At 39.1% G+C, this 63,694-nt stretch overlaps 5 protein-coding genes across 5 annotated transcripts in view; 1 reads left to right on the forward strand and 4 right to left on the reverse strand.

Moving 5' to 3' along the window:
* Positions 1 to 7,543, reverse strand: part of LOC125244945 (oocyte zinc finger protein XlCOF6-like) — a 27,373-nt gene extending 19,830 nt beyond the window's left edge. The window contains exon 1 of the mRNA XM_048155345.1: positions 7,488 to 7,543. Coding sequence (XP_048011302.1) covers positions 7,488 to 7,542 — 55 coding nt within the window. The 5' untranslated portion in view covers position 7,543. The remainder of the gene's footprint in view (positions 1 to 7,487) is intronic.
* Positions 7,544 to 13,202: 5,659 nt separating this feature from the next.
* Positions 13,203 to 16,153, reverse strand: LOC125244942 (myosin light chain 4-like). Its single transcript, XM_048155342.1, has 5 exons — positions 15,146 to 16,153; positions 14,085 to 14,112; positions 13,855 to 14,004; positions 13,589 to 13,762; positions 13,203 to 13,417 (listed from the first exon to the last, which is right to left on the reverse strand). The coding sequence occupies exons 1-5, from the start codon at positions 15,248 to 15,250 to the stop codon at positions 13,371 to 13,373; spliced, it is 504 nt and encodes a 167-aa protein (XP_048011299.1). The 5' UTR covers positions 15,251 to 16,153; the 3' UTR covers positions 13,203 to 13,370.
* A 9,080-nt stretch (positions 16,154 to 25,233) lies between these two features.
* On the reverse strand, positions 25,234 to 30,464 carry LOC125244925 (gastrula zinc finger protein XlCGF52.1-like). The gene is made up of 2 exons (XM_048155322.1): positions 30,407 to 30,464; positions 25,234 to 27,749 (listed from the first exon to the last, which is right to left on the reverse strand). The coding sequence occupies exons 1-2, from the start codon at positions 30,462 to 30,464 to the stop codon at positions 26,794 to 26,796; spliced, it is 1,014 nt and encodes a 337-aa protein (XP_048011279.1). The 3' UTR covers positions 25,234 to 26,793.
* A 9,289-nt stretch (positions 30,465 to 39,753) lies between these two features.
* Positions 39,754 to 46,134, forward strand: LOC125244897 (gastrula zinc finger protein XlCGF57.1-like). Its single transcript, XM_048155282.1, has 2 exons — positions 39,754 to 39,847; positions 43,740 to 46,134. The coding sequence occupies exons 1-2, from the start codon at positions 39,754 to 39,756 to the stop codon at positions 45,371 to 45,373; spliced, it is 1,728 nt and encodes a 575-aa protein (XP_048011239.1). The 3' UTR covers positions 45,374 to 46,134.
* A 10,600-nt stretch (positions 46,135 to 56,734) lies between these two features.
* On the reverse strand, positions 56,735 to 57,993 carry LOC125244926 (zinc finger protein 235-like). Its single transcript, XM_048155323.1, has one exon. The coding sequence runs from the start codon at positions 57,919 to 57,921 to the stop codon at positions 56,944 to 56,946; it is 978 nt and encodes a 325-aa protein (XP_048011280.1). The 5' UTR covers positions 57,922 to 57,993; the 3' UTR covers positions 56,735 to 56,943.
* Between the last annotated feature and the right edge of the window lie 5,701 nt (positions 57,994 to 63,694).

Raw genomic sequence — 63,694 nt, forward strand, 5'->3', positions numbered from 1 at the left:
AAATACACCTGCCTGTAATTTAAGCATTCCTGAAGACTTAAGGCTGATTTATACTTCTGCGTCGTGTGTAACCCGTAGGTACGCCGTAGGCTGTGAGTACCACGAGCAGCCTAGGATGTAGCCTGACGCGCACCTCTTCTATGTTACACGTCTATTCTAAAGTATTGTTTCACGAGTTCACGCTTACAAACAAGTCAGGTAAATAAATTGGTAAACGTATTTGGCGTGCTGTCCGGGGAGAGGGCTCCAAGCTCGGTAATCGGCCCGAACACAGAGTACCCCCCAAAAATGCAAAAAGTTAGCTACGGACAGCAGCCGGGAACTGAAACTGTAACCCCCCAAAAATATAGAAATAAGGCTGATGTTCACAAGGAGAAAGCCATCTGCGTGATCGGGAGGGTTCTATCTGACGACTATAAACCACTTCGACCGGCAAATTAAGATAAGGTTTAAATGTTTTAGCTGGAGGCGCCTGCAGCATCTGACGGGAGTTCAATACTCACAGCAATCGGATGGGTAAAAATCCCACTGGCCAGAACATAGAGAAGGAATGGTATCCGACGGGAGTTCAATACTCGCTGTGATCGGACGGTTAAACCCCTGCTGACGGTGGGTGGACGTTTAGTAATTTTAGATTGGGAGCTTTTGCGGCGTCCGACGGGAGTTCAATACTCGCTGCGATCGGATGGGAAAACCCCCGCTGACGGTGGTGAGGACGTTTAGTAATTTTAGATTGGGGGCTCTTGCGGCGTCCGACGGGAGTTCAATACTCGCTGCGATCGGACGGTTAAACCCCTGCTGACGGTGGGTGGACGTTTAGCAATTTTAGATTGGGAGCTCTCGCGGCGTCCGACGGGAGTTCAATACTCACTGCGATCGGACAGGAAAACCCCCGCTGACGGTGGTGAGGACGTTTAGTAATTTAGATTGGGGGCTCTTTGCGGCGTCCGACGGGAGTTCAATACTCGCTGCGATCGGACGGTTAAACCCTCGCTGACGGTGGGAAGGACGTTTAGTAATTTTAGATTGGGGGCTCTTGCGGCGTCCGACGGGAGTTCAATACTCACTGCGATCGGACGGGAAAACCCCCGCTGACAGTGGTGAGAACGTGTAGTAATTTAGATTGGGGGCTCTTTGTGGCGTCCGACGGGAGTTCAATTCTCGCTGCGATCGGACGGTTAAACCCCCGCTGACGGTGGGGAGGACGTTTAGTAATTTTAGGTTGGTGGCTCTTGCGGCGTCCGACGGGAGTTCAATACTCACTGCGATCGGACGGGTAAGCCCCTGCTGACGGTGGGGTGGATGTTTAGTAATTGGGCCGGGGTTCTTGCGGCGTCCGATGGGAGTTCAATACTCACTGCGATCGGACGGGTAAGCCCCTGCTGACGGTGGGGTGGATGTTTAGTAATTGGGCCGGGGTTCTTGCGGCGTCCGACGGGAGTTCAATACTCACTGCGATCGAACGGGTAAGACCCTGCTGCTTAAACGCAAAATGTTTAGATATTTTTGACTGGGAGGGCTCTCGCACCGTCCGATGGGAGTTCAATACTCGCAGCGATCAGACGGGTAAGCCCAGCTATAGTTGAACAAGAATAGAAAATTAATCCTGTTTCTGAGGTTCTTATGGGGGCTCCATACTCATGGTGTCAGACTGAAGTTTGACTGATTTGACTCGTTGGTTTGAATCATCTGTTTAGAGTGTTAGTTTGAAGACCGGTAGATTTCTTGCAACGTTGGATGAGGGCGAGTTTAGGCGGAGCTGGGCTCTTGCGGGAACGGAGGTGACATCACTGCTGTGGCAGTGGAGAGAAAAGCCAGAGAAACTGAGCCCCTGTGGGAGCCGAGGCGACATCAATGCTGCGGCAGTTGAGAAATTAGCCAGAAGAACTGATCTGTGTGAGCCGAGGCGACATCACTGCTGCGGCAGTTGAGAAATTAGCCAGAAGAACTGATCTGTGGGAGCCGAGGGGACATCACTGCTGTGGCAGTTGAGAAATTAGCCAGAAGAACTGATCTGTGGGAGCCGAGGCAACATCACTGCTGTGGCAGTTGAGAAATTAGCCAGAAGAACTGATCTGTGGGAGCCGAGGGGACATCACTGCTGTGGCAGTTGAGAAATTAGCCAGAAGAACTGATCTGTGGGAGCCGAGGCAACATCACTGCTGCGGCAGTTGAGAAATTAGCCAGAAGAACTGATCTGTGGGAGCCGAGGGGACATCACTGCTGTGGCAGTGGAGAGAAGGGCCAGAAGAATTGAGCTCCTGCAGGAGCCGAGGCGAGATCATTCCCATTTATTGGAATGATGATATTAGTTGAGTTTGATATGGCTTGTGGGTATGTGTGAGAAAATGAGCTGGAGCTGAAAACCTAGCTGATAAGCGTTTGTTAGGCTTCTTTAATGTGGAAGCAGTTTGATGTAGTTCTTAAAAGCTTCTGATGACCAGTGACCAAGTGTTTGAATCTGATGCTAGAAAAGGTCTTATTGAGCAGCTGTGGTTGCTGCTCCTATGGGGACGAATGACTGGAAAAGTGGTCTGCTGGGAGCTTGGAGGTTCTTAATGCTGTTCGCATGATATAAATAAAGTAATGTTGAGAAGAGAAAAATCAGGAAAGGCAGGCTGGAGGAATGGCTGCAACCAAGGCCGCTTGTGGACGCAGCCTCATGCTCGGGCTGGCCCCTGAATCCTAGGGAGAAATGAGGAGGATAGAAAAGAGGGAAACGGGGCAGCAAAATAAGGCATCTGGGCCTGCGCCGTTAGTGGAGGCAGCCTCACACTTGGGTCAGCCCCCAGAGCCTGGGGAGGAACAAGAAGTGTAGAAAAGAGGGAAACTGGGGAGTAAAATAAGGCATCTGGGCCTGCGCCGTTAGCGGAGGCAGCCTCACACTTGGGTCAGCCCCCAGAGCCTGGGGAGGAACAAGAAGTGTAGAAAAGAGGGAAACTGGGGAGTAAAATAAGGCATCTGGGCCTGCGCCATTAGCGGAGGCAGCCTCACACTTGGGTCAGCCCCCAGAGCCTGGGGAGGAACAAGAAGTGTAGAAAAGAGGGAAGCCGGGGAGAAAAATAAGGCATCTGGGCCTGCGCTGCTAGCGGAGACAGCCTCACGCTAAGGTCCGTGGTTGAGCTGTAGATCAAAGACAAAAAGAGAGTTTGAGACTGATGACTGGGCCTGCGCTATTAGCGGAGGCATGCTCACGCTAACATCTACAGGCCTCAGACAATGGGTAGGGTAAGAGACAGTGGGATGAAATGGCTGAAACAGCAGAGCTTGCTCTGCTAACGGAGGCATCCTCACGCTAGGAGGGAAGGCATTCACCAAGAGGGGCGAGCATTGCTGTATGTGGTGTGGTACCTGGGAAACTGCGGTGTGTAGCTAAGCGGAGGGAGGAGGAGAGTGGGGAAATCTGGGGCCCAGCCCAGGCTGATGTGGCCTGACGCCTGTCTTCTAATGCATGAATCGAAGAAGCAAGAGAGGAGATGCAAGATGAAAAAGCGGCCTGTGGGATTATGCGCATCATGGAGATAGCTGAGCAAAGATAGCAGTTCCTGTTTAAAAAATGAAAACGGAAAATAAAAATATCCTATTGGTTCCTTAAGTGGTGAAACTTAGAAATTAACTATTTAAGTTAAAGCCCATAAATAAAGTTCGAGTTCAGCAAAACTGTGCAGGGCTGAGAAATCGATTATTAATTTTTATCAATAAGCCTAAAATGCTTTATAACCTGCATATATTGACCTCTGGCACGATTGTTTGATACCATACTGTCGTTTACAGTTTGTACTGTCATTGATTGATGTTGAATGATCATCAAACAGCAAGGTAGGCTACAGACTGATTTAGATGATTGTTTGTTCTTTAACTGTTGCTGGTTTGAGTCACATGCACTTCATTTAGTAAAGATCAAGAGACTAGCTTGAAAAAGAGCTTTGCATAATAAAAATATACAACTTGGATTTATCAAATTGTGTTCAACAAACGCTAAATTTACCAAGAACAGCTGCTTGTATGATTTTGTTTATTTAATTAAATTTATTTATTTATTATTTTTAGTTCTATTTTCCCATACTTACCCAGACCTGGTACTTAAATTACTGAAATCAAATTCCATGCTTTATACTGCGTAGGAACATACAACATAACAGTATATTCACTGGTTATTCATCTATGGTTCGTTACATTACTTACAGATTTCTGCTAGTTCTAAATATAGATGAACATACAGATGAATAGGAACGGTAAAATTGATCTGAATGCATCAGCAAAAGAACGATTTTAAGAATTTGTCCTACCCCAGTCTGTGCTGCGTCTCAATAGTGAAGCTGTGGGTTGAAGTTACAGAAATGCATACTATTACTTTAAGTTTCCAAGCGATTTGTTGATAAATCAGCGATGACAATATGTTCCGAGTTTCAAAGTGATTCTGCGTGCGAACTGAACGTGATATAATGAGTTAATGTTTGGAAGCTGCACAGTAATTTAGAACGGCAAGTCACAAAAACAATCCCCCCGATCAACACTGATCCAGATGAGATGACTGAAAATTCAGGAAAGAATACGAGAAGGATTTAAACTGTGCTTCTTGCGGGATTGAGCCGATGGGGTGGAGAGTGAGCTGGCTTGGAACTCGGCGCGGCTCCGGGTTTACTGAAGGCCTGCTGCGGCGGCCTAGCGCTGGAAGAAGGCCCGTTCCTTCACAGGAAGAAGCGGCGTTGCCCGAGACTCGAGTTTGGTGCTCGGCTGCGTTATTGTCCATTTCTCTATGACAGTAATGATTGAATGGACCGTAGTAGGGAAATACACAGAAGGAGATCGCGGATGATTCGGACGTGCTGATGGGCCTCGGCGTTTTGGCATACAGGGACCCATTTGTTTTGGCTGACGCTCGCCCACGATTGTAGCAAAGATTCCTTGAGGATGAAAGATTCTTCATCGGACGACTTCAGACATGTTGCGAACTTAGGGCGGGACCAAATTCTGGAAGCTGTCGAGGATCCTTGGGTGAGTTTGACTGTGATTATATACAGGCCTGAACTCATGCTGATTGGGTAGATACATTGATTACAGATTGTTGACAGCTGGTTAAGATTACGTAATCATTAAGATGATGTAATGATTGGGTAGCTTATTTGACTTGTTCCTCCTGAACTACGTTAATGAAACATAATTTAGTGTAAAACATGCTGAACTCATGCTATTTTGGCTAAAGGTTGCAGGCCTTCCAGTGGCTTTGGATCTACATTTCCAGCAGAGTTCAGCTCCAACCCTGATCAAACACACCTGAAGCAGTGAACTAAGATCTTCAGGGGCAGGTGTGTTCGATCAGTGTTGGATCTGAACTCTGCATGTATGTAGATCTCCAGGAACAGGTTTGGTCATTCCTGCTCTAGGTTCAACTCATCAGCTCTGATTCTCTGATCTGAGACTGATGGATTATTTCAAATAAATCTACAAAGTGCCCTGTTGAGGTACTCCAGGGCTGCGCTCAAGTTCAGATTTTTATGCCCTTCCCTTGTTAACTTCCCTCCATCTTAAGACTCAGATGTACATCATTGTTTAATCTGAACCAACACTGGCAGAATCTGTCTAGCTACTTTAACCCTTGTGCTGTACTTCATTTGGGAAGTACACTCAGGGTCTCTGGGGTCTCCACAGACCCCAGGCAACAAAATGTAATTTTGTAACAATTTTATATTTTTATTTTATTTATTTGATAGGGACAGTGTGTGTTAATGAACAGACATGATAGTACATGAATATAAACACACCGGATTGTAGCCGAAGGCTAATTTCCATCCGTTGTCCCCGGGACTAGGGTCACGATGGGCCAATTCATAGACAAATACATTTCATATATAACAGAAGAAATACATTACACAATCAACATTATTGCACATCCTCATATTGCACGATCCACAATTATTGCACACACCTCACATTGCACACTACTCACATAGCACGATTCACATTATTACACAATCCATTCATTACACACTCCGCTAATTGTACAGATCGTATTATTGCGTGATCACAATAGTGCACAGTCAGATCAACCACAATTCACATAATGTACAGTTTCTACACATATATGCGCACCCACACATACACACTCACACAATCACCACATGCAGTTATCTCTCAATAAAAGGTTTAAATAGAAATATAAATAGCTACTAAGAATGACTGCAGGTTTGATTTGACCAGATTCTTCAAAATAAAATAATAATAATAATAAACAAAATAATTGTTTTTAAAAAAATTTTTTTTATTCAACATTTGTGCAGTTTCTGGAGGATAGTGGAGCTCTGCAGCATCTACTGGATAAAGTGATAATTTTTTACATTTAAAACTGCACTTTCCAAAAGATGGGCAAAAATCTTACACTAAATCATGTCAAATTATCCATGTTATCCACATGAATGTTTAGAAAATTTAGAAATTTGGGTCTTTTATAAAATGAATTGTACATAAAAAGCTGTTTTTGTGTAAAAACCTACTCAAAAAAAATATTTATTCACATAAATTTAAAAGATATGATAAATCCTTTATAAAACTGCACAAATATGAAGTAAAAACATTAATAAACAGAGTAAAATTACATTTGTTTTTTAAAAAAACAATTATTTTGTTACAAAATTACATTTTGATTTTGACTTTACAGTGTGACTTTTTTTTCTACACTAACATAAAAAGAAGATATCAGATTTTTTATTTTTATTTGTAGATCTAGAAAGTGTTAACCACTGTACAAAGTTTCATGTCATTTGGACAAAGACTAAAAAGACCCTATAAGGGTTAAATGTACTTCTATAAGCTCTTGATTGCTTGGAATCTGCCATGGAGCTGATTTGTAGATGCACTTGTGTTCCAGAAAATATTGTGACTATAAAACGATTATTTTAAAGGCTTGAATATGTGCCACCAGCTGGCAGCAATAAGTGTGGCACGATAACCATGAACAACAATTGATCAGCTCCCATGACCAAACATACAACCACAACATGAAATGTGATGTATACAAATCCATTTCCAGCTACATTCATATGTGGTTTGAAATCCTATTCAGGGTTCCCACTCATTTTCAGCTATCATTTTCCAGGTCTTTTCCAGGACATTTTAAATTTTACTATGGCAGGAATAAAAGACAAGGATCACACTCTAAAGTAATATATTGCTCTCTAAGTCTTTAAAAGGCGTAAAGTTTATTGCCATGATTTATTGCCATGACTATAAAATCAGTTTTTAATATGACACTGAATTTAAAGTGATATACACATTACTACATTTACTCACTCTAGTAATGAGTTAATAATGCTTAATTACAAGTAACCAAACCCTAACTCTAGCTCTACAGTAAGTGCACTTGAAGAAGTGAATGAACCAACTGAGTGAATTCGGACATTATTATACTGTATATTCTCTATTTCTGTAGAGCTGGACATTTTAATAATGATCAAATGACTGAGTTCAGCTGTGAGAATAAAACCAACCTGTTTGTTCCTCAGTTTCTTCATGTTTCACTCTGAATGTTTCTTCAATCTTCATGTATTCAGACTCATTTTTAATAATTATCTTCATATCTTCACTTTCCTCTTTAATAAACTCAATCATGTCTTCAGTCTCCTCCTCTTTTTTAAACTCCATCTTCATGTCTTCAGTCTCATCTTTAATAAACTCCGTCTTTATATCTTCTTCACTCTTCTCTTTTTTAAACGCCATCTTTAAGAGAATAATTAACAGAGTTAATGGTCTTCAATGACCTGGTTAGACAAAAAAAAAAAAAAACACTCAAAACTAACGCTGCAAATGAATTTATGACTGATGAAAACATGATTAGTTAGTTTGTTAGTCTTTGTTGTTCTCGTTCATGTTCACTGTTAGAGCAGCACGAGTCGTGATTCACTGAATCATTTCTCAAAGTGTTTGATTCAATTGACTCGGAGTTGAAAAGTTCAGTTTCTCCATCATGACTCTCCAGAGACTGAACTCGTGTTCCTGATAAACTGATTTATGATTTAAAGAGAGAGAGAAATGAGACGCAGGTTTACTGTTTCTCATCAGTGGATATGAGATTTACTCACACAAATATCCTTCGTTACAGTTAGATAAACAATTACAATGTTACATTAAATAGTAAATAAACTCACAAAGCTTGTTTAAAACAAAACACACAACTATTAATCATTGAACTGTTTCTATCGAATAAATCAGCTTAAATTCTTAAAACAAACCTTTCTTCAGCAGAATCACAGCAGATGCAGGATCGCGGCGCAGTCTTATGACGTCATGCCACTCCAAAATAAAAGTCCTGTTCAGACACTGCATTGTCTACAATCACAGAAGTGCATATACTTTTACCAGATAATCTTTATATTAAATATGATACGATATGATAAATATGAAAGACAAACGAATCGTTTCAAATCATAAGGTTGCCCTAAAAATAAAGCTTCTCTGCCAGTTTTGACTGAATGAGCTGTTAATTTTTCTTTCATGTTTTATTTCCAGACATCATGAGGATAACGAAACACTTGGTATTTTAATGTAACAGACAACCCAACACCAATAATAGTAGTCCTGCAAAAAACAAAAAAAACAAAAAACCTTTAGCCTATCAGTCATCATTTCAACACATAAACATCACATAAAAACTTTCTGCTTGAAAATTGGCAACTAAAGATATAAAATATTCTACAACCAGCATTAACATTAGCCATATATATTTTTTTTCTATACAAATTATTGTATTTATATTAACACTCATTTTTATTACTTTCATCACTGTCTTTATTAATCTAAACTACAAACAAAACACCAATGTACCATTTCCCTGCTCACCCTTTCTTACATTTAACGCCTACTTACATATTTATCCGTACTCTTACTTAAAGAGTTATAAATCCAAACATGAAAAATCTATAATTATTTACTCACCCAAATAACATTACACACCCATAAAACATTTGTTCCCCTTTGCAATACAAACTAAAATATTTGTCATACAATCATAACTACAATCATAACTTTTCCAATGCCCAGGCAAGTCACTAAAACGTATTTAAAACAGTTAATGTACCTACATTAATTAAACTTTTCTATTCTACAAATATGACACCCTTTTTTATAGAACAACAACAATATTGCCGAATATTTAACAATATCTAGAACTTTGTGATGCTATGGGAAGCTTCGCCACTTTTACGAATTTATACACCTTTTTCACAATTCTACGTTCTTCAGTAACACAAATCATAATGGTTGGTTCTGGTTCTATAGCACTGCATGAAACAATAGATTACATGTTTTTTTCCCCTTGTTTCTTTCTATGTTAACTTCCATTTGCTCAAATGTGAAAAAAATTCAACTCTACTATTGTGATTTATCTACTTTCAAAAAATACCTAAAACTTAACACTCGCAAGACAAAAACATTTTTTCTTACCATCACTATCATAGCTGCTGTATTACAACCACCATCTCAGCAGCATTCACTACACTTTTGTACTTTGGTGCAAAGCTTACACTGCTATACAGGCTTATAGCTATATCTACAAATTTTCCACAATGCCAATATAAAACCTTTTACTGCATGTTCACTGAAAATGCCCATTTAAACTCATCATCACTCTCTGTAATACATTATTTCTAAACAGTGCTCCACATCCCCATCAGACTGCCAGGGTCACGTGATCTACAACCATTTCTAAACACTTGACCATACATAGCCCTAATTTCCTAACATCAAATACTTTCGGTTCAACTTTGCAGGTTCACACAGCAGTGTTTTCAAAATTGCCCATAACTACACAAAATTAAATAGAATCGCTTTTTTCACACACTTGTATTCTCTTCGCTTTTCAATATTCAGGTTTAGCCAAGATTATCACATGAACGGTCTTACAAGTTTTTATCAAAGCTGCTGTCCGCGATTTTTGGCCCTCTAGCGGTTAATAAACAGACCTGCACGCGTCTTGTGGCGGAATATTCTAGCCGGAGCTACTTTTCTCTGTGTATGTCTATGGCTAAAGGACATGAACATGTTGGATGACATGGGTGTGAGTAAGTTATCAGGAAATTTTTATTTGAAAGTGAACTAATCCTTTAAGTATGGTATTTTACATTGTAAAGCTAATCCTAAATGTCTATAATTCACGTAATTTTTTTTAAATCAACAAAACAGAGGACTCTACTCACTCCTGTTACTCTTAACTCACTCCTGTTATTTTTCATATGAGTAACAGGACTGAAAGTAACATGATTGAGTTTTTAAGCAAAAATGATCAAATACATGACATATGGCCACATGGAGTACATGCTAATAGCATGAGGACACTGAGCAAATACTAGTGGCTTACCTAAAGTTAATATTTTTAAAGTAAACAAGTAACATCAAATAAATAATTTATGTAACAGGACAGTATGTTGAGATTGACCTTCTCAGTCACAGTTACAATTTCATCAAATATACAGAAATTAAAATGAGAGAACTTATTTTGGTCTTCTCATGGCCTGCATAAGATCCAGATGATGCAACTTCCTGTTGAAAATGTGTCTTGTGTTCCAAGTTTTTTAGAGGGGGAAATGAGTGAGGGTAACAGGACTGAGAGAAAACCTGTGGACACAACTAAAATGTGTATTTTTTTTCCCACAATATTTTTATTTTATTTTCACTTTTTAACACTTTGAAACACAGCATTTTACATTCATGTACATTCTTTCGAATTCCATACAACCATGAGATTGCTGCATCAAAGAAACAAACAAAACAAAAAATAACAACAAACATAAAAAAAAAAAAACTACAACAACAATCAGAACAAAAATGTTTCCTCTGTTTTAGCCCATGGTAATCTATTCAAAATGGACTATTATAGTCATAACAAATGCAAAAATAAAAATATGTATGTTGAAGAATTTATCAATTCTACAAGTCGGAACCACAGTGTCCACAAAGATTAATCTTCCACTCCATCATCTGTTAAATTCAAATCCTTAATATAATTAATGAAAGGGCTCCATATGTTTTCAAATACATGCTGTTTAGCCTTTAATATGCAAGTTATTTTTTCTAATGGAAGGCTTGACAACATCTGTTTTATCCATTGAGTACTACTTGGTCTGTGAATCTTTGTCCACAACAGAGCGACACATTTTTTGGCATAAAGCAAGCTGAGGTCTATAAACGCTCTTTCACCTCTACTATAATTTTGTTTCTTTGGATATAAGCCTAAAAGTAAAAGCTTAGGGTCCAGTAAAATTTGTTTTAAAATGATCTTCTCAATTATTACTCTTACCTCGTCCCAGAATAATTGAATTTGTCTGCATTGCCAAATACAATGAAACCAAGTTCCTCTAGCCTCCATACATTTGGTACATATGTCTGGTATGTTTTTATTATATTTATTTAATTCCACTGGTGTTACATATGTCTGCATTAACCATTTATATTGTATAAGTTTAAGGTGTGTATTTATAGACATACTTTGAGCCTTAATACAAGCTGCTTTCCAATCCTCAAATTTCAAATTGCAAGTTTTCCTTCCATGCATTCAACTTATATTGTGAGTTTTCAGATGAGTGAGATATCAGCAACCCATAAAATTAAGATATGATACCCTTTCTCAAATTATCCTTTATCATAATTTTTTTCCAAAGATGAATGCAAGGGTCTAGTAAGGACATTATCTTGATTTGCTTTAACAAAACTTGAGGCTGAACTTGAGCCTCAACTCCTCAAAGGACATCATAATATCAGAATCTGTCAAATATAGATCTTAAATCATTTTAAGTTCTTTTAAATGCCACAATTTGAAGGTAGCATCTGCTCTTCCTGGTACAAAGAACCGATTACCCCATATTAGACTATATTGAGATATTGAATTGGAGTCTTTTAAATATTTTTGTACATCATACCATATCTTTAACATATGTTTTACAATTGGGTTTTTAGTTTTAGGGTTAGATTGTGAGATTCAATTCATTTCAGTCCAATGTGGAGACTCACATGTTGAAAAGTAGAACATAACAGACCTCAGCTGTGCAGCCCAGAAATACCACAATAAGTTTAGACATTTTAAGCCCCCTCTGTCAAATGGTAAATACAACAAAGACAAACGAAGTCTTGCCCTCCTATTGTTCCATATAAATCTGACCAACATAGTTTTAATCTTTAAGAACAAATCTGAAGGTGGTGGAAGTGGAATACTTTGAAATAAATAAAGTAGTTTGGGTAATATATTCATTTTTAAAATATCAATTCTCCCAATTATAGATACTGGTAGTGATATCCATCTATCAATTGACTCATTGATTTCCATCATTAAAGGTTTTATTTAAGTTTTGTGAATTAATATAATTTTTTGTATCATACAATTCTTTATAGTAGCTTCTATAGGCATCATTAATTTCTATAGGATCCACTATAACCTTCTTATTGGTTATAACAGTTAAAATGTGTATTTTATATAAAATATTATGGATTTCTTATTAAATTTATTTTTGTTTTACATAGATTGTATATGGAGTAACAACAATGCAAAAATAACACGATTTCTGAAAGATTGTAATGATTATATTTGATGATAAAGTTTAGGTTTATATAGTGGGGACATGTAATAAATGCTGTTTTTTTATTTAGATTCTGACTAGTTTTTTAATAATGTTTAAAATTATGCATTTTGCTTAATAATAAAATGTATTTTAATCTGCTCCTTTAATTTGTTTCTATTCGTTGTGTAATGCCCTGGAGAAGCTTTGCTTGTAAGTTTATCATTAATATTTGTTACTTTATATACTTTGTGTTTGGATCTTGTTAATATTTATATATATTGAAAGCATGTTAATGGTTTCATGTACATTATGCGCATACAATTTATTTTATGTTTAAAGTCTCTTATGTTCATTTTACATCAAGGCTGCTTTTATTTTTAAATCATTAAAATAGTAATGTTTAGCAATATTATTACAATTTAAAATTACTGTTTTCTATTTGAATATGTTTTAAAACGTAATTTATTCCTGTGGTGGTAAATCTGAATTTTCAGCATCATTACTCCAGTCTTCTGTGTCACATGATCCTTCAGAAATCATTCTGATATGATAAATAAAAACATGTATGTATTCACAAGAAACATTTATTATTATCAATGTTGAAAACAGCTGTGCTGCTTAATATTTTTGTGAAGACTGTGATACATTTTTTAGGATTCTAAGAAACGAAAAATTCAAAAGAAAAGCATTTATTTGAAATGGAATTTTTGTTAACAATGTAAAAGTCTTTACTGTCACTTTTGATCAATACATCCTGCCTGAATAAATGTGTTTCTTAAAAAAACTCCATAGACCTTCATAGTTGACACAGCCGTTTGCATCTTCCTATCCTGCCATCAGCTGTTCTACCTCTGATTCCGTCATCTTCTCACCTGAAGACATGTGATACTCCGTGGGCGATTGTTTCTGGTGTTGTTAATCTCAAGGTAAACTTGTAAAAACCAGTCAAACACCTAACAAGCTGCTTATGTTCCAATAAATCTCTTCCTAATTCAACAAAGCACTCATTGGGTTTATTAGTAATGGAGCTGTTTTGTATTTACCCAACATTGCAAGTACATGGCGAAGTTCAGCACCCATTACAGTGCCATTTCCTTCCTTGTCAAAGACTCGCAGACCCTGAACAAAGTCCTCAAATGTGCCCTGATCTTTGGAACTGGACACATGTTGGAACATAGGCAGGAAAGTCTCGACGTCAATCAGTTTGGTGTTCATTTCTAGAGAAAATGAGTATAGCAAACACATTAATAAAATGATTCATTTTAATTGTGCAATGTTTAGCCTGATAAGCAAAGTTTATTCCACTCACCCTCAGGTTTGGGTTTGCCAAGTACTTTGATGACCTCAGCATTTGTAGGATTCTGACCCTGTGCCCTCATGACATCCCCACACTGGGCGTAAGTGATCTTCATTTCACCAGTAGGTGTTCTGTCCAATAGCATGAAGGCCTCTTTAAATTCTGTGTGGATAGGATATTATCATATTGTATGAGGAAGAGATATGAAAAAATCAATTTAGGTTCATTTTGCATATGTTTACCTTCAATCTGGTCAGCTGTAAACTCAACCTAGGGAGAGAAAAAAAGTGATTTTAAGGGAACATTTATAAGGAAGTTGATTGATTGTTGTAATTAATGTAAGTAATGGTAAAGTGGATTGTTTTTTCAAACAGTATTATAATAACCACATAATGCAGTTAACAATGGCCAATCTCAATGGAAATACAGATGTTCGTAATTCTCCAACAAAGCTTTCTGGGGTCATTCAACAAAAGTAATCTGTTCCCCTACTCATAGACTAAGAATAACAAGCATCTGTTCTAGGACCAGAGGGAATTACAGTGATACCCCATCCGTTTTGTCTACAAGAGGACAGAGAGACCCGCTCAGACAAGAGGACAGGAATGCTTAACTGTAATATGGGATACATCCGCATGGAAGGCTGTATGACCACATGGAGGCTCTTTCATACTGACCTCAGCTAAGCTTCCACTCTCCAGACCCCAATTCTGACCATCAGATTAGTTAAAGTTGCATATGTGGTCTCAGATCAGTTTTTAACGTCTTCAAATTGGCACTCAGCTGAGAAGGGACTAAAGTTTGTGTGAAACCTTTTAACCTTATTCATTGATTTGAGCCATAATGTTGTTTTAGTCCTCATAAATGCCAAGAATATTTTTTGATAACAAACCAAGTGCAGTAATGATTAAGAATCTACACTGTAAAAAAAAAAAAAAAAAAGTTGAGAAAACTTAAAAGTTTAAGGCAACAATACTTCAGCAGATTGTTTGAGTTTTCTCAACTTGTTGTATTCTGTTTATACACCAAAAGTTGAGAAAACTCAAAAATCTACAAAAACAAGTTGAGAAAACTAAAACAAAAATCTGCTGAAGTTTAGTTGCCTTAAACAAAAGGTTTCTCAACTTTCGATTTTTTTACAGTGAATAAAACACTTTCTAAGATCAATTAAAGTTCTGCTGATGAACAACACAAAATCAAAACTGGCACCTAAATGTGATTTTCACATTTCAATTGGTAATGATTTCGATCTAACACTGAGCTCTTAGTAAAATATGGGTCAGAAAAACATGTGTGCACATACCTTGATGTTTTTTGGGTCAAACTGAGGCTCCTTGGGTTTCTCTGGTTCAGGAGGGGGTGCTGGCTTTGTTGCCTCCTCCTTCAGTTCAGCTATTTTAGGAGCCATTCTTCCACTAAGATGACGAGCAGGAGGGTGTGAGAGGGAAAACAGGGATGAGAATGAATGAGAATGAGAGGATTTATACCCTCCTCAACGCTCCCCAACTGCATCAAGAGGGTTGGTCCATCCCATCATCATCCTCCATACAAGGACAGGAAGCTGAAGTGTCCACTGAGACAGATGCATGATGGTATTAGCATGTAAATATTGATGAGAACCAATATAGTTCATAATTATGCTCTCAAACTTTTCAGCAAGATATTTAACTAGAACAGGTTTGGCACTCTTAAAAATAAAGGTTCTATGTTTCTATAAAGAACCTTTAACATCCATAGAACCTTTCTATTGCACGAAAGGTTCTTTATAGTGGAAAAAGGTTCTTCAGATTATTCTAATGTTCTTTACCCAAAAAGTTGGCATGAAACAGAAGCTGCAATAGTCTTTTCTTCCTTATTGGGACATATATCCAACTGAAACTGCTTCTTGAGCAAGAAGGATTAGATTTTTTTCACTGGGAATTGATTGGATGGTTGGATCATTGTGGTTTGCTATTGCTGTGATGTCACATGAGTGACAGGTTGCTCCGCCCTCACACCACTAAACATGTCGCAGAGAAGCGATGTTGTTGCAAGAGGGAGAGAAAGATATTTCGATTAAATATTATAAGGGCACATGAATTAAAAAAAAAAATAAAAAAATAATGATGGGCACGCCACAAATAAATGATTTATAATAAATACTACAATATTCCATAAAAAAAGAATGGTCCATTTTGATTTCAAGGTGACTTTAAGAACTGCTCACTTAAAGGTTCTTTGGAGAATCTTCTTTGGTATTGTTGCGAAAACCTCCTTTACAGAGGTTATTTACTGATCATGTACTGTATGTGAAAGGACAAAATATTGATATTAAATATCGTTAGCCTCATAGCATAATTGCCTAAGTCATTCATTTTCAAATGATACTTAGGCAATTATGCTATGAGGCTAACGATATAGTAAAGTGTGCAATTGGCAAAACAGGCTTTAAAAAAAAAAAAAAACAGGCTTCTCCAACATTCCCCATCTGCCACAGGTCAGTCAAACCGATTGTCCCATCCTAAATTCATGCCATGTTGCTGGTCTGAATGCTCAAATAAACACAGCAATGTTTTAAAAGCCACAATTTTAAACTTTTCAGAGGAATCAACTTAAAATGCCTTAGTTGTCTCTGCAAATTTAAAACATTACACACTTCACATTTAGTTAGATATTTGTTGTGTTTCATTGGAGAGCCCTCTGTCTTTATGAGTATGAGTTTCAAGAGATCAAGGGAATTATTATGGATAAACATCTTGTCTTGTTTTGCTATGAACAGCAACTGCTAGCCATTCTTGCTTTTTTTTTAAAGGTGCCCTATATTATGTTTTTAAAAGATGTAATATAAGTCTAAGGTGTCCCCTGAATGTGTCTGTGAAGTTTCAGATCAAAATACCCCATAGATTTTTTTTATTAATTTTTTTAACTGCCTATTTTGGGGCATCATTATAAACGCGCCGATTTTATGCTGCGGCCCCTTTAAATCCCGTGCTCTCCGCCCACGGAGCTCGCGCTTGCCTTGAACAGTGCCTTAAAGTTTACACAGCTAATATAACCCTCAACATGGATCTTTACAAAGTGTTCGCCATGTATGCAGCATGCATGCGTCGGATTATGTGAGTATTGTATACTGTTATATTGTTTACTTCTGATTTTGAATGAGTTTGAGGCTATGCTCCGTGGCTAACAGCTAATGCTACTCTGTTGGAGAGATTTATAAAGAATGAAGTTGTGTTTATGAATTATACAGACTGCAAGTGTTTAAAAATGAAAATAGCGACAGCTCTCTTGTCTCCGTGAATACAGTAAGAAACGATGGTAACTTTAACCACATTTAACAGTACATTAGCAACATGCTAACGAAACATTTAGAAAGACAGTTTACAAATATCACTAAAAAAATATCATGATATCATGGATCATGTCAGTTATTATTGCTCCATCTGCCATTTTTCACTATTGTCCTTGCTTGCTTACCTAGTCTGATGATTTGGTTGTGCACATCCAGACGTTTATACTGGCTGCACTTGTCTAATGCCTTTATAATGTTGGAAATGGGCTGGCGCAAATATTGGGGGCGTACATATTAATGGCTGGCATATTCGCCTGTTCTTGTCTTTTAAACAAAGATTGGGGGCGTACACCCCGACTGTTACGTAAATTCAATTTTTAACAGCACCTTTAACTCAGGTTTGGCACTCTATGTTTCAATGAACCTTTTATGAATCTTTCCATTGCACGAAAGGTTCTTTATAGACGGTTCTTCAGATGTTTACGATTACTTCAAGTGTACCCAAAAAGTTTGAAACAGAAGCCTGATTTTCTTCCTTAGTCTTTTACTGCTTCTTGAACAAGAAAAAAAGGGCGGGATGAGATTTATATATTGTGGTTTGCTATTGCTGTGAAAGGAGGAAACAATGGCAAAAACAGGGTCTTCTCCAACAGTACCACAGGTTCAAACAGATTGTCCTGTCCTAAACTCACTGTATGCTCAAATAAACACACCATTTCAAAAGCCCAATTTTAAATGTACTTAAAAATGAAGTTGTCTCTGCATATTAATCTTGTTATTTAACAATGCAAGGAAACAAGATAAATTCTTGTTTATATATTTGTTGTGTTTCATTTTTCTTTATGAGTATGATCAAGAGATCAATTAAGGATAAACACCATGTCTTGTTTTGCAACTGGCACCTTTAACCCCTGAAGTCTGTCATTCAGGCGCCTGGAGCGGACACCAGTAACAACAGTTTAAAAGAGGAGAAACATCCACTCTGAACCTCCTGTCCCAGATGGAAGGAATAAACTTTGAACAATAGGCTAAAAGAGAATGTGTAAATATGTTGGGGGAAAGTTACAGTAGGTGGCCATCCAAAACGGTGGTTCTACCGCCGCGAATGCCGCGGCACTACGTTGGCAAAGTGCATTTGCAGCTTTCGATCGCTGAGTGGCTCTTTAACCACATGTTATCCAATAAATGCATCAAAGCACATTTATCTTTATGCAAAATGTCAATTTTCTCACATATTAGGCCTATATTTATCACAAATACATTTTTTATTTATATTTTAAACTCCTTTAATAAAACAGCATGCATTTTTGACACGCACATACTTTGTTGTCGTTTATTTTGACAGATAACTACTTGGGAAAAATATTTCTTGGTATCAAGTTGAAAGGGTTGTTGTGAATACTTTAATCAGGTGACTTTGTTTATACATTGTGGTTAGCTGACAGGCAGCACTTAAAAACAATATAGCTGCCTGTAGCAGTAAAACTACTCACCCTCAGGTAAAAGTTGATCTATTTCACATATTTACAACATTTGGAATTAATTTATCTGTTTAATCTGTTTAAAGTTGTTGTTAATTGTTAGCTTATCATGTTTATGTTGAAATGTATTTAAATAACATTGTATTTTTTGTAATCTCTCTCTAAATGTTTGTATCTCAGGGGATATGTCGCCATTTTAGGGGTATAAATCAAGAGATTTATAAAATATAGACTCTGAGATTTTGTGGCCAGTGTTTTAGAAAATCAGTTCAATACTCAATTTACTTAAATTATAGTTTATATTCAATTATTAGGTACAATGAACTTTTTTCAGGAAATTACTGTGAGCACCTTTTATGCTAGAAGGAAGGCAGTAGTACTTCCACCTGAGGGCTCATCAGACTCAGATGAGGAATCAAGCAAGCCAGATGAAGAAGATTTTGCATTAGGTGTCCACGGTAATGATACTAGTGACAGCAGCAGCAGAGAGGACAGTAGTAGCTCATGTGATGTGGATGAGACAGAGTCAGAGGCACAACTGAACAAAAGAGGGAGAAACTTTAGGTATATATGTGTGTGTGTGTGTGTGTGTGTGTGTGTGTGTTTAGGTTTTTCCCCTTTATTTTCAGTGATTAAGCATGAGTTTGAGCATGATTTCACAGCCATGCCAAGTACTTTCACAGTACCAGAAAATCTTTCCACCCCACTGACATACTTTTCCAAATTCTTTGATGAAGAATGCTTTAGAAAGATTGCAGACCAGACAAATTTGTACTCCTGTCAACTCAATGGAAGCAGCATTAACACCAACAGCAAAGAAATTAAAGCATTCATTGGCATGAAAATAATCATGGATGTGGTGAAACTGCCTGCACTGGTGGATTACTGGGCAACAGACACAAGATATGACAAAGTAGCGGACATCATGCCAGTGAAGCGCTTCCAAAACGTTGTCCAGGATGCTCCATTTTCAAGACAATATGACTGCTGAACCCAGTGAAGATCAGTGTGGCGACCAGGGTGGGCAAGAGCCGTGAGGGAACGGCGCGAGGCCGGTGACGCGAGAGATAACGAGCTCCACCTGGGAGGCGCACCGGCCTTGAATCCCTCACGGAGGAGCTCCGGAAGCATAAAAGGAGGAGCGACGACAGTGAAGATCGAGAGAGGACCAGGCCTGGAGTTTATGTTATGTTTTATTATGTTTGTGTGGCTGGCAGACGCCCGTGAGGGTCTGCTGGCATTTTACTTTAGTTTTGTTCATTGTTTTTTTGATTATTAAAGTTTTGTTGAAGGTTCGCCGGTTCCCGCCTCCTTCTTCCCATATTTACGAACCGTGTTACCATCGGTTATTCAAAATTAGACCTGTGCTGAACCACATGAGAACCAGGTGCTTGGCAACAGAGAGTGAAAAACAAGTTCTCCATTGATGAGATGATGGTGCCTTACAAAGGTGGGAAGGCTGGAAGTTTGTGACAGTATCTCCCAAGTAAACCAAAGAAATGGGGAAACAAGATGTTTGTGCGAGCTGGGGTGTCTGGCTTTGTTTATGACTTCATTGTGTACACAGGGAAGTCCACTTTTGATGCAACTCACACATCAAAGAAAGAGTTTGGATTAGGTGCTAATGTTGTTCTGAATTTGTGCAGAACAATCACAAACCCCACTGATTGTGTTGTCTACTTTGACAACTTTTTCACCTCTCTGAAGCTGATGACCTACCTCAATGACGAAATGGGCCTCAGAAGCTTGGGGACCATTCGTAAGAACCGCTTGATGGGCTGCAGTCTAGAACAAGATCAAAGCCTCTTGAGAAAAGGAAGAGGCAGCCATGACTCCCGTGTGGATAATGATGCCCAGCTTGCTGTAGTCAAATGGGCAGACAGCAGAACAGTTACACTAGCAAGTACCTGTGCTGCTGTCAACCCTGTTGGTGAAGTCCAACGCTTTTCAAAAGAGGAAAAAATAAAGATAAGTGTTCCATGCCCAAGGATTGTGACCGAGTACAACACTCATATGGGTGGAGTGGATCTGGCTGACATGTTTGTTGTCCTGTATCGCACCCCTACCAAATCCCACTGATGGTACATGGCCATATTTTGGCAAATAATTGGCATTGCTGTCAACAACGCATGGCTACTTCACAGACGTGATGCAGAAGCACTTCAACAAGAACACGAGAGCTTGAAAAGCTTCAGGTTAAATGTAGCCAAAGCACTGATTTATAGTGAAAAGGAGACGAGAGGAAGGCCTCCCAAACACCACAAAGTCACACCACCAACAAACAAGGTTGTCAAACAACCAAAGGTCCCAAGGCCTGTTGATGACGTACGGTATGACCAAATCAACCACTTTCCGGTTTTGTCTAAGAAGGGGAGGTGTAGGATGTGCTTAGAAGGACAAACTTTTGTTATGTGTGGCAAGTGCAAAGTGAGGCTTTGCATTGTTTCTGGAAAAAATACTAGGAACTGTTTTCTTGCCTTTCACTGCCAGTAAGGTTTGGCCTTTGACGATGTTTCCAAGAACATTTAGAAATGTCTTCGAGAGAAAATATATGAAAAGCCAAGATAAAATCTACCTGTGCTGCTCTGTCTTATTTATAAAGTCCAACGCTTCTCAAAAATGGAAAAATGAAAGGTGTACCATGCCCAAGGATTGTGGCAGAATACGACACATATGGGTGGAGTGGATTTGGTTGATGTGATGGCTGGCTGTCAACAATGTGTGGCTATTCTTCAGACGTTATTCAGAAGTACTTTACCAAAACCATGAGCGCATGAAATGCTTTAGATTGGATGTAGCAATACACTGACACTGCACTCTTCATGTTACAAAAACGAGACTCCTCAAAAAAGGGACTTTGCATTGTTTCTGGCTTTGGTGATGTTTCAAAAAATGTTTAGAAATGTATTTAGTTTAGAAAAGAATATTTGCAGAAAGCTGTGACAGAAAAAATTATGTTCTTTAGTAGGACATTTAACTGTGTTGCATTAACTTAAATGAGTTTTCATTATAAATGTATTCATAAATATTACTTATCATGTATTGTTTATCAAAATATGTTACAAGGAATATTTGTTATAAGTTATTAGAGAATAAAATGTTTTGAAATTGTTTAAAATATATTAAATGGCATTGCCAAACAAGAATTCTGTTTTTAGTCAATTTATACCCCTAAACTGGCAACGTATCCCGTGGGATACAAACAGTAAAATCAAAATTATAAGTCATATTTTGAAAAAATTTATCAAGTTGTTATTTGTGTCCCAATAAGATGGAAATATAGCAATAAATTAATTTTCTGATGTCTCTTTATGGTCTTGCCATTTTTAGGGTTAAAAACAAGACCCATAAACTCCCCCACAGAGGAATTTCCCGCTTGGAAATTCCATCTTATTGATCAGGTTCACCCTAAGAGGTGTAACTTCTCCCAGACTTAGTGACACACAGCTCCCCCTCCCTCTCTTGCCTCCTTCAGCCAACACTCCACATCTGCTGAGTGCTCCACGGCCAGGCCTCAACCTGCACCCCATGTGCTTAACTAGAAGAGAAAAAGAACTCCTCCATAGTCACACTAACCATGCAAGTTTGTCATCGTTTCTTTATTCAACACAGGAGGAATCCACGACATACGAGTGAACGCTGACGCTATCAGCTGCCACTGCTCAGAGAGGGCATTTTAAAACTTTCTAGTACTTCTAAATCTTCCTACACTTGAATGAATGAATGAATGAATGAATGCATTTATGAACTGTTTTAAACTTCTTAAAGGAGTCACTATGACTTGTGTGTCCAAGCTCTTTCCAGGTCCTCTAATAAATATTCTGCCAAGCTAATGCCCAAGTGGGAGTACCAGCTGTAGTAAAAAGCGTCTGTGTGCTGAGACAACCCACCTAAAACTGATGTATTTAACGTGGTTAATCTGTAGTGTTATTACAGACACTTTATTAGGGATTTATTATTATTAATTGTGTGTGTGTATATATATAATATATATATATATATGTCTGCTAGTCTGTGAATAAATGTTGTAAGGACCTTAGGTCATTTATTAGCTCAATTTAATTGTTACAGGGAATAAGAATTGAATCAACTGTAAATGATTCACTGTAAATGAGTCAGAATTAATATTTAACACTTCATCAATTATTCGTCCAGCAAAAACTGAGGTTAAAGTATTTTACCAATTCTGGATAAAATATTATTCTGAGGCCAACAGTAACAATATTTTATTATGATTATTATGATTATAATTATTATATTATTATAAGCAAGAGGTAACTTGATCTTTTAAGTTTAAGGCAGTAATTTGACAGACAGCACAAGAAACTCGTATATGTGAAAATCAAAACAAGTTTTATTGACTACTTCTAATGATTACAAGAAACTAAGGCTAAACACACGCATACATACATACGCACACACACACATTCGCGGAGTTGATATGAGTTCTGAAGAAAGTCCCAAATACTAACTAAACATCGCAACCTGAGGAAAATCACAAAAGCAGAGCTTTGGCTTGATTCTTTAGGTTTAAAGGAGTTTCACCAGTTTCCAGCAAGAGAGAGAAGTTTGCTTGTACCTGCGTTTGCTCTGACAGCTGAGGTAATCGGGTTGTTCTGCGACTCGTGTGCAGCGGAGCCCCGTTCTGGATTGGCTGTCTTTCAGGTGACGTCTTCTCGGGAAAGCCCTTCGTGGGTTGCGCGGAAGCTTTAAAGTTGTTGCCGGCTGGTGAGACGCGCTGTTCTGAGCAGTTTTCTTCTTTGGAGACTTTGGTCAGATATTTCACGGAGTGTTTTGGAGTCTGGACGTGACGGCTGTTGAATGGTCAGCTGCGCGGCTCGTGGTTGAAGTCAGCGACTGTTAGATGGAAAATCAGCCCCGGTCAATCAGTTCTCAATGACCCATGCGACTTTTCCGCCGTGGTCAAAGTAGCGGTGCTTCGGCTACTGTGCTTCAACGACTGTGCTTCAGTCCGACTTCCACTTCGACCGACCTTTTGACCGATTTCTGACCAATTTCTGACCGCTAGCTATTGGGAAAGCATAGTTTTAAAGGAGGAAGTTAGCTCCGTCCTTTAGATGTGATCCTCCAATGAGACGTTGCTACGGAGATTAGACACGCCTCGTCTATTGTCTATTGATCACATCGCGTGATATCTGTGGAACATCCTCCTGTTTTATTAACAACTTTATAACGTTTCTTAATATTTTCCTGATACTGAATTTCAATGTTTCATTCACACAAAATTACAGAGAATTATAAATTCTGCATTTAGAACTCAAACATGACACACTTCTTACACACATATTACTAGACTGACCTAATTAAAACAATGATTACCAGAGAAAGAAAAGGCATACGGGAATACAAACATATACTGCATTGACTCCAACCTGTTAGTAATCACATCATAGCAAGTGTTATTCTGGATATAGTTAATACTTTAAATGATTGTCCCTTTTGAGATTCAAGATTGAGTCCTTAAGCATAGAGTCATTGAACAGCGACCAGAGTCACAAGTGACCGGGTCAAAACGGACTCCTAATCAGGAGGAGGTCTCTATGGATCCGTTGTTCTTTTCAGGTCCGTTTAATTAGTGTTTCCTGTTCTGTTCGTTTGATACAAAAGGGTTTTGTGAGCATCTATAAATTTAATGTAATCAGGAAGGCCTCAGAACAGATATTCTCTGTTCTTAAGTCACGTTACCACTTCTCTTAATGCTGACCAGCTGGAATTAGGAGCTATCCAGTGCCCCTGGGGATTCTGGGGTCAGCGAATGAATCCTTTGTCAAATGAAGCTTTGTTCAATCAGTTGTTCATTGATAAAGTCATTGGTAAGTTCTGTCGAGCGAGGCCCTACAATGTGTTCCCCTGTCTTTCTGTTGCCCCATCAAGTGTTTGTGTTCCTTCTTTTTTTTTTGTCTTGCGATAATTCCGCCATAATGCATCAGGGAATCCCTATGATGTAATCAGGATCATGACATTTCTGGCGTTCTGGAGCAACACTCAAAATGCTCTCTTTGGATAATTAAACACGATTGCACCATTCTCACTCCCTGTTTTTGTCTGTAACTTTTTTATTCCTTGTGGAAATATCCAACCTGATGGGATTATTTTGCCTTGGACTTCGTCACAGGACAGTGCTGTTCCTCAACATGCTTCCAAACTCAAAACGACTTAAAAGGACAATCTTCCACACACACACACACATACAGTGGTGTGAAAAAAAGTGCTTGCCCCCTTCCTTTTTTTTTTTTTTTTTTACTTTAACGTTTTAGATCATCAAACAAATTTAAGTATTAATCAAAGATAACACAAACAAACACAACATGCAGTATTTAAATGGTTTTTATTATGAAGGGAAAACTAAATCCAAACACAAATGGCCCTGTGTGAAAAAGTGCTTGCCCCCTAAACCTAATAACTTGTTGGGCCACCCTTAGCAGCAACAACTGCAATCAAGCATTTGTGATAACTTGCAATGAGTCTGTTACAGCGCTGTGGAGGATTTTTGGCCCACTCATCTTTTCAGAATTGTTGTAATTCAGCCCCATTGGAGGGTTTGAGAGCATGAACCGCCTTTTTTAGGTCATGACACAGCATCTCAATAGGACTGAGGTCAGGATTTTCACTAGGCCACTCCAAAGTCTTCATTTTGTTTTTCTTCAGCCATTCAGAGGTAGACTTGCTGGTGTGTTTTGGATCATTGTCCTGCTGCAGAACCCAAGTTCAGTTCAGCTTGAGGTCATGAACAGATGGCCGGACATTGTCCTTCAGGATTTTTTGGTAGACAGCAGAATTCATGGTTCCATTTATCACAGCAAGTGTTCCAGATCTTGAAGCAGCAAAACAGCCCCAGACCATCACACTACCACAACCATATTGTACTGTTGGTATGATGTTCTTTTTCTGAAATGCTGTGGTACTTTTCCACCAGACATAATGGGACACAAACTTTCCAAAACATTCAACTTTTGTCTCGTCAGTCCACAGAGTATTTTCCCAAAAGTCTTGGGGATCATCAAGATGTTTTCTGGCAAAACTGAGACAAGCCTTTATGTTATTTTTGCTCAGCAGCGGTTTTGTCTTGGAACTCTGCCATGCAGGCCATTTTTGCCTAGTCTGTTTCTTATGGTGGAGTCATAAACACTGACCTTAACTGAGGCAAGTGAGGCCTGCAGTTCTTTGGATGTTGTTGTGGGGTCTTTTGTGACCTCTTGCATGAGTCGTTGCTGCACTCTTGGGGTAATTTTTGTGGGCCGGCCACTCCTGGGAAGGTTCACCACTGTTCCATGTTTTCGCCATTTGTGGATAATGGCTCTCACTGTGGTTTGCTAGAGTCCCAAAGCTTTAGAAATGGCTTTATAACCTTTTCCAGACTGATAGATCTCAATTACTTTCTTTTTTCATTTGTTCCTGAATTTCTTTGGATCTCAACATGATGTGTAGCTTTTATTAAAAAATAAAGCAAACGATTCAGTCAAACATACAAAATCAGCGCTCTAGCAGGCTACAACAGTAAACTATAATGCCTAACTATATAAAGTTATGAGATTATAGATTTATGAGACCAAAGATCACCCATTAGATTTATAAAAGAATTATATTATGTTCAACCACTACAGAGACATCAGAGCCAGCGGCAAACGTCAGAAGGATAAGCCAAGGTTAGGCTGTTCTCAGCGGGGTACATGAGCGCCCGGTGATCGCCTGGATCTCACAACTCCAAATAGGTGCTACTTTTTATCAATAAACCACAAATTTGAGCTTTAAACCAGTACATTCCCACATGCCTGAAAACTCTTAATACTACATATCATGACATAATAACAGTAATATGTTTAAATTACAGGTTTTCTGCTTTACTAATGATGCTTGCTGGTTAGTGCACAATGCACCTGGCTCTCTCAAGTCTGTGCAAGTCACCTCTCGATGCATCCTCGATAAAAGGGGTGGATCAAGAACACATCCGGGGATTTGAACTGAATTGGCTAGATGTGAACTTTGAATTGGAACAGTACTTGGACAGCGACTGATGACGTTTCACACAAGTACAGATAAGAGCGCATATTGATAAATGGCTAACTATGAATGAATGAATGGATGAATGAGGCATTTCGGGGTCTCTCCTCATCCACAACCTGGATAATTCAACAGCGCCAACTATATGTGGAGAGGAGAGATTTGGCTGTATCTAACTTACACAGAAAATACATTTTTTCTCAGCACATTAGATGAACTACTTATCATGATTTCAGACTGGTGATGTGGTTTCTCCACTGCATGGATCTTCATGTGTATCTTCAGCTGATTTTTAATAGTGAAACTCTTTCCACACTGATCACACGTGTGCGGCTTCTCTCTGCTGTGGATCCTCTCATGTGTTTTTAGAGATGAAGACTGACTGAATCTCTTGTCACACTGTGAACACTTGTAAGGTTTTTCTCCAGTGTGAATTCTCTCATGTGTTTTCAGATGTGATGACACACTGAATCCCTTGTCACAATGTGAACACTTGTAAGGTTTTTCTCCAGTGTGAATTCTCTGGTGCAGTTTTAAACCATTTGCAGTAAAAGTCTTCTCACACTCAAAGCACATGTGCTCTCTCACACCAGTGTGCGTTTTCTCATGTGCGTATAAATATGACAGCAGTGAAAAATTCTTTTCACACACAGAACATGAATATGGCTTCTCCTTTGTATGAATTTGCAAGTGTTTCTTTAAGGTTGATTCCCCACAAAATGTTTTGTCACACTGATCACATGTGAACGGTCTCGCTTCGGTGTGGATCGTCATGTGTTCTTTAAGGTGTGATGATCGCGTGCAGCTCTTCCCACATTGATCACATGTGAACGGCTTCTCTCCAGTGTGGATCCTCATGTGTGCTTTAAGGTTTGATGATTGACTGAAACTCTTCCCACACTGATCACATGTGAACGGCTTCTCTCCTGTATGAACTCTCATGTGAATCTCAAGATATTGTTTGGTTGAGAAACTCTTTCCACACTGAGTGCAGGTTGTAGATTTCTTGGCTCTTTTCTTTAGAAATGTCTTTTTAGTCTTTGAGCGACTCAAAGGTTTTTCTCCAGGTTTGTCATGATGTTCCTCCTCCACTTCACTCAGTTCTTCACTCTCCTCCTTCACTTCTATCAGCTCTGAAATGAAAGAGAAAACGTGTCATTTAATTTTCAGTACATCAAAATAATTTAAAGAGAGAAATATGAAGGTCATAAAACTGAGACTTCCTGTGATAGACAACTGCTTTAAAATATTCAGATCATTTTGATGCAGAGTCCAGAATGAATAAAGTATAATATTTTATTTGTCAGGAAAAAATGTATTATGCCAACTAGACAGTTAGTGTCACGAATATGGCTCCTGTGGCTCCTCCTCCGGACCGCCAGAGGGAGCCATCACCGGAATATTGACCATCTTTCATTCGGACTATGTTACCCATAGGCCCTCATTCCTGGGACTGATTGCACGCACACCTGCACTGCATCACACTCACACTATTTAAGACACACATCACAAAAGGCTTGTTCGACTTGATGCAGCACCGCAAAGACCGATTGGCGGCTGACTTGAAGCAGTGCATGCCGGTAAGAAATGTTGTCCGACTTGAGCTAGCGCTGACGTCATGTGACTGTGACGTATGGCTTTAAAGTACCGCGAGAGCGATTCGAGATCAGCCGCCTGAGTCAGCCAGCGCAGCTTCTGAAGAGGAGCTGCACGAGCTGTGATGACGACACAGCTGTTTCACGATTGGCCGGATTCACTGCATGACAACGATCACGTGTGTTTCGTGTTTATTTTCACGCCTTCAGTTCCAGTAATGCTCAAAAATCTGTGTTTTATAACAGTTAAAGCTCTTTTCATGTAGTCGCGATGTTATTGTGTCATGTTTATCAAAATAAAACTGATAAGAAACGTAGACCCCTCTACATTGGCATTTAAATAATATATGCTTATGTTGAACTTTATTCTTGTAAAAACGCTGTAAGCAGTACATAAAGTATTGAATGAAAATGTCTCTGAAACATCAGTGTATTAGTCAAATATTGCATTTATTTCACTTCAGCTGTGATAAAGTATGCAAACGCAGCGCGAGCGTCACTACGGGAAGCAGAAAGTGTCCGACTTCATGTCTCCGTTTTCAGCTCCTCCCTGACTGCACACGGCTAATCTCGCCGATCGGTTACATCCAGCCGCAGCCGATGTCGAACACACCTAAAGTCTTGATTTGCTTCGGTGATCGTTTCTGAGCATTTTCTTGTGGACTGTTTATCTGTTGTCGATTGGATTGTTTATTCCTTGTGAACATCTGCTGCCTGCCCTGATCACTACCTGTTTACTGGACTCTGTTGTATTGCCACCTGCCCTGATCTTTGCCTGTGACCCGACTGTTTGTCTGCCGCCTGCCACAACCATTGCCTGTTCCTGTTTGTGCCTCTGCCTTTGCCCTGTCTGCTTTGTACGCTGTTCAATAAAAGCTGCAAATGGATCCCCACTCTGTTGACCCTTCATTACAGTTAGACAATTTAATTAAAAATAAAACATACATAAATTTATGCTTTGAGCAATCAATGTTAAGTGTAAGAAATATATACCGGACTGTGGGACTCACAGTAGTCCCAATTTCCCAAATGGCTAATCTGCCATCTTCACTTAATTACCCAGACCAGAATTGATTTTTGTAATGAATTTAACCTCTTTTTTGCATTTTTAATTGATGAGGGAGGGAGAGGGGGGTGGGGTTTTGCACAGATAAACGAGGATAAAAGTTTGGTCAAGGCGTGTCCTGTCCTCTTTCTCTGAGCTCTTCTATCCAGGGTGTGTTTTTATTGTAGGGTGTTTGATCTCAGCTTTTGTTTTAGCAGGAAAAAACAGAGCATGTTTCTGTAGTGAGAACTATTAAACATATTTGATCAATGACAAAATTATACATTTTCACTTAAAGTCAAATCACACTTATTTGTATAGCGCTTTTCACAATACACATCGTTTGACTTCCATTCATACGCATGTGAATGTGGGACACCAGAAACACAAGATCAAATGAATTTTGTAGTAAAGTGGAGTAGATTGTATATTTTAAAATTTGAGTGATTATTTGTTATTTATATTTTTAAAAAGAGATTCACAGAGTGTGACATCATATCATGATCGTTTTTTATCATGTCTGTAGAAAGTTCACATGCTCAATGTCTAGACTGACTGAATCTTTAAATGTGTTATTATCAGTGTCCTACATGATTCACTCAACCCTGTTACTTCTGACATGATTTTCCTCCTTTCAATACCAGAGGATTTCTTAAAACTGTGACACCAGGAAGTGACATCATCTGGGCACTTTTCTACAGCATGATGGGAGGACAAGAAAATAAACTCAATCCATTGTCTCAGTTTTTACACAAATGAATGACTGCATTCATCAACCCTGTTACCAAAGTTACAGTAAGAAGAGATTTACACACTCAACCCTGTCAGCCATTCTGGAAAATTCATTTATTTAATACATTTTGGTGTTTACAGTTTATTACTAAAAAATAGCAATGTTGTAAACTATAGTGAAAATGCCTAAATTCTGGAAACACTCTTGCAAACTGTGAACCAGATATGAAATAAATGTAAAATAAGTATTTAGTTTGATCTGATGTTGACAATCAATATGAAAGTTTCTCAAACTTCCCTTTACTGAGCTTTTGTTAGAAAAGAACTTTAACTGTTTACCTAAATGTGCAGAAGTGCTTGAATCTTTCTAACATGAATGTTGTTCAGCATCATGAATGAATGAAGAATAAACACCAACCTCTTTGTTGTTCAGTATCTTCAGTGTGTTTCATTCTGCAGGGTTCTGGATCACTCATGTTCTTTGCAGTTTTCAGCTCTTCCTGAAGCTTCAGTGCTCGTCTGATGGGAATATTCCAGCATTTATTGATGAACTGCTGTGGGAGGAGCTTTACTGATGATGTGAGTGTTGTGGGAGGAGCTTTATTGATAGATAACTAAAGTGGATGGAGCTTTGTTAAGTGCTTACAGTGGGCGGGGATTCGTTGACTGAACTGCAGATTGGTTGGAGGAGCTGATCGGCCAAAATCCAAAATATATCAGGTACTGTGTTTAAATGTACAAAGCGATTTTACATAGAAAACCTATGTAAATGCAAAATGCAAGCGTCTATTTTTATATTTCAAATTACTTTTGTGAAAATAAAATGTTTTAATGTTCCATCATCATTTAGTGTAACAGATATATTTATGTAAAAAGGAAACAGCAGTTATTTTGACCTGTACTTAAGATATGTAAAAGAATAAAAGATCATACTAAATTTCATTATATTTTAAATAATTAAAAATGTATTGCTGATAAATGTATGAAATCTAGTGGTTTGAAGGATAGTGGCTAAGTATAAAGATTTAAAATTACAATTTAAGAGTATTTTGGGCTATCATAAAGCAAATGATGCAAATTCAAAACTTTTAATTTCTAATTCTAACATTCTGTTTCTTCATTAGAATAATGGCAGATGTCTAGAAAAGTAGTAAAGAACTTTATGAAAAGCAGTTAAAAGCATGAATACAGAAATAAATCTACATATTTGTAGTCATCAAATCCCCTCTCCATTCTGTTAACAGCAATGAAATGAGCTTTAAGTGTCAATTTACAGCAGATCTGAAGACATCAGCATAATAAATGAGGTGAAAACAGGAACTATTGGCATGAAATAAAGAGTGTTTTCAGCAGTTTCTCTGTTAATATTGATGATCCTCAGACTATCAACACTCATTCAACAAGACATTCACATCATTAGCAGATCATCTCACTTTATTCTGAGTGTTTGCTGATAGAAACTGGTTATTTGAGTCAGAATATATGAGAACACACTATACAACTGCTCTATTGAAAGACAATACTGTTATTTCTCACAATATAACATGAATAAGACAATAACACAACAAAATGGGTCATTCCATGAAATCGGTGCCTTTTGTGTCCCTAAAAAATAATCAGACATAGAAGTACTATAACAACAAATAAATTTGTGACTTAAAAACATGTCAATACTGTGTATTGTTTTATCAATATTACACCAAAGTTCATTCAATTAAATATTATTTTAAATAATTAAAATTGCATTTATTCTGATAGCGGTCAGGTTTTTGGCCTGTCCCTTGCAATAATTGTTCTTTTTAGCCAGACTTTTAATTTGCAAATTGAATGCAAAATGATACAAATTTCACATTTGCATATTGTTAGTCTTATTAAGTATAGTCTTATTGTCAAAAAATGTTTTAGCATAGGCATACATTATTTTTTATAAAATAGAAATCATTTTATCTGTGTCCCCGAGTTCATGTCAGCCCTGTTACCCTCACTTAAAAACCATAACATAGCATAACATTCCAGTGTAGCGTCTGGACCAATCAGCCACACAATTATTCAATGTATTTAATGAATTACCCATAACTCACTCTATCAAAGTTCTGTGAACCCATCCCCCTTAACTTGCTACCAGCATCCCAGATGTAGCTAAACCACTGGCAGAACTAGGTGTCCTGTTACAGACACTTGGACCTTTTATGATGCGAAAGAATGCCAGAGACTCTGACCTCCTTCTTTCTAAGAAGGACAAATAAACTCTCTTAATCCTATGTATTCTCTATATAACCACTTGGGAAATGTATAAACATGTATCCAATTTTCCCATCTCATGACTTTCCTTTTATAGGCTTTATTCTGTTTTAATTCTTTCTTTTGAACTATTTTGGTATTAATGTTCCAGAGTTGCAAATGTATAGATAACTGAAATTACTTTGGTAGCATGTTTGGTATCTACGGACACCAACTTTCGTTTCCTATTTGGTAATTTATGTTACATGTTACTAACTCCGTGACACATTAGTATTATAAGAATCTAGAAGATTCTTCTCTCATTCATCCAATCTAGTTTCTTATGCTAATATCTTGCTACAGAACAAAGACTCGTAAAACTTCCCTCCGAGGGGGCAACTCCTTATTGGGTCAGACACCTCAAGAGGGTGTGACGTCTTCACCCCTTATATTCACTGATCACAAGATCAATCTCTCTCTTCTCTTTTACTGACAAATGCTGACGTCAAGATGACGCTTTAAGAAGCTAGAAGCTTCTGTGAAACCCCAAGTTTGTGCCAGGCTTCGGCCTAGACCTTCCATTCACCAAAGATCCTCTGAATCCAACTGGTTCTCTTTCATCAAGACAAGTTTAGCAAAGATTCAGAGGAAGCCTCCACAAATTGCATCAGGACAGTTTTAATTCAACTTGGAGAGACATGCAAGTATCAAACTTAGTCTCATTATCTGATACATTGAGTATCCTTATCCCTTTTAAAAACTAAACTGATTGTTTGCTCAAGGCTGTTGATCTGCTGAATGTCAAACAATGCTGTAACTTCTTGCTTTACTGTACTCTGCTTTAGCTCTCTCTCTCTTGGTAAACTGTATGCATGTATGTGTGTGAACGTTAGAGTAGTTTAAGTGTTTAATTAATAAAGTCTTGTTCATGTCACACGTAAAGTTGTCTGTGTTTTGCGCTCATATACCGGAGTCCCTATTCATGCTGATCCTGACTACAGGTTCTGAGTAGTACTGTGCAATAAGATTGTTATTTCCCATAACCTGGAAATGAATATTTCTTAGAATTAATAAACAATTAACACTATGTGTTCATTAGATAATGGGTTAATTGATTGTAATATTAATTATTACATTAAGTTAATTTTATTAACTGATCCAGATATTTATAATTAATTATAACTAGCTATGATTAATTATTCATATTTATTTTGAGTTAATTTGCTACAGTGTTACTTGTAAATGTCCAATACTAGCAGAGTCTGTCTAGTACTTTACATGTAACTCTCTAAGCTCTTGATTGCTTGAAATCTTAAAATAAAATATAAAAATAAACTATAAAAGGATTTTAAATGCTTGAATACGTGCCACACTTATTGCTCCCAGCTGGTGGCATCATGACCATAAACAATAATTAATCAGCTCCATACAACCTCAACATGATCTAAATCAGGGGTTTTCAGTAGAGATGCACCAATACCAGTATCAGTATCGGGCCTACATACAAGCTACTGAAAAATGTAGTTAAACTAGTAGCGGCGCTACATGTAGTTAACTACTCCCAACACTGAGGGCACTCTAGCAAGTTTATCAAAAGAGAATGCGTCTCTGAAGTCCAAGGTAACGGATTTAGAGGCCAGGGGCCGTATTCACAAAACATTTTATCTTACCACTAAGAGTTCTCCTAAATAGCAGTAAAAGTTCTTAGCTAAGAGTTTTCTCTTAAAACCTATTAACAAAGCTGCTGAGACAAACTTTTACTAAGGAATAGACTGAAGTCTTAAGCTAAGAGTAAGGGCGGGGTTGACCTCGTTGCTATGGAGTAAACACACAGTGATTGGCTGATGGGGAGGAGTCAGTGATTTAATCATAGAAATATTGTAGAATGACGTGTCATGTTTCCATATTAAAATAAAGGTTTTATAATAAAAATGTTGCCATAGTCAAAATAAAATGTTGCCATATTGTTGCCATAAAGGTTTTAAAATGTAGGCTAAGTGTCACTAATTAAGTGTGTAAAATTATGTTTTATAAACAAAGTTTGGGAGAAACACATTCAAACGGTCTTTCTAATCAGCTCGAGAGGAGGAATATACAGACGAGAGCTGACTCGCCTATACTTCGACAGTTTTCTGCATCCCTCCGCCACCCCGCTCCTCACTCTCGGCTGGGGATTTGGGAGCCCTTGATCCCTTGGACAGCACACCAAATACGCTTATTATATATATATATATATATATATATATATATATATATATATATATATATATATATATATATATGTTTTACTCTATTCAATCATTTGTAAGTGTGAACTCTTGAAAACCATTGCCACAGGTAATCAGACAATATTTATTTATTTATTAAAAATTTAGTTTTGGCGTCTCATTGTAGATTCAAATCTATAAATCAAAATGTATTGCATTTATGAAGAAAAGGTTCAGCACCCAAGGCTCCATCGCTATTGCCTCAATGGTGTTCAGTGTCTTTGGGTGGATTAGGACTGTTTGTGATTTGGTCTTAGTGACTTAGGAGTCCTCTTGACTACTCCTAACGTTTCACAAACTTAGGAGCTACTTTTAGCGCTAAAATGCTTTGTGAAATGCTCTTAGAGCAAAAATTTAGGAGTCCTAAAATTAGGACTGACACGCCCATTATTTTTAAGAGTTTCTCCTAAATCGGCAAGTTAGGAGCTACTTTTAGCCTTAAGATGTTTTGTGAATACAGCCCCAGGGGCCGTATTCACAAAACATTTTATCTTACCTCTAAGAGTTCTCCTAAATAGCAGTAAAAGTTCTTAGCTAAGAGTTTTCTCTTAAAACCTATTCACAAAGCTGCTGAGACAAACTTTTACTAAGGAATAGACTGAAGTCTTAAGCTAAGAGTAAGGGCGGGGTTGACCTCGTTGCTATGGAGTAAACACACAGTGATTGGCTGATGGGGGAGGAGTCAGCGATTTAATCATAGAAATATTGTAGAATGAGGTGTCATGTTTCCACATTAAAAGGTTTTAAAATACAAATGTTGCCCTATTCAAATAAATATTTTTTAATAAAAATGTTGCCATAGTCAAAATAAAATGTTGCCATATTGTTGCCATAAAGGTTTTAAAATGTAGGCTAAGTGTCACTAATTAAACTAGTATATACAGTTAATTGTCCACCTTTTGGATGTCTGCATCTCAAAAGAATGCAGAATTCAAGCGACAAATTATGTTTTTTTTTAAACAAAGTTTGGGAGAAACACATTCAAACGGTGGTTTTGGGCTAAATTCCAAGCTCGGAACCCTCGATCCCCTTGAACAGCACACCAAATACGCTTATTATATATATATATATATATATATATATATATATATATATATATATATATATATATATATATATATTATTTTTTTTTTTTTTTACTCTATTCAATCATTTGTAAGCGTGAACTCATGAAAACCACTGCCACAGGTAATCAGACAATATTTATTTGTTAAAGATTTTTTTCGGTGTCTCGTAGATTCAAATCTACAAATCAAAATGTATTGCATTTATGAAGAAAAGGTTCAGCACCCAAGGCTCTATTGCTATTCCCTCAATGGTGTACAGTGTCTTTGGTGGATTAGGACTGTTTGTGATTTGGTCTTAGTGACTTAGGAGTCCTCTTGATTACTCCTAACATTTCACAGACTTAGGAGCTAGTTTTAGTGCTAAAATGCTTTGTGAAATACTCTTAGAGCAAAAATTTATGACTCCTAAAATTAGGACTGACACGCCCATTATTTTTAAGAGTTTCTCCTAAATCGGCAAGTTAGGAGCTACTTTTAGCCTTAAGATGTTTTGTGAATACGGCCCCTGATCTCATTGACAAATTATCAAGATAGCTGGTCTTTCTGAGAACATCGAGAAGGGCAACCCCACACAATTTGTCTCTGGCCTATTGCCTTCACTATCGGGAGAAGCTAATTTTCCGTGTGACAAAGGTTGACCGAGCTCACCGCATTGCCCGCATCGTAAACAACAGCATGCAAGTTATGATTGCCAGGATACATCATGATACTGTTAAGACTGAGATACTGCATCTCATCTAACCAAAGCCCACTCTCTTTTGATGGGAGTCGTATCAGTATCTTCCCAGACTTTCCAGCAGAGTTATCTTCGCAACGCAAACTGCTTGATGGTCCACAGGAGAAACTAAGAGGTAAAGGAATAAAATATGGCCTGTTGTACCCTGTACATCATGGTAGGACTTAATTCCTAGCTGCTGGTGGCCTGCATAATCCAGATTATATATATTAACAGATCAGTTGGGCCAAAATTAGACAGGTGCATAAATTAGGCAGGTGCATAAATTTGGGCACCCCAACAGAACAATCACATCAATATTTAGTAGACCCTCTTTTAGCAGGAATAACAGCCTCTAGACGCTTCTAATAGCCTGTAATGAGTGTCTGGATTCTGGATTAATGTATTTTGAACCATTCCTACTTGCACGGACAGCCCGCTTCAAATCACCCCACAGATGTTCAATGATATTCAGGTCTGGGGACTGGGATGGCAGAACATTGTACTTGATCCTCTGCATAAAGGCCCGAGTACATTTTGAGCAGTGTTTTGGGTCGTTGTTTTGTTGAAATATCCAGCCCCGTCTTAACTTCAACTTTGTGACTGATTCCTCAACATTATTCTCAAGAATCTGCTGATATTGAGTGGAATCCATGCGACCCTCAACTTTAACCAGATTCCCAGTACCGGCACTGGCCACACAGCCCCACAGCATGATGGAACCTCCATCAAATTTTACTGTGGGTAGCGACTGTTTTTCTTGGAACGCCGCCATGCATAACGCCCCTTGTTATGACCAAATAACTCAATCTTTGTTTCATCAGTCCACAGCACCTTATTCCAAAATGAAGCTGGCTTGTCCAAATGTGCGTCTGCATACCTCAAGCGACTCCGTTTGTGGCGTGTGCAGAAAAGGCTTCTTTCGCATCACTCTCCCATACTGCTTCTCCTTGTGCAAAGTGCGCTGAATTGTTGAACGACGCACAGTGACACCATCTGCAGCAAGCTGATGTTGTAGGTCTTTGGAGGTGGTCTGTGGACTGTTTTTGACCGTTCTCAACATCCTTTGCCAATATTTTATGTGGCCTGCCACTTCTGGCCTTAACAAGAACTGTGCCTGTGGTCTTTCATTTCCTCACTATGTTCCTCACAGCTTATATCTCTGCGATAACTTTTTGTAGCCTTCCCCTAAACCATAATGTAGAACAATCTTTGTTTTCAGGTCATTTGAGAGTTTTGAAGGCCCCCATGTTGCCACTCTTCAGAGGAGAGTCGAAGAGAACAACAACTTGGCCACCTTAAATACCTTTTCTCATGATTGGATGCACCTGTCTATGAAGCTAAAGGCTTAATGAGATCACCAAACCAATCGTGTGTTCCAATTAATCAGTGTTAAGTAGTTATACGTATTCAAATCAACAAAATGACAAGGGTGCCCAAATTTATGCACCTGTCTAATTTCGTTTTGATGCATATTGCACATTTTCTGTTAATCCAATAAACCTCATTTCACTACTGAAATATTACTGTGTCTGAAATTGCTGATACAAACACCCAAATATTTATAAATGAAAATCATGGAAATTGTCAAGGGTTCCTAAACTTTTGCATACAACTTTAAATGGGGTGTTTTGACTTTCGCAGGGATTCTAGAAGCGAGTTTATTATTAGTTAGAATTATGCCAGCTCATCTCTGTATTAGAAATGTTTGTTTTTTCTTTTATTTTTCACATGGACCAATACCTATGTGTGTACTAATTCATTGCTCATTCTACCCTATGGATTATTTCACGCTGATGAGTTCCACTAGCCTTACGTGGTCATACTCAATTCTAGTCAGAATATGAGTCTGATACTGCTCCATTGGTCTTTGATTATGGGGGCGTATTTCAACCGATCCAGGAAAGACCTCAATTGGATAGACCTACAACCAATCAGAGCTACAGAGTAAGTGATGTATGTTGAGCGACCAGTGTTGCCAACTTAGTGACTTTGTCGCTAGATTTAGCGACTTTTCAGACCCCTTTAGCGACTATTTTTCAAAAAAGCGCCTAGCGACAAATCTAGTGACTTTTTGGACAAACCTCAGTAACTTTTCAAATGTCACCAGCACTGTCCTGTGAGCGCGCGGTCTTGCTTTCCCGCTGCCGTCACACCTCTCTCAGCGTCTACTCTGTTCAGTGAGTGGCTAGTTCACGGCATCTGACAGACGTGAATGAGTGAGCTACACACGAGCACACAGTGTTGCCATGGACTAAAGACTATTTCTGATTCTCCTTTGTTTTATATTTAAAGAATTTAGTTTGAAGGTTTTGATTTCCATTTTTCTTGTGTGCTTATCACTTATATTACTCACTATCACAGACCTTTAGTTCATCCGAACTCTGTGAATTCATGTAATTTACAAATATATAAAAATGTCATTCATTATATCATACTTGTTCTGTTGCCGGACAAAAAAATAAAAAATTATATAGGCTATACATAAATTATACTATATATATATATATATATATATATATATATATATATATATATATATATATATATATATAGGAAATGAGAACAGCTTTATTTGACATTCGGCTTTATTATATTATATTATATTGTATTAAAATACAGTATGTGAGCATGGATTAGGAGAGAAAACACTTTAGACAGGCAGAACGCAACCGACGCGATGACGTCACAAATATGCTAATTTACGCATGACGTCATCTAGCGACATTTAGCGACTTTTTGGGCAGGCTTTAGCTACTTTCCTTTGAAAATAGTTGGCAACAGTGTGAGCGACACATAGTTGTCAACAGAACTCAACTGCACACATGCTGAAACTACTAGAAGATACTGATATAGAGAGAGCAATCAGCTAGGACATCTTGTTTAAGATTATTTCCATGAGTAAATGAACCTGTTGTAAAGCACCGCTCACTCGACGCGTCATGCGTCAGCCGCGTGAACGCTCAATTCGCGCCGCGCCATTCGCGCGTCAACGGCCGATTCGCGCCGAAGGACATTTAGACGCGTTCGGTGTGAACGCAGAGCTGCGCGAGCGCGCTCACCTCACGTGCATCAGGCGCGTTCTCTGAGAGACGCCCTAACCATAAATATCTATGCTTCTAATAACGTAATATATACAGAAGGAGCTGGCAACGACCGCTGGTTATGTCTACCTGGTTATGTCAATATCTTCTATAACGGACGCGATGGCGGAATCTAGGACAAAAAGGGCATGTGCCCTGCACAGGTTGAGCCCTACCTGTGCACGTGCCTGATCACGACACGTGCTGCTCAAACAGTGAACATGAACGAGAACAACAAACAGTAACAAACTAAACATGTTTTCATCAGTGTAATCATTTAAATATCTCTATTTCACTAAATACTAAAATGTAGATACATGTCTAAATATGAAGTGTTTATTAATATGCAGCGTTAGTTTTGAGTGTTTTTAACAGGTCATTAGACCATTAACTCTGTTATTCTCTTCTTACAGATGGCGTTTATTAAAGAGGAGACTGAAGATATGAAGATAATTATTAAAGATGAGACTGAAGATATGAAGATTGAAGATATTGAGGAACAAACAGGTTGGTTTTATTCTCATCATTTTATTGAACCTAAAATGTCCAGCTCTACAGAAATAGAGAATATTTTGTGCAACATTAAACCCAACATCTACTTCTGAATAGTGAACAATAAAAAAAAAATAAAAAAAGATCTTTTACCAACATTTGTGTTCAACAAAAGAACTTGTACAGGTTCGGAAAAACATAATGGTGAGTAGATGACAGAATTTTCATTACTAACCCATTAATATTGAAAGCCAAAAGTCACAATTTTGATTGTAAGTGCCAAAAAAAATACAAAGTCGGACATGGGTCATTGTTACGTGTGCTCATAAATTTATCTGTAACTCCTAAATGAGATATTTTATATTTTAAATGAGATATGTTTGGGCTCACAGTGAGGTAACATAAAAAAGTGCGGCACTTTGAGGGTGCTTTAATTGAACAAAACATGAAATTAGCTTTTTCTACAGTACCATTGTACCTTGAGAAACAAAAAATGTCACTGCAAAATTACCAAAAATTATCTAAAGCTGAAACTCTCTAATGGTTTTGCATATTGACACCAAACTTCTGTGTCATTGTTATGCCACACTGACCACATCAGTTAGGTGACAGTGCCACCTACTGGTCAAACACAAACGGCAATTTAATTGGTTACTTTTTTTTTTAAGATGACATAGATGCATTGTAATCTCTCAAAATCTACTCGGGGCCTTTATGCAGAGGAACAAGTACAATGTTCTGGAATGGCCATCCCAGTCCCCAGACCTGAATATCATTGAACATCTGTGGGGTGATTTGAAGCGGGCTGTCCATGCTCGGCAACCATCAAACCTAACTGAACTGGAGATGTTTTGTAAGGAGGAATGATCCAAAATACATTCATCCAGAATCCAGACACTCATTACAGGCTATAGGAAGAGTCTAGAGGCTGTTATTCCTGTTATTATAGGCTCTACTAAAAATTGATGTGATTTTTCTGTTGGGGTGCCCAAATTTATGCACCTATCTAATTTCATTTTGAAATATTACAGTGTCCTTCAGTTATTTGATAGATCAAAATGAAATTGCTGATCCAAACACCCAAATATTTATAAATGAAAATCATGGAAATTGTCAGGGGTTCATAAACTTTTGCATACAATTGTAAACGTGGGACTACTGAACAGAACACAGAAGGGAGAAAGAAAAAGTTGATCTGTGACGAGCTAACTGTTCTCTGAAACAGTAACACACAGCTCCGTCTACACTCGTAGTAGTCTATGAAGAACTTAGTTTACAAATAAATGCATAAACATTCTCATAAAGTAAATGCAAGCATATACATACATAAACATCTAATATTACTGACCTTACAATGTTTAAATTTTTAATGAAAAAAAAAATACAGATGGCACAACTGATCCGTTAATATAATCTGGATTATGCAGGCCACCAGCAGCTAGGAATTAAGTCCTACCATGATGTACAGGGTACAACAGGGCATATTTTATTCCTTTAGCCCTTAGTTTCTCCCGTGGACCATCAAGCAGTTTGCATTGGGAAGATACCGCTGCTGGAAAGTCCAGAAAGATACTGATACGACTCCCATCAAAAGAGAGTGGGCTTTGGTTACGGGCGAGCCGCAGTATCTCAGTCTTAACAGTATCATGATGTATCCTGGCAATCATATCTTGCATGCTGTTGTTTACGATGCGGCCAATGCGGTGAGCTCTGTCAACCTTTGTCACGTGGAAAATTAGCTTCTCCCGATAGTGAAGGGAATAGCCCAGAGACAAATTGTGTGGGGTTCTCGATGTTCTCAGAAAGACCAGCTATCTTGAGGATTTGTCAATGAGATCTGGCCTCTAAATCCGTTACCTTGGATTTCAGAGACACATTGTCTTGTGATAAACTTGCTAGAGTACCTTCCACTGTGTCAGCTGACGAGGACGAGCCTTTTTGACAGTCTTTTTAGATTTATTCATCATCAGCGTGTTAATTATGTTGAGTGATCAAATTTAGCAAGAGCAACAAAGTTTTAAATTATTAATTTCAACAAGTGTGACGGAGCTAAGTGAGAACGCGTCCTACTCCATGTGCTGCTCTCTACGCCCCCTTCCATCATCATTAATTCTTAAGTATTTCTACACCTCTGAGGCTGACATTGTTTCTGCTGCTGCCGTCGGTGTCTCTGTGCTTGGAAAATTCTGTCAGTTATGTCACGTGAGATATCAGTCTTTGGTATCGGGGGTATTTTTACGAGTATCTGTACAATTATATGAGCTTAGTATCAGGCCCGATACTGGTATTGGTGCATCCCTACTGAAAACCCCTGATTTAGATCATGTTGAGGTTGTATGTGTAATCATGGCAGCTGATTAATTATTGTTCATGGTCATGATGCCACCAGCTGGCAGCAATAAGTGTGGCACATATTCAAGCCTTTAAAATAGTCCTTTATTAGTTTTTTATAGAAAAACTTACAACTGAGTACAGGTCGGCTCCATAGCAGATTTCAAGCAATTAAGAGCTTAGAGAGTTATATGTAAAGTACTAGACAGATTCTGCTAGTATTGGACATTTACAAGTATCAGTATAACTGTAAAATGTAAGTTTTGTGCTGAGGAAAGCACATCTCATAAGCATTAATTCTTTAATTGTTATTATTTTTTTTAAGTTGCCAGCCATCACCAGCATTTTTGATTATTATTACAAAACTTTAATGACCTCAGAAGATTTTGTTGTATGAATAGCTGAACATGCAATATGTCAAGAAAAAACACAGATGATTGTGTTAGTTTGCATGTACTTTATCAAAGCTTTTATCGCTTCTTCCTGCTGCTGCTTCTTCTTCTTCTTCTGTGTTTTGATCTGGAGGTTTTGTACTGATTCAGAAGTAAAAGTACCCCTTCCGTATACCAGGAAAATTCTGTCAATGGCGGGAAAGTGTTGTGTCCTAAATTATTCTCAAAATGTGTCTTGAAACAGAAATTAGCGGTGTACTCGCACTAGGCGATCAAAAACGTGTGAGCACTTTTGACCCTCAAAGTCTAGTTTGTTTGGCTAGTGTGATTGCTCCGTACCATGCCCTGGCCCGCTTGAAGAGATTAGGCTCGGTTCGGATGTAGTGAGATCGCTAACCGTGCCGCAGTACAGAACATGTCTAACATCTTTACAACAACAAATATCTACTATTACTAATAGAATAGTTCACTTTTCAGTTAACTTAATTCAAGTATATTTAGGTTTATAACAGGTCCGGTTCTTACCTGATTGGTGAACAGAAATTGTAGTTTGCAAATTTCTCTATCAATGTCAGCTCTTCTCTAACAAGCTGATGATCTTCACCAGAAGTGAAAAATACAGGAGACATACAAACTGTACAGGGGTGGGTCCCTTTGGACCAGGTTTGAAAACCACTGGTGTATTGAGTATAAGATCTATAGACGGGATGGGCAATTCTGATCCTGGAGGGACACTATTCTGCAGAGTTTACCTCCTTGATAAAATACACATGCAAAATTTAACCCAACCCTAAAATTTAACCCTTATTCTTGAGGACTGCTTGAAAATTACAGGCACGTGTGTTTCACTATGATGAAACTTAACTCTGCAGGTCCTCCAGGACCAAAGCTGCCCATCCCTGATCCATAGGGTAGGGTATAAATCAGGGGTGTCCAACCCTGCTCCTGGAGAGTTACCGTCCTGCAGACTTCAGTCCCAACCCTGCTCCAACACACCTGCTGTAATTATCAAGGAACCCTGAACATCCTGATTAGCTGGTCTAGGTGTGTTTGATTGGAGTTGGACCTGAAATCTGCAGGATGGTAGCTCTTCAGGAACAGGTTTGGACACCCCTGGTATAGATCGTACATGTTGGTTTTGACGCTTTTAAATGTCTAAATTGTTTTGTCTATTTTTGTCCTAGACCTGATGGAACTGAAAGAGATGATTCATGAACTTAATAAAAGGGAAGAAGAGAAAGAACATAATGATGAACATGATTTCATGACTGGGGAAAGGTTGACGCTGGCTAAAAAGACTTCCTCACGAAAAAGAGTTCAAAAGACAGAAACTAAAAGATATTTCACCTGTCAACAGTGTGGAAAGAGTTTTGATCAACATAGAAACCTTCAAGTCCACTTGAGAGTTCACACTGGAGAGAAACCCTTTTCTTGTCGGCAATGTGGAAAGAGTTACATTCAAAAAGGAAACCTTAAAGTCCACATGAGAATTCACACTGGAGAAAAGCCTTACACCTGCCAACAGTGTGGAAAGAGTTTCAATCAAAAAGGAAACCTTAATGTCCACATGAGAATTCACACTGTAGAGACCCCATTCGCCTGCGTACAGTGTGGACAGAGTTTCAGTGAAAAAGGGAGACTTGAAATCCACTTGAGAATTCACAAAGGAGAAAAGCCTTACACCTGTCAAGAGTGTGGAAAGAGTTTCACACAAAAAAGAAACCTTAAAGTCCACATGATATCTCACACTGGAGAGAGCCCATTCACCTGCCAACAGTGTGGAAAGAGTTTCAGTGACAAAAGAAAACTTGAAATCCATACAAGATCTCACACTGGAGAAAAGCCTTACACCTGCCAACAATGTGGAAAGAGTTTCAGTGAGAAAGGAAACCTTACAGCACACATGAGAATTCACACTGGAGAAAAGCGTCATACCTGTCAAGAGTGTGGAAAGAGTTTCAGACAAAAAGAAAAACTTGAAATCCACATGAGAATTCACACTGGAGAAAAGCCTTACATCTGTCAAGAGTGTGGAAAAAGTTTCAGTCATAAAGGAAACCTTGTAGTCCACATGAGAATTCACACTGGAGAAAGCCCATTCGCCTGCCAACAGTGTGGAAAGAGTTTCAGTCAAAAATATAAACTTAAAACCCACATGAGAATTCACACTGGAGAAAAGCTTTACACCTGCCAGCAATGTGGGCAGAGTTTCAGTCAAAAAGGAGGCCTTAAGCGCCACATGAGAACTCACACTGGAGAAAAGCCTTACACCTGCACTCTGTGCGGGAATGGCTTTACACGGGAGCAAATCCTTAGGGAACACATGAATATTCACACTGGAGAGAAGCCTTTTACATGTGATCAGTGTGGAAAGAGTTTCGCACATAAATTGTCACTTTATTTTCACATGAGAATTCACACTGGAGAGAAGCCGTACAAATGTGATCAGTGTGGAAAGAGTTTCAGTCAAATAGGAAACCTTAAAGACCACATGAGAACTCACACTGGAGAAAAGCCTTACACCTGCACTCTGTGCGGGAATGGCTTTACACGGGAACAAATCCTTAGGGAACACATGAATATTCACACTGGAGAGAAGCCTTTTACATGTGATCAGTGTGGAAAGAGTTTCACACGAAAATCGTCACTTCATTGTCACATGAAAATTCACACTGGAGAGAAGCCATTCATGTGTGATCAGTGTGGAAAGAGTTTCAGATTCATGGGTAACCTTAGGGACCACATGAGGATTCACTCGAAAGAGAGCTGTTTTAGAAGTCGTCACTCTGGAAAGAGCAGAGGTGTAAAGAGTACCTGAAAACCATGCTTGAATTAAAGTACAGATATCTTATCTGCCTCGTCTCCCAAATCAAACACCTGTGATTCACAACTAACTGCTAATGCGCTTGCATTTATGTAAAGTAGCCTTGTTGGCAAGTTTGGGTGAGTAAAGGCAAACATACAAGACATAGTACCTACAATGCCTTCTTTATAGCAGAAACTGCTGCAGAAATATTAGGTGCCATGCAAAATGTAATGCAAGTATTGGAGTAAAACATACATTTACTTGTTTACTTGTGTCAAGTAAAGAGTAAAAATTGCTAATATCTTAATACAAAGTATCCAAAAAGATACTTAAGTACAGTAACTAACTGCATTTACTCAAATACTTTACACCACTGGGAAATAGTTCCACAGACAGTCTCCATAAATGGCAGATTTAAAGAAAATTACTGTCGTTTGGCAAATAAATAAATAAATTACGGACGGTTACAAACACATTACCAATCATGTAGGCTTTAAACATAAAGCTTATGTTTAAATGTTTTTCCACTTGCGTGAGCAACGTAATATATAAATTAAAAGTATTAGTTCATACAGGGTTCCCACGGGTCGTGGAATTTTAAAATTTCTATTCCACACATTGAAAGTCAGGAAATTTTATATTTTTTTTTGTCCGAGTCATGGAATATCAGGGATTTTTGCATTTTTGAGTTTTTCCATTTGTCAAAATGTATTCTATACCATATTAAACTGAACTTGGACAAGATGTCAATACTGTGTTACTAATTGTGGGTAGCTGTGGCCTACATATTTTGTATGGGGTATTTGAAAAGGGTGCAGATGCCTCAAACTGGAATGTAGACCAGTTCTTGAGTAATGCTTATTGGCTACTGAAAGATTTCCCTGCCTGAGGAGAGGATTATGCTAAAGCTGTCGCACAAACATCTCCTTTTATGCCACTCAAATTCTGTAAAACAAGATGGGTAGAGAATGTCCCAGTTATAGAGAGAATGATCAATATATTGATGAACTTGAAGAAATATGTGAATGCAGTAGAGGCAAATCCCCTAACCCTGGAACTAAATCCTATATTACTGTCAAAGAAAGGTGCAGAGACACCTTTGTTGCCTGCAAAGGTTGCACCTTTCTTGAATATATATCAAACAGACAGGCCTATGATTCCTTTTCTGGCTGCTGATCTTTCTAATGTTATCAGGTCAATTATGGATCATTTTATCAAGCCTGATATGATTGGTAATGCAAACACAGTATTATAACTGATGTCAATAGATGTCACAGACAAAACACTCATTCATGCAACTAAAGTTCATGTGGGGTTCTCTGCAGACAGAATGCTGAAGGAACTGGTGTCATCACAGAAGATCATTGAGAAGAGAGTGTTGGAGTTCAGAATGGATTGCAGAAAGTGCTTACTGACACTTGCAGGGAAATTACAAGAAAAATCTCCACTTGTGTGCAGCATGGATTGCCTAGATCCAGGGAGGATGGCAAGCAATAAAGATTCATTAATGCATCAACAAGTTGAAAAAAATCCTCAAGATGAAAATGAGTGTGATGATATTCTCAAACAGTACAGGAAGTTCATCAATAAGACTGCAGAAGAGAAGGGCAGATTTCACTGACTTCAATCCTGTCACAGGTCAGGTAGATACCCTATTCTATAAAAAGTCAAGAGAAAAGGTGTACGAAACAATGTGGAATGTTGTGGCACTCCTCCTAATGCTTTTGCATGGAAATGCAACCGTGGAGCGAGGTTTTTCAGTCAATAAACAAATCGAGGTTGAAAACATGAAGGAAAGTGTGAATCATTTGAGGTCAGTTGGGGAATTGATAACTTTGTGGTAAATAAGGCCTTCAGTCTGCATCCTTGTCAAGACAGTGATACATCTTTCATCTCAAGGAACAGAAAAGACTTAAAGGAGTAGAAAAACTAAACATGAAAAGGAGATTGATGAGCTGAAGAAAAAGAGCACGCCTCAGCTATTGAGAAATCTTCTGATGACCTTGCATTAAAGACAGAAAGTGTAGGCAATCTTACATTGATTGCTCAGTCAAACAGTCTAACACGGTCTGCAAAAACTAAATGTGAAGAATGAACTTGATCACAAACAGAAAATCCTTGTGTTAAACCCCTGAAAACAATTAATTTCTGTAGAAATAGTTCAGAAAAATATCAAAGTCCATTTAACAAATAAAAGAAAAAAATAGTATGTATGTGTTTAAGTTAGATTTGTAATAAAACAACTGTGAATAAGTAAATAAAGTTTACTTATAAACAGTAAAAAAATACTGTTTGTGACCGTTTTTTTGTCTGCTCAGTGCTCTGTTCATTATAGGTCATGGAAATTCAGCTTTTTAGTTTGTGAAAGTCAAGGAAAAGTCAGGGAATTTGACATTTGGCTTAGAGTGGGAACCCTGTTTACATATATATAACGTAATGAATTTAATAAAACATTTAAACGTGACATCTATGAAATAGTGTATACAAAGAGAATCACAATGCTGACAAGCCATGTTCAGTAACAACTATTGGATTTAAACTAAAAATAAGTAAATGTTGTTTGTGTTAAACAGATCAGTTGTGCACTGCAAACCTGGCATCTGTGAAAGCACAATAGCACGTGCTACTCCTGCATCATACTGCATGTATAAGGCATGACGATGGTGCATATCTGTTCTCCTCTGCTGGCCTTCCTGCATTGTTAACCAATGTTTCATTTTGACAAAAATAATATCCAAAGCTTAAAACCTAAAGAATTACCTACGTGCAGACGCGTCACAATAGGGCAGGCAATTACCTGGGATCCCACATTTTGAGGCACCAAGCCCAAGGGCTGATCATTTAAACCTCCTTAGTTGTGGCTGTCCTCTCTTGTTTCACTGGTTATGTTTTTGCCGCTTCGCCTCAGCCACCTTTTTCAAACTGGCATAGAGCTTAGGTAGAAAATGCATTATTTGATTTAACATGAAGAGGATTATCTGTCTGGCATAGCCACTCGCTCTGACATAAATGTTCGCTATTAGGCGCATATTCAAGGGCAAATTCCAAACTGCATTTTTGAGCCCTTGAAGAGCACTTTAAGAAAAGGACGCCATTAGTGTTTCAAACGAAAGTGAACAACTGAATCCCTTTACTAAGAGCCTATTTAGTGAAGGGTACATGCAGTGGTCACTGAGAGGAAGTAATCTTATCATTTATGGTCATGTGACCCAGCAAATACTAGTGATTCTTTTTTAAGCTTAGATGATGGAAGAGTTGTGGTGTGACAGTATGGGATTTTTTTCTTACTGTGGTGAAGAAGCAACAAATTACACGGTTTGGTGGTTCACCTGGATGAAGACACCAATCGCAACCAAATTTCCCATTAAACTGAAGGGAATTTTTCAGCTGCATCACAAGCACTAGTGAGAAAAATGCTCGAGAAGTAGCAGGTGCTTTTGTGACAGGATTTTGCCCAGTAAAGCCCTTTGTGGAAAGCATCTCAGCTTCCTCAATGACAGGAGTGAACAATGTAGTCATATTTGGTAATGACCTTCCAAACCATAATGCCATGCAAAGAACATGTTTTTTCTGCTTTCGGGTGGAAATTCATTGACAGCACATTGTAAAGACCAGATAGAATACCCCAATTATTTGAAAACTGGAACACCACCACAATTCCAAAGTAAATTTAGATCTGTCTCACTTATGTTGTTTTCAAGCATTGTTTTCCGCATTTCACTGCCATCGAAAATGTCAGAGACCGCATCATCACTGTGATTGTGGGACCTTCCAAGCTTTGAAAAAATGTCATTGTTTTCCAAGGGATCTTTTATTTGTGATGCCAGTGGTAAATAAATAAAGAAGTTTCCATTTTTTTTGCAAGTAGTCAAATCATACTTGTATTGGCAATCAGTATTCTTACACACACCCTCCCCAGTTTCTCCAATGTACTCAGTACAAGATGGACAATAGAAATGTAATTCCATTTTAACATGCACACCTGATGAGTTTGCTCAAACAGGTAGGGAGTATGGGGTGCTATACCAGGCATCAGTTCATTAAGAAGTGTAAGGAGATCTTGAAGAGCTGCTCCTGTAATCTTGTGGCGGAGAACAAATGCTGTGATCATCAGATTTGCCTGTCATCTACACTTTTCTAGGGGAATAAAATTAGATTCATCATCTATGATATCCTAAATTGGCATTATAACAATAACTCAGCACCTAGACAGCAGATAGATTTTAAATAACAAGTAAGGTTGTAACCTAGGGAGTCCACTGGAGGCGAGCGTTGTGAAAACCCAAGTGCAGTTTATTAAGAGTACAAACAAAGAGTAAAATACAAACTTGAACAAAAACAGAGACGTGGCTTGACATGACTTGACTAAACGACTCACCGACAGCAGGTAACATTTACAATACATGACAAAGGAACATGGGGAAGACAATGGCTATAAATACTGTCTATAGTACTATAAGTACTGATAGAACACATGACTAGGACAACCAATGGGGTAGTGACACAAGGAACAAGAGAACCAATAACAGAACAGAACTGAAAACCACAGGACCAAAAACAACCAATGAGAACATGACACATGGACTAAGGGAGAACCTGAGGATCAAGGGAAGCATGACAAAAACAAGCAACATGAAACAAACTACAAAATAAAAGACATGAAAACCAAGACATGAACACAAAACCAAAACACCCGTGACAGATCCCCTCTCTAAGGGCAGCTCCTGATGCCCAACATGAAACAAAAACTATAGTTCAGGAGGGTGGTCTTGGGGGAGGGATGGTGGGCCAGGCCCATGCAGGGGAATAGGAGGACCTGGGCATGGAAGAGGCAGGCCTGGACCGTAGAACGTGGGAGGACCTGGGCCGTGGAGCGTGGGGTCCCGGTGCACTGGAGGACCTGGGCCATGGTTAGGTGGTGTACCAAGCTCTGCAGCCACAGGACCTTGGAACCTATAACCCCACCCCCCATAAAAAATACTTAGGGAAAACTAGGGCAGGATTTATGAGGGGGGGGGCTCTGGCATGGGATGGCGAGGCTCTGGCGTGGCATGACGAGGCTCTGGCGTGGCAGCCATGGCATGGCGAGGCTCTGGCGTGGCAGCTGTGGCATGACGAGATTCTGGTGTGGCATGACGCTGGCATGGCGGCCATCTCGGGGCGAGACACTGGCATGGCGGCCTCGAGGGCGAAATGGCCGGCGTGCCTGAGTGCGAAGCGGCCGGCTCGAGACGAGACACTGGCGTGGCATAAATAATTCCAGACATGAATGTTGGGGTATGGAGACAGTCTAATGTGGAAGGTACTGTGGGATTGTGGGGCTCCTCATCCACAATTCCCACAGTGAAGGAAGACCCACTTAACAGTAGAGCATAGTCCATATAATGTTCCAATGACCAGTGGATATTCCCTCCAGGTAGTCTGGCACGGACAAGTTAATTCAGACCATAGTGAAAAATGTCCTTTAGGGCAACATCATTGAAATTTACCTGGTGGCAGAGTTCACAAAAGTCCTGGACGTAGTCTTTAATGGTGCGATGGCCTTGGCGAAGATTCAAGAGTGCAACTGCTGGGTTCATGGTGAGGTCATGTATTCTGTAACCTAGGGAGTCTACTGGAGGCGAGCGTAGTGAGAACCCAAGTGCAGTTTATTACCCTAGACAATTTAAAAAAGGGTTTGTAACAAGTACAAACAAAGAGTAAAATACAAACGTGAACAAAAACAGAGACGTGGCTTGACGTGGCTTGACATGACTTGACTTGACTAAACGACAGCAGGTAACATTTACAATACATGACGTGGACCAGCAGCCACACTTACTGCCCAAAGTGTCGGGCTGATGATTTGGAGGACTGCATCCACGAAGTGACTGGACTGACTGAAGCCCTGGCAACACTGGAAAAGCTATTCTTGTATCATGTCTTCTACTATGGTGGCCACAAACGTTGGTCTGTTTATACAGTTCTATACCATTGTGTTTTAAATTAATGTTATGAATTGCAGTGTTACATTATGGCATTAAGTAAAGAGTTCATGAATTGTTATGATTGTTATACTAGAATTTGACATTAAAAGAGAGAAGTTCTGAACAAACTTTGATATTTATTCAACCGCAGTTGAATAAACTGCAGCTTAGATTTGATAGCATACAGATGGTCTTACAAAACATCTTAACATGCATTCAATTAAACACATACTAAGGGTTTAATGTCACCCACCTGTGTATATTTATCTCACAAATGCCTCTCTGTAACATTTATAAATTAAAACAGTGCCTCCTGAAAAGTCCCTGGTCATTGTTAACCACTTTATCAAAAAGAAGAGACATGTCTGGGAAGCTCTCTCCAAAAGCTGCACTGCATGACATCTTCCTCTGATGAAAATGGCTCAGATCCAAATGCAGACACCCAAGAAAGGGAGGATCCCAACTCCTGCTCATAGATATTTGCTGCCTCTGAAGCACTTGGGAGCAGCTCCATGGAAATTCTTGCCAGACAACCACTAGCTGCAAGTTGGTTTGGTATCCCTCTTCCTAAAATGTCATGTAGGTAAGTAATCTTTTTTTGTTTTTCCTGTCTTGTCATTTGATGCAGCGTCTGAGCACTGTAGTGTCCCGCTGTGCTCTGTGCCTTCACGCTACAACTCCTGTGCTAGTTTTCATTCCTTTCCAGTGAATGAAGAGATCAGGAAAAAATGGATTTTAAACATTAGAAGGATCAACTTCCAAATCACAAAACACACAAAGGTATGCAGTGTACATTTCAAACCAGATGATTTTGTGGAAGGAACAAGTAGGAGGCGTCTGAAAAAAAGATGCTGTCCCTTTAGTATTTGAGTGGAACCGTGAATGCCAAATGCAGTCGCCGAGGTTAAAGCTGCTGTAGGTAACTTTTGTAAAAATGTATTTTTTACATATTTGTTAAACCTGTCATTATATCCTGACAGTAGAATATGAGACAGATAATCTGAAAAAAATCAAGCTCCTCTGGCTCCTCCCAGTGGTCCTATTGCCATTTGCAGAAATACACCGCTCCCGGTAAGAAACCACCAATCAGAGCCAGGAGGAGTGTCTTAGCATTGTCAATCAAGCTCGTGTGCACGCTGATCACACCCATGTCATGCACAGCGCGTACAGGCGTTCAACTTCAAGATTACCGGGGTGTCGCAGCTTTGCTTATGGCGGACAAACAATCCAAACTGCCTATCCCTCGAGTGGCACCTTCCTCTTCTCCCTGCCCGTTGACTCTTCAAAGTCGCTGTGGGTGTGAATTCCTCGTCGGAGCCCATTGACCCATTGTCAAAACTCTAGCCGCATAACATACAGGTAAAATGTCACGCACTGTGCAAAGCAACTATTGAAACCTACTAATTCTTACCGGGAGCGGTGTATTTCTGCAAATGGCAATAGGACCACTGGGAGGAGCCAGAGGAGCTTGATTTTTTCACAGATTATCTGTCTCATATTCTACTGTCAGGATATAATGACAGGTTTAACAAATGTGTAAAAAATAAATTTTTTCAAAAGTTACCTACAGCAAGTGTTTGGGAACGACGAGATCGACCACTGCTACCGGACTCTGATATGGAGGAAAACGCAATGGAAATTGATCGTGGACATGATTATTGGTCAGTTCCGGAGTCTGAAGCTCTAGACTTATCACTATGTGAAAATTAGGAGTTGAAGAGAGAGACAGAAGATCTGCGGAAACAGCTAAAGCAGGTCAAGGTGAACAGCCACTTTGGCCTCCAGAGATTTGGGGTCTCTGATGAGGATATTCACTTTTACACAAGGTAAAACCATTTTGTGATTATTATTTGCTATGTAAGCCATTAGCACAATGGTAAAGTGTTTTTCAGTTATTGTTGTTTAGTTTTTAGCTCACATACCTCTCAAATTTCTGAATAGGGTTTTACCATCCATCATTGAACATGTTCTGAATGTCTTTATAATCAAGGATCATACAAGTATCATACTAATGCCTCGTTTCCACTGAGCGGTACGGTTCGGTTCGGTTCGGTACAGTTCGGTACGGTTCGGAGCGGTACACCTTGAGGCTTGCGTTTCCACCGCAAACAGTACCCTTACTTGATAGGCGTGGTGTAGCTGGAAAATAGTGATCGACGTCATTCTCGCGCGAAGAAGAAAACGATATAGTAAACAACAATGGAGGACATACTACATCAAATCTTGTTCTTGCTTATCGGCTTGAGGCTGTCTGTCACAAGAAGAAGACGAGCTTTGCTTGCTGCACGTCAACATTAGGCGTTTCAGAATACCAAGATCGCAAAGTTCAGACGTCCATGCAGCAGCACCTACCAGCAAACGGAGGAGAAAACCCGCGTAATTTCAAAACTATTTTACTGTGTCATGAAATGTAGTTTTAAAAGTTTTTCAGGCGAGAATGTAGTTGTTTAAATCTCAAATCTGTGGTTAATTTATAAAGATAGCGCCTATTTGAAAATTTGATCTGACGTTGTTGGAGTTGTGAGATCCAGGCGATCACCGGGCGCTCGGTGCTCATGTACCCAGCCGAGAGCAGCTGTACCTCGGCTAGTCCTTCTGACATTCGCCGCTGGCTCTGATGTCTCTGTAGTGGTTAAAAACAAGATATTATTCATCTTGTGTATAACGGGCAATCTTTGGTCTCATTAATTTATAATTTGTTAACGGGCAAATCGTTTTGGCTGAGGGGAAAGTGAAGTTTTATAACTTTATATATTTATTTAACTTTACCGTTGTAGTGCGCTGTACGTTTGACTGAATTGTTTGCTTGTCTTTATTTCTTATTGTATAGCTTCTCATATTTTATTTATAATGGTTATTATTGATAATTAAAACTGACGTTTAACAAAAAGAGAAGGTTGTTTTGTCTTATTTCATTTTATTATAGGCTACATACAGTGAAGATAATCAGAGTACAATATGCACATATTGCCTGAACCACACATTAATAGGTTTCATATTTTTTAAATAAAAACGAAAAGAGGCAGGGTTGTGTTTTATATTTTGTTTTGTTATATAGCCTACATGAAGTGAAGATAATTAATGCACGCGTTGCCTGAACAACATTTGTGTGGCGCCTCTTGTGTTGTCATTCCCCTTGTAGCACGCGCAAGTGACGATTCTCTGTCAACCAATCAACGTTCTGCAGAGTGTAGCTCCACCCTTTTGGTACGGTACTGTTGTGCTTGGTACCCCAACAAAAGGGTCCCAGAAAAGTGGTACGGTACGGTTCGGAATTAGGGTACCATTCACAACTTTTGACAATGGAAACGGCAAAAATTGCGTACCGTACCGTACCGAACCGTACCGCTCAGTGGAAACGAGCCATAAATGAGGGGTGGGTGTGTGCAAAGTCAGTGTAGTTTCATTATCTGAGAATCAGATTAAGACTGTAGTAATTACCTAATTATTGTACCATTGTCACAGACATGTCAGGTTCCACCATCCACCAATCCCAGCGCACTCAATCCCCAGAGTACTAATCACCACCACCTGCACATCATCAGCACCGCAATCACCCGCACTACAAAAGACTCACACTCACACACACTCTTCGTCTGGTCTCGTTTGCACTTCACTTATCTGAATCCTTACCTTAAGGACTCCAGCAGTCTTACCTGTCTCCTGTGTTTCTCATGTGCAGTCCCGTCTGTGTGTGAGTGTTCCCTGTCTCCAATCTCCAGCGTCAGCTCTGTTCTCCAACCCTGCGATCACAAAAGGACAGTGTTACCTCTCTGCTTACTCATCACCATTCATCTCTATTCACTCACCTGCACTGCTGTTTGACTCTGTTGAGGTCAATAAACACCACTGTTTGTTTTACTCCTGCCTCCATGCCTTCTGTACTGTAACAACCATGTGTTAATGTTTAAAAATAAATAATTTATTTCTTTGCAGATTTGCAACCTATAAACACATGATGGCCTTCTGGGAACAGATTGAGCCACACAGGATGATTCGTGTCACCAGATCCAAACTCACCAGGGAGACTGGGTTATATGTGAAGACTCGGGCACTTCCTGCAATCGATGAATTCTTCCTCTTCATGATGCACCTTGCCTTGAGCCTCAAGCAGAAAGACCTGGCTCATCGCTTCTCCATGTCCATCAGACTACAGTGAGCCGCATCATAACCACTTGGGCAAACTTCCTCTATTTTCTTTTAGGTTCTGTGCAAATTTGGTTGCCGAAATGAGAGAGTATGAGCCTACCTGCCAGAGGAATTTGAGAATTTCCGAGACACCCAGGTTATCCTGGACTGTACCGAGCTCCGCTGCCAAACGCCTTCGTCTCTGCTATTACAGAGTGAGGTCTTTTCCAGCTACAAATCTCACTGCACTTTTAAGGCTTTGATAGGAATGGCACCTCATGGTGCAGTAACTTTTGTCTCTGGACTGTATGCGGGGTCAATCAGTGACCGGGAGCTGTTCAAGCAATCGGGTATCATCAATGTCCTTACTCCTGACATGGCCATAATGGTGAACGAGGGCTTCTTAATTGACAATCTGTGTTACGACCCCTGGCTCAAGGTAAGCAACAAAAACAAGGAGACACACACAAACCAAATATTAAGCTCAAGAAGATGTTTATTTACTACTAAATTAAGGTAACATTAAATAATGAAAAGAAAACAATCAAAGGATGTCACAATGTTTCTGTGTCATCAGTAACGTCAATGTGTAAAGCAGAGTGCATGGTTGGAAATGTAATGTAATGTTGAGGCATAAATGCAGAAAACAAATTCAAACAAAACAGTCCAAAAGCCAAAGTTCCCAAAGCTCTCCTTGGCTCAACTGGAGATCTCTTTTTAAAGGAGTGCCTGAAGCACTGGTCACAGGTGAATCCAATAGATTGCTAATTTGTGGGAACAGGTACCAAGCAGCAATACCCGAGACCAACAGCAGAAGTCGTCACACCTGGTACCATGCAAAATCCACAGGCCTGCTTTTGTGACCAAGGGCACACAAATGTCTACTGGAGAGGTGAGACACACTCAGTCTGTTTCCAGGCTTCAGGGTGTGTGAAGGAACACAAGTTGTTTGACACAGTCATCCCCTTGTCCTATTACTTGTAGCATTAATTAACTGTTTGCAGTGTCATGTCAGAATGGGCTACTTGTCAAGGCATGGGCCCAGTGAGTCTACACAGTGTCATTCTTGTCTGTCTTTATTATTTGGCACATTGAATTGTAACATGTAAACTGTTTTAATATTAGGTAAATCAGACATTCAGGTACAAGAACTACTACATAAGATCGAAGGAATGATGATGGGAAATGGTGGGAGATTTATCATGGAACGAATGAAGATGAGCAACAACAAATTAATAGTCAGTTGTAGGTTGTTTTATTGTTATGTTGTAAATTGACAATAATAGAAAGAAACATGGCAGTTTGTCACAATGACCTTAAGGGAAGAATCCACACAGTCTGTTTTAACAATGATTTGATCATTCTGTTGTAGTTTCAGGAGAAGATTCAGATTTTTCAAGCAGACACTAAGCAACCACCAAACTGTCCTGCCACTTATTGTGGCTGTAAGGAAACTACTTTGTTTCTCAGCACATAAAGATGAACTACTTATCGTGATTTCAATCTGCAGTGATGTGGTTTCTCCACTGCATGGATCTTCATGTGTATTTTCAGCTGATTTTTAAAAGAGAAACTCTTTCCACACTGATCACACGTGTATGGCTTCTCTCTGCTGTGGATCCTCTCGTGTGTTTTCAGATTTGATGAATCACTGAATCTCTTGTTACACTGTGAACACTTGTAAGGTTTTTCTCCAGTGTGGATCCTTTCATGTGTTTTCAGAGATGATGAATCACTGAATCTCTTGTCACATTGTGAACACTTGTAAGGTTTTTCTCCAGTGTGGATCTTCTCATGTGTTTTCATATATGATGACTGATTAAATCTCTTGTCACAGTGTGAACACTTGTAAGGTTTTTCTCCAGTGTGGATCCTTTCATGTGTTTTTAGAGATGATGAATCACTGAATCTCTTGTCACACTGTGAACACTTGTGAGGTTTTTCTCCAGTGTGAATTCTCTGGTGCACTTTTAAATACTTTAATGTAGTAAAAGTCTTCTCACACTCAAAACACATGTACTCTCTCACACCAGTGTGTATTTTCTCATGTTTATTTAAATAATACAGCAGTGAAAAACTCTTTCCACACACAGAACATGAATGTGGCTTCTCCTTTGTATGAACTGTCAGATGTTTCTTCAGGTTTGTTGCCCAGAGAAACGTTTTGCTGCATTCATGACATTCGAACTGCTTCTCTCTGGTGTGAACTGCACTGTGAATCTTAAGACTTTGTTTTGATGTAAAACTCTTCCCACACTGATCACATGTGAACGGCTTCTCTCCTGTATGAATTCTCATGTGTTCCTTAAGATTTCCTTTTTGTGTGCAGTTCTTCCCACAATGATCACATGTGAACGGCTTCTCTCCGGTGTGGATCCTCATGTGTGCTTTAAGGTTTGATGATTGACTGTAGCTCTTCCCACACTGATCACATGTGAACGGCTTCTCTCCAGTATGAACTCTCATGTGAATCTCAAGATGTTGTTTCTTTGAGAAACTCTTTCCACACTGAGTGCAGGTTGTAGATTTCTTGTCTCTTCTTTTCTTTAGAAATGTCTTTTTAGTCTTTAAGTGACTCAAAGATTTTTCTCCAGGTTTGTCATAATGTTCCTCCTTTTCACTCTCCTCCTTCACTTCCATCAGCTCTAAAATGAAAGAAAAAGTTAATTTTCAGTATATTAATGTAATTCAAAATGAGGATTATGAAGTGAAAGAACTTAAAAGTGAACCTTCATGTACTGAAGTAGACAACTGCTATGAAATATACTGATCACTTTGATGTCTTTTTATATATTTATTATGTCCCTGAAACAATTATTATATTTAAAACATTATTTTGACAAATCAAAAGTTTCTGTAGTGAGAATTATTAAATATGTTGATGAATCACAATTATTGACATATTTTGACACCAACTTCTATATTTTATGAAAAATACAAATTTATCAATAACTATAAATCATATTTTGCTTAAGTCAAGCTTAAAAACCTGTCAGCCATTCTGGAAAGTGAATTTACTTGATATAGTTTGGTGTTTTCTGATATTACTGTTTTTTTTTTTATTTTGAAACATGTCTCAAATTTTGGTTACATTGTTGCAAATTTTGAACCAGATATAAAATAAATGTAAAATAATATGTATTCTGACCTGATGTTGACAATCAATATGAACATTTTTCAAATCTCACTTTACTGACCATTTGTTTAATATTAGATTAACTGCATATCTAGATATTGGTGTCACATTGTGAGAAATAACAGTAGTCTTTAATTAAAGCAGTTTGTAGGATTTTCTCATATATCCTGACTCCAATAATCAGTTTCTATCAGCAAACACTCAGAATAAAGTGAGATGTTCTGAATGTTGATAGTCTGAGGATCATCAATATTAACAGAGAAACTGCTGAAAACACTCTTTATTTCATGTCAATAGTTCCTGTTTTCACCTCATTTATTATGCTGATGTCTTCAGATCTGCTGTAAATTGACACTTAAAGATTATTTCATTGCTGTCAACAGACTGAGGGGATTTGTGGACCTCAAATATACAATTATTTTTGTCTTTGTGCTTTTAACTGACTTTCTTACAGTTCTTTACTACTTTTCTAGATATCTGTCAATATTTTAATGGAGAAACAGAATGAAGTTCTGAATTACCATAAGATGCTTTACGTTAGACAGGTATACATGCTTAATGCATTTAGTTTATGGGTGAAATGCAAAAAGGCTTAATATGGCACAAAAATAATTAATTAAAAAAGAAAAAAAAAGTAATTTGAAACATTAAAAGACATTTATTTTAGTGGGTTTTCTATGTAAAATCGCTTTTGTACATTTCATTTGATGCAGACACTACAGTTTGATATCTGGACTTTAACCCTATATAAACAAACTCATTAACTGATTTTTTTTTTTTTTTTTTGGCAGATATGGGGTGTATTCCGGAAAGCAGGGTTAATTTACTGTCACATATACCCTGAACTCTCAGTTGATTAACCCAAACTTTGCTTAGTAAGTTCAGCCAACCCCGAGTATATTCCCGGTTAACACACTAGACCAGGGCTATTCAATTGGTGGCCCTCGTGCCACATGCGTCCCCGAAGCAACCACCAAGTGGCCCTGCGTAGTCTAGCAACACACAAACAATGCAGAGCGTGCCGGTAGTAGCTTAGATTACTATCAATATGACTTTCTCAACAGTGAAGCCTAGATTACTATCAATATGACTTTCTCAACAGTGAAACGTAAAATTGCCAATGAAATACAGTGAAGGAGGGATAGGTGGAATTGCGCTGAATGACACACAACAGAAGCGGTCTCTCTCTCGCACACGATCAGTTCTCCTTGCGAATGAACAGGCAAATACATGTGTACACAGATGTCTAAATATCCATCGTAAGGAGTATCTCACGTGAATACAGTCGGTTACGGCTTAAGAGGACGTAAACAGGTGGGCAATAACTGGATATGCGTCAGTTACGTCCATGCATTCAGCAGCAATATTAAATAGGCCTGTATGTCATTAATGTTAATCAAACAACAAAAGATGTTATATAAATGTAGGCTATATGTTTAATAAAGCTACTGTATCTGAAAAAAGATTATTTTTAATTTACTATTGTTTTTGTAATTTGCTTTTTTGTTCTTTTATATAGTCTAACACAAATAACTTATAAAATGTCTCATATTAGCCCATAATCATATTGTCTACCTCTTGCCCAACTGTACATACAGGCGCACCGTTAGCACGGGGTACAGGGGGGTCAGGACCCCTGCAGTTTGGAAAAGACAGAAATCGACCCCCGCACTTTTGATAAGGGCTGCTTCAATCAGTCACAATATATCACCTTTTAGCTTAGGATATTTTCTTTCAAATGAGACCATTTTCACGTTTCCAGCAGATGTTTCCAGTCTACAGGCCGCATTCGCTTACCAAAGCGATGTGCTCAAGGAGTTCAGAGACCAACTGGCTAAAGCCCAAGCAGCTAACGACTACCTCACTGAACATTTACAATCGCCTATGCCCAGGAAGGTAAGCTTTGCTTTACCTGAGAAATTTAACGGTTCTGCGGATCAATGTAAAGGCTTTCTCCGGCAAGTCGACATCTATTTCATGCATCAGGGATGTGACTTTGATTCTGATGAAAAGAAATGTGCATTTCTCATGTCTGTATTGACTGGTAAAGCGATTGAGTGGGCCGCGGCTTTCTGGGAATATGATCCTTTGTTTCGTACATCCTATACATATTTTGTGAAACAACTCAAGGAAGTAATTGAGTATCCAGCAGGTGGCAAGGATGTTTCGACTCGTCTCATTCAGTTAACCCAGGGCCGCAGAACAGCCGGAGAGTACGCCATTGAATTCAGAACACTCGCTGCACAAAGTGGCTGGAATGACGTTTCTCTCAAAGCCATGTTTCAACGCAGTCTAAACCTCCAACTACAGACTGAACTGGCATGTAAAGGTGAGGATCTCTCTTTTTCCGACTATGTAACATTGGCCATCAAGATTGACAATCTCATGCGGAGTAATCAGGCCCATTTCAAGCCATTGTTTCAGGGAAACCTGCCCACCCAGTCAGTTTCCAGCCCTATCCAGTCTAATGACCAGGCTAATCCTGAACCTATGCAACTAGGAGTCACCAAGCTATCCAGTGAAGAGAGATCACGACGGCTCGTCAATAATCTGTGCTTTTACTGCGGGGAAGCAGGCCACTGCAACTCATCATGTCCACTCAAAGCCCGGAGGAGCACCATTGAACACAACCGGGTGAGTGTTGATAACCTCTTGCTTCCTACCACAAAATCACTCATGACATTGGTACAGATTTCTACTGATAGTGAATCCTTTGAATTTACAGCGCTGATAGACTCTGGTTCAGCCCTCAACTTGATCCACCAAGACCTCATCACGGCATTCAAGATTCCTACTCAAGCCTGCAACCCTCCACTTAAGGTCAATGCTGTCAACAATAAGCCCATCGGTAAAGGTATCACTCAGCAAACTCTGCCCATGCAACTCAAAGTCGGACTGTTCCATCAAGAAATGATCACATTCTACATCATCAACTCTCCACGTCATGAAATCATCCTTGGATATCCCTGGTTAACTGTTCACGACCCAGTCATCTCCTGGCTCCATGGTGAGATCACCATGGTGGTCACCATTTTGTTTCTCCCACTGTTTAACTCACAAAATCCTGAAACCATATCTATCCATGAGCATCGAAAGCCCTGAGTGTAAACCTGTAACCATCCCGTCATGCTACCAGGACCTCCAGGAGGTTTTCAGTAAAACCAAGGCAACACTACTACCACCTCATCATCCTTGGGATTGTGCGATTGACCTCCTACCCAACGCTATGCCACCTAAGAATAAGATTTATCCCCTGTCACGTCCTGAGAGTCAAGCTATGGAGGAGTACATCGAAGAGGCCCTCAGTTCTGGTTTCATCCGCCCATCTACTTCTCCAGCAGCTGCAGGTTTTTTCTTTGTGGAGATGAAAGATGGAGGACTTCGGCCTTGCATCGACTACAGAGGTTTGAATCAAGTTACAGTTAAATTCTGCTATCCACTACCATTAGTTCCTGCAGCACACTTGAACAGTTACGTGAGGCCAAGATTTACACCAAGCTCAACCTCAGAAGTGCATATAACCTCATTAGGATCAAGGAGGGTGATGAGTGGAAAACTGCCTTCCTGACCACTAGGGGGGCACTATGAATACCGGGTTATGCCGTATGGCCTGTCCAATGCACCTGCTTTCTTCCAATCCTTCATTAACGAGATCTTCCGGGACATCATGAACAAGTACGTGGTCGCCTACATTGATGACATCCTGATATATTCCAAGACCAAAGAGGAGCATAAGAGTCACGTCAGGACCGTACTTAACAGGCTACTAAAACATCAACTCTACGTCAAGGCTGAAAAGTGTGAATTTCATGTGCAGCGAACATCATTCCTGGGGTACAACGTCAGCCATCAAGGTGTGGAGATGGATAACTCTAAAATCACAGCAGTCACTGAATGGCCACAACCCAACACAGTCAAAGAAATTCAACGTTTCCTGGGATTCGCCAACTTCTACCGGAGGTTCATCCACAACTACAGCCAGATAGCTGCACCCATGATGTCCCTGCTCAAAGGTAAACCATCACGACTCAAATGGACTGATCAAGCCACTCAAGCTTTCACTAATCTAAAAAACAGTTTTACAACGACTCCTATACTAAAACATCCAGACCCAAACCTACTGTTCATTGTTGAAGTAGATGCTTCAGATTGTGGGATAGGAGCAGTTCTTTCTCAGCGACACGGACAACCAGGCACGCTGTTTCCATGTGCCTACTTCTCACGCAAGCTCACAGATGCAGAACACAACTACGATGTTGGAAACAAGGAACTTCTTGCCATTAAAGCAGCTATAGAAGAGTGGAGACATTGGCTAGAGGGTTCCATCCATCCCTTTCAAATCATCACAGATCACAAGAACCTCGAGTACATCAAGAGCGCCAGCAGTTACATGGGACTTAATGGAAGAGATCCAACGTGAACAACAAAATGACCCCACATCACCTGGCTGTCCACCCAACAAGCACTACATTCCTGCAAGTCTTCGAATCCAAGTATTGCAATGGGTCCATACCTCGCTATACTCAGGCCATCCTGGTATCTCACGAACCCTTCATCTAACCCAGAATTCATTTTGGTGGCCATCCATGGTTAAGGACGTGGCCAACTATGTAAAGTCTTGCTCTGTCTGCGCTCAATCCAAGACACCCAAAGAGTTACCATCCGGTCTGTTGCAACCCCTGCCTATCCCTCAAAGGCCTTGGTCACACCTCTCCATTGACTTCATCACTGACCTTCCTCCCTCGAATGGATTTACAACCATCTTGGTTATCATCGATCGGTTCTCCAAAGCATGCTGATTAATCCCACTGAAGGGTCTTCCCACAGCCATGGAAACCGCTCAAGCTATGTTCCATCATGTCTTTCGTACCTTTGGAATACCTGAAGACATCGTGTCTGACAGAGGAACCCAATTCACGTCTCAAGTATGGAAGGCATTTTGTAAACAACTGGACATAAACGTGAGTCTAACTTCTGGTTATCACCGACGGGCAGGTTGAGAGATTGAATCAGGAGATTGGCAGGTATCTCAGGTCATACTGTGGTTGTGAACAGTATCGCTGGTCAGAGTTTCTACCATGGGCAGAGTATGCGCAGAACTCT

Source organism: Megalobrama amblycephala, linkage group LG14 (assembly GCF_018812025.1).
Source record: "Megalobrama amblycephala isolate DHTTF-2021 linkage group LG14, ASM1881202v1, whole genome shotgun sequence".
Lineage (NCBI taxonomy): Eukaryota > Metazoa > Chordata > Actinopteri > Cypriniformes > Xenocyprididae > Megalobrama > Megalobrama amblycephala.

Bases quoted from the DNA above. Each gene is read 5' to 3' on its own strand.
- LOC125244942 (XM_048155342.1), bottom strand. From the start codon at position 15,250: ATGGCTCCTAAAATAGCTGAACTGAAGGAGGAGGCAACAAAGCCAGCA. The intron at 14,113-15,145 runs GTATGTGCACAC...TTCTCTCCCTAG, and splicing joins TTGACCCAAAAAACATCAAG to GTTGAGTTTACAGCTGACCA. The intron at 13,763-13,854 runs GTGAGTGGAATA...CATTTTCTCTAG, and splicing joins TGGCAAACCCAAACCTGAGG to AAATGAACACCAAACTGATT.
- LOC125244926 (XM_048155323.1), bottom strand. From the start codon at position 57,921: ATGAGAGTTCATACTGGAGAGAAGCCGTTCACATGTGATCAGTGTGGG.
- LOC125244897 (XM_048155282.1), top strand. From the start codon at position 39,754: ATGGCGTTTATTAAAGAGGAGACTGAAGATATGAAGATAATTATTAAA. The intron at 39,848-43,739 runs GTTGGTTTTATT...TTTTTGTCCTAG, and splicing joins AGATATTGAGGAACAAACAG to ACCTGATGGAACTGAAAGAG.
- LOC125244925 (XM_048155322.1), bottom strand. From the start codon at position 30,464: ATGAGTGATCCAGAACCCTGCAGAATGAAACACACTGAAGATACTGAA. The intron at 27,750-30,406 runs GTTGGTGTTTAT...CTTTCATTTCAG, and splicing joins AGATACTGAACAACAAAGAG to AGCTGATAGAAGTGAAGGAG.